Raw genomic sequence first — 72,089 nt, forward strand, 5'->3', positions numbered from 1 at the left:
ACTGTCCAGCAGTACTGTAGTACAGCACGAACAAGGGTAGTGAAGGCAGCCTCTTTAGTAGACCTGTTGCATCTTCTAAGAGTTATGCCCATAAAACGCAGTCTTCAGTTTGCCTTGCCCGCAACGTTAGCTATGTGATTGTTCCAATGTAAGTTGTTCGTAATTGTAGTTCCTATCTATTTAGCTGAATTACGGTGGTCAAAATTTGTGTAATTTGTCGTGTAGTCGAAATTTAACTGCCATACGAAAGTGGATGACTTCACACTTTTCTTTATTCAGAGACAGTTGCCACTTTTCGAACCTATACAAATATCGTGTCTCAGTCATTTTGCAACTGTTTATCATCCCGTGATGACTTTACTAGACAGTAAATTACAGTATCATTTCTATGTAATAGTGGTGCTCAGATGGTCTCCAGGATCGTTTAGATGGGTTAAGAAGAGCAGATGGCCTATAACAGTTCCTTGATTAATGCCTGATATCACTTGGGTTTTACTTGAAAATTTTGCGTCGATTACTGCATACTGTAACCTTTCTGGCAGGCAATTGCAAATTGAGTCCCACAACAGAAGAGATACTCCATAGGCATGCAATTTGTTTAGAAGACTTTTGCGAGGAATGGTGTCAAAAGGTTTTTGTGAATCTATAAATATTGAATCAACTGGCGAGTCTAGGATCTATTCAACAGTGTAGTCGTTACTCGACAGCCCAGGAGCTACTACTCACAAGGGAACCTCCCCATCGCACCCCCCTTAGATTTAGTTATAAGTTGGCACAGTGGATAGGCCTTGAAAAACTGGACACAGATCAAAAGATAAAACAGGAAGAAGTTGTGTGGAACTACGAAAAAAATAAGCAAAATATTCGAACTGAGTAGTTCATGCGAAACATAGGCAACATTAAGGATATTCTGAGGTCAGGAGCGCCGTGGTCCCCTGGGTACCGTGAGCAGCTCTGGAGGGAGAGGTCCTTGGTTCAAGTCTTCCATCGCGTGAATATTTTACTTTCTTTATTCTCGCAAAGTTATGATCCGTCCGTTCGTTCATTGACGTCTCTGTTCACTGTAATAAGTTTAGTGTCTGTGTTTTGGCACCGCACAGCAAAATCGTGCGATTAGTAGACGAAAGGACGTGCCTCTCCAGTGGGCACCGAAAACATTTGCTTGCAAGGTCATAGGTCAACCGATTCCTCCAGAGGACAACACGTCTGATATATTCTATACGACACTGGTGACGGCATGTGCGTCACATGACAGGAATATGTTGTCGACCTATCTAACTTGTACACTTGGCGAATGGGTAAAAAGATTCTTCTACCTTGCCGATTTAGGTTTTCTTGTGGATGTGATAATCACTCCCAAAAAAGTGATGAAAACATAAGAGTTTGTCACATGATCTGCAACAAATGAATGCAACAGTTTCACAGTCGCACGTTTTCAAATTTTTCCGTGTGTAGACCGTCAAATCCTGCATGTGTCCAAGCAAATTTGAACATGTCCCGGAATTTTGGAGAGCGAAGTTGATTATGTTTGAGTGCCTTAACTTTTATAATAGTTTGAAAATAAAAAATTTTTCACACGAGGGAGGCTTGAACCAAAGACCTTTCGTTTCGCAGCTGCTCACGCTAACCAAGGGACCACGGCGCTTCAGGGCATACAGTGCCCTTGATGCTGCCTATCTTGCGCATGGACTACTCAGTTTGTATATTTTGCTTATTTTTTTCATAGTTCCACATAACTTCTTCCTGTTTTATCGATTGATCTGTGTTCAGTTTTTCAAGGCCTATCCACTGTGCCAACTTGTAATTAAATCTGAGGGGGGTGCGATGGGGAGGTTCCCTTGTCAGCTTAGGAGCTGCTCGGTACTCTAAAAGCTACTCAGCAGTGTAGAAGCTAGTAGGCAGTTCAGGAGCTACTTAGCAGACTACGAACTACTCTGCAGCACAGTACTTAACCTGCGGTCTATAAGTTACATGTTAGGTGATTATCCGTGAGCTCTTTAACTGTCTGAGACTTACATGGTAGTCTTGGACTTACTATATGAATCAGGAATTACCTGACAGTCGTGGAACTACGCAGTGCTAAACAGTACTACACCCCAACTGCAGTTAAACACCACTAGCTGATAAGTGTGCTAGAAACTACATCGTGTCCTTATAGTTGCAGAGTAACGTTGTGAGATTACATATTCTTCGACACCCTGCACACGACACATATTGTGGGTAACTTCCCAATTCCTCACACTTTTTACGTTCTGAATATCTTACATTTGTAAATAACAAATTAACAACATACCAGTACGTACTGTAGCCTTCAGTTGCAACTTTCAGAGTGCAAATATGTTTACAGATAACGCATATCTACTGTTGACGAATTACTATGTACCGTATTCAAATGCGTAATTGTGCAGACGTGTTAATTTAATTTGGAAATTAGGGTCCTAGTATTTCACTATCCAACTTAAGATTTATTTTTAAACAGATCGTCTGATGATGACTTACTATGAAGTCGACGTTGGTTACGATGCCATTTGTGCTACAAAAAACAGAGAAATATAATAATAGACATTTTGAATACAAGGTGTAGTGAAATGCAGAAATTGATGGAATATCGTCTGCGACCCGACCCTGGTAAGAGTGTCTAAACAGACACTAACGAGCACCTTATAAACACACCTGGCTCCACTAGTTTTCATTTAGGAACAATAAATTGCGAATCACTTGTATCCAAGCATGCGTAGTTTTAAGTCGAGTTAAGGAATATCAAATGGAATACAGCAGGGATGTCAGAAATTCAGCAAAAAATTAAACACACAATTACAGTATTGTAAAAACATTAACAGAACTGCAGTTGTTTAAAAAATAAAAATTAGATTCATTGCAAACCCCTGAAGTACGTGCCCACATTCTGAGGTGGTTGTTGTAACACGTAAGTAAAGTGCAGTCAAATCATGTGTGATGGATATCGCCAAACTGGTGTAAGGCTGCATGCCCTCGATGTACACTTATTCTGAACCTAGATCCTCCTGCGATTGATATTTAGTAGTTCAAATGTCGAAACTCTGAGAATTTTCATTATTTCTTCTGGTTCTCCACCTTATCTTCTGAGCTACCAAGCGACATCTCTATTCAGCCAATAAATGGTGGAATCCCAAATGTTACAAAACGTATTTAAATATTTGAAGGGTGAACCCATGTTTAAATTGACAACTTTTTAAATAACACTTGAATTGACCCAAGTTTTGAATGTTAATGTTTTAAGTCAACTTTGATCCAATTCATTAAGGGGAACTAAAAAAATGCTGACATTGGTAATTTCCGGTTACTGCATTCATTTCAGAGGGACTGTTATCTTTCTAATGTCTGTATTAATAAAGGTTAAGATAGTTAACCAGCACTTCAACCTGAGCATGAAATCAACCTACAAAATTGTAGATTTCCTTCAGAGGTATTCTATGAGTAAAATGGTTCAAATGGCTCTAATCACTATGGTACCTAACATGTAAGTTCATCAGTCCCCTAGATTTAGAACTACTTAAACGTAATTAACCTAAGGACGCCACACACATTCATGCCCAAGGCAGGATTCGAACCTGCGACTGCAGCAGCAGCGCGGTCCCGGACTGAAGCGCCTAGAACCGCTTGGTCACATCGGCCGGCTTTTCTGTGTATTTTGATGCAAGGGACTTATGAGTTTGGTGGCTTGTTACAGAACAATTATGTGATTATAATTGACACTGTTCTCAGTTAACATTGTTTTTATGAAAATATGCAGTCATCAAAATGCACAATGGAAACATAGTTTTACAACAAACAAGTCCTTTTCCCCCCTCTCTGTGTCCATCTCTTCCTCTACCTCTGTTGTCCCAGTATCATTGTCCATCTCCTTCACCCCTCCTCCCTCTGGCCATGTCTTCCTTGGTCTCCCTCTGACCATGTCTTCCTTGGTCTCCCTCTGACCATGTCTTCCTTGGTCTGCCTCTTTCTTTTCCACCAGCCCACTCCTCCTCTACACATGCCACCTGCTCTATGCATCTTCTCCTCCCCCTACTCCGTGGGTCCACCCCTGTATGCATCTCAGCCTCTCCTCATCCATGCTCATCGGCACATATATTATTATAGTGCAAGTAACTTAAAAGTTGAAAACTGAAAAAGAATTTCTCCATAGGAGGCAGACTAAGCGACCCTCCGATTACCGATCTGTACCCTTTCCAGCGCGCCAGCAGCTGCCAGGAACGTACAATAACAGAAACGGCTCATGCCTCACCTGACCCACACCGGAGATGCTATGTTTTCGAAACCCTTGGCCATCTGGAGCTCCCATTTACGTCACTGTCTTTTCTGGCGAAGCCCTATATATCAGCCTACACAAATTTGAAGCAGGTCGGTGATGGATAGGCACGGTCCCCTTATCATACGAGCTATACACGCTGTTCGGAAATCACCGAAAAGACTTCTAGGACTTGGAGAGGGGACAGAGTACCTAATGCTTTAGTAGGACCCCAATTCCGGAAACATATCGTTTCCGTGCTACGATGGTTTCAGTTCAGGTATGTAACGCACCCATGCGTGCTGAGAGGAAGAGAAAGTTGCTTGTCTGGTATGTAGTAGGGAAGACAGGATGATGTGTACTGATGTCACTTGACGTTTGCCCTGCAGTGAGGCGTATTCAATGCCTGTGCGTTTCCAATACGATAAACATGGTTTGATACACGTTTTCGGGAAACACGGACATGATCATGGTGTATGGCGAAGCTCGATATGAGGGATGAGCTGCTAGTCAGCTGTATCAGGAAAGTTTTCTCCAATGTAGCACGGTGCGCCATAGCACCAACTTTTTGCCCAAGCTAGGCAGCGGCTCCGACGTTGAAGTATCTTCACCATGAGGTGGCAAAACGGTACTGCTCCACGGCAACGCCGCACGCCCGAATTTGAAGATGACGTAATGCACGGCGTTGAAGAGAACCTGTCAACGTTTACTCGAAAAATTAATCGTGCGACTGTCAGTCACAGTATCGTCTGGGACGTTCTGACTGAGCAGCAATTACGTCTGTAGAGTCTTGTACCGCAAGGAAGCAAGGGAGAGAACGTTGTTATTTGTAGGCAGTATCCTGTTTCTACAGCACACGTGGATTAATGAGGTTCTTGATTTCCACGAACAAACTTTACCTAACTCGAATAGAGTCCATGTGTTGTGGGCCAAGGTCATCAGTAATATTCCCATTGCAGTCACTAATCTAGTTGCTATGTACTGTCGCACCATGTGATGAACTAAAACTGTTTTGGGAGTAAACTGACAGACACTGAACTGGACCAGTGAGTCATCGAGTGAGTGAGTGAGAGAGTGAGTGAGTGAGTGAGGCGCTCCAGTCAGCGGCGACGGCCTAATTACCTGCTGTCGAGAGAGTGTTGGCGGCGTGTTTCTTGTCGGTGTGTCTCTGGCCTATCTCGTGACAGGGGCGCTTGATCCGGCGCCCGCTAATCGATTTCCGCGCTTCACCTTTGCCGACTGGTGTGCTGGCGACAGCTTTTGTCAGCGAAGCATCCGCACCAGCTACAAAGTGTACACTCTGTGGGTCCAGCCGATTTTCCACAGCTCGTTGCCTACTGCATGTGGTTCCTGCACCGCTGCACCGACACACCCCTGTTCCCATGTAGAGTTCTGTTCACAGATGAATTTCAGTCCACTCAGGACTGTCTTCTGAATTTGCGAACCGCAGTATGTGGACAGACGTAAATCCTCATGCAATGTATGTTCAGGGATTTCAACACCAGTTTGGCATTGAGGTGCAGGCAGGTATTCTTGAATGCTCATGTGATTGGGCCATACCGCCTTGCACGCAAGCTAACTGGTCCTGCATACCTGGCTTTCCCACAAAACGTATTCGACTCGTGCTTGGAAGCTGTGCCACTAAATGACAGTTAGGAAATGTGGTGCAGCATAATGGTGCAACACTTCACTTCTCTCATGCAGTTTGGAGACATCTCAGTGGCCAATATGGTGAAAGATAGATAGGCAGGAATGGTCCAACTGCGTGACCGTCACTATCGCCGTATTCAACACCTGGCGACTACTTGTCGTTGGGCCGTATGCAAAGTTTAATTTACGAGAGTCCTATAAAGGCAGAGGAAGATCTCTTGATACTTGTTCTGCCCACTGCACTAGAAACTGAAGGCACCAGGTGGGGTGGAGAGAATGTACCAGAATAGGATTCATAGGTACAAGGTCTGTAACAACGATGGTGATCGCCACATCGAACCGCTACTGTAATGTATCAGTACTGTTCTGCACGTACAGTATGCTGGTTCGTTTTTTGTTCTGGAATAATGTAAATAGGTAATGCTTAAATGTTAACACAAACATATGTTCTTACGCAATAAATGGAGATTTCGTTGCGTTTCCTTTCGAAATTTTACATAATAAATCTACTGTATCACGCCCACTTTGTTCAAATGGCCCTAAGTACTATGGGACTTGACATCTGAGGTCATCAGTCCCCTAGACTTAGAATTAATTAAACCTAACCTAAGGACATCACACACATCCGTGCCCGAGGCAAGATTCGAACCTGCGACCGCAGCAGCAGCGCGGTACCGGACTGAAGTGCCTAGAACCGCTCGGCCACAGCGGCCGGCTGCCCTACTTTATTTCCTCAAACAGAAGTGGATGAGCTAAACATCTGAGCTGAAATCTTCGTAGCCTGGAAACGGCACATTTCCAGACACGTCTTCCTATTCAAAATGTTCCGTACTCACTCCCCTTTATCAGTTCATAACGGGAATTTCCGAAAGCTCTGTATATCGTTCAGTCGATGTATCGATACTTTAACATGTTTTGGCATCTCCAGCCTAGCTTAGCACAGGACGTTAGAGGTGGTCTGCTGTTCTACTGGCTGTCGACAATACCATTACACCGTCGCAGTTGCTGCCGCTTGCACAGTGACTTCTGCTGATTAAGCGGACCGCTTTGCGACACCCGACACCGGCTGTGAGCAGTATTAAAAAGGCGCTGTTTTGAGAAGCAGCGAGTGCGGCTGCTACGTTTGATCAGCGCTCGTAAACGCGGGCCTGAGAGACGGCCGTTGCCCGGCAACCGGTGGCGGCGCCTTCAAAGGCGGCCGAGCCTACACCTGTTGCGCCGGTCGCTCCGCGGGCCGACTTTTACTGCCGCCTCTCGTCCGGCACGGCCTCTTAAACTCTTTCGCCGATACTGGAAATAGAGGCGCCAGACAGCCGCACTTTGAGCCAGCGCACAACGGGACGATTTAACTGGGGCGATTCTTAGTTATTTACAGCCATTTGTTCCCTGGAAGACGGGGCGCAGCTGGCACGGCTGCTGTTTACGTTAGCGCTGCGTGCCTCTCCATTAGCACCACGTTGCCGACGTCGGGAAGTTGCGGCAACCGCTCGCGTATGGTAACAATGAATTATCGTAACTGATCATCAGCTTACGCCATACTGCTACACGGTCCAATCAGATTGTGGTCATCGCCTACGTTCCAAGCCAACGTGCAGCAATCACTCACAGATGGCAGGTGACAAAACTAACAGTAAAAGGTCAAAGAGTGTAAAGTGTGTCGGGTGGACGAGGAAAATAGTGCAGTTTGTATCGTAATGCGGAAACGGGGCGATTTGTCTGACGTCCAAAAGAGCATGAACAATGGATTTCGGGAGAAGGACGGGCGCATTTCCGAAAGGGCCAGCTTTGTAAACTGGTCGCCTGCCGCCGTAGTTAAAGCATACCGTGCCCGGTTTAGTGGCACTACCCAAAATAGGCGCCAAGGCTATTGTGGTGCATTTAACACCTAGAGCGCCTCTCGGTGTTGAAAAAACAAAAATAGCTTCCAAATTAGCACCCATGTCCTTAAAATATCAATTTACCCAATGACCCAAGTCCCTCCACAAGTAGTAATTACGAAAAATAAATAAAAAACAAACAGAGGAAAATATCTAGTATGGAAAGCAAAAGAAAAGAAAAGTAAAATTTAATTATAAATTTTAGAAACATGGGAAGGGGAAAAAGAGTAGAAAATATTAAAATATTAGTTATTCCAATACTTAAGAAAATCAATATTATAGTCATAGAACGTAGGTCTGGGATAGAAAAGATAGTTTTTATTAAAGTATAAATAGCCATACGTTGTAATTACGATACTCCAGTCTCTAGTCTGCTCTAGTTCGGAAGTTATTTAGGACGTACAGCTTTAGAGAACAACAATTGTGACTTTATTAAACGGGGATCAAGAATAGATCGTGACGAGATTGTTTTTGAGGATCGTCAATTCAAGACTTTAATTTGGACATTTATCAGATTAGATAAACGGGAAGGAGAATAGTAATCTCTTTGGCTTTAATGTCAATTCGTGTGAATATTTAAACGCTTTACTGAATTAAGAATTTTAACCGGATTCGGACTTTGAATTGTGATAGTGGGAAACTTTAATTTCAGCGACTAGTGATAGTTGATAATGACAGTTTGCGGATATTAAATACAAATAACTTATTTACCGAAAGTGACAGGATATTATCTAACATCTCTGATGCTAGCGGGAATCCTACTTAGCCATCTAATTAAAGAACTTCTTTGAATGAGATCGTAAGAGTGAACCTATTTATTAATAATTCTTGTCAATAAACTGACGTTGTTAATTTGAAATATAATACGACTCTTGAACATTAATTTAACTTAGATTAATAAACGTTAAGGTTACGTGATCTATGCCAAGAACGAACTAGCGATTCGTATTTGAAACAATTGAACGAAAGGTTGAAGTATCGTCGTCTGTAAACATTGGTAGTAAAGCTACTAAAGATTTTTTCTCTCAGAGTTGGGAAGACTACAAGTGTAGTGTCCCATGTTTAACATTGGGTTTTAAAAGTAATCAAACTGATACTTAGCCGGGACAATATTAAATAAAAGTAAAACCCTTCAATGACAGTCAGTGTGTAAAAAAAATAAAACCAAACTTTCACCCATTAGACGAAAAAGCGAAAACAGGAAAAGGGCTGCTACATGCACCACGGGCCATAGGTGACAGCTGTGAACGACGGCTGCAAAGATATGCATGGGCGAATAGACGTGCAACTGCTGAGCGACTGACCACCCAGACGAACCAAATGACTACCATCGGTCTCTCCTCAATGGCCCTTCAGCGAATTTTGTTGCGTATGGGCCTTCGCAGAAGGCGCGTGGGTCACACACCCGTGCTGACTACTGTTCATCGGCGGCTAAGGCTGGAATCTGTACGCCAATACCTCAGCTGGACTCCACTGAGTGGCGACAGGTGGTCTTTTCAGATGAATCACATTTTATACTCCATCAGACAACAGGCTGTTAGCGTGCACAGCGTGACACGTCTGAAAGCAAAGGGTCCCGGAGGAGGGAGTTTTACGTTCTGCGGTATGAGAGTGACATCTTGATTGTGGAAGGCCCAGTGGATCAACCCTACTATGCAGCTATCTTAGCGGACCATGTCATTGGTAAGTTGATGCAACATTGGTTTTATATACACAGATTCCTCAGTCGCACTTCTAGTTGGAGTTTTTCCTCGGCACAAAGGCATCTACCAACACGACAATGCAGCGTATCACATAGCTGACAGTGGACGAGCGTGGTTTTAAGAGCACCAGGATTAGTTTACCGTACTCCCCTGGCCATCAAACTCTCCGGATTTAAACACATTCGAGATTCTGTGGGACTACCATCACCACGCTGCTCGCGGCATGTTTCCCAACCGAGAAACCTACTGCAGCTTGAAACGTCCCCTTTCAACAATTATACAAGACTGTGCTTAAACTGACACACAATATTTTTTTTAGCGCAACGTAATCTGACTTTCAATAATCCCTACAAACGAATGGCCCTGAATAACATTAAACTATACCTTTCACAAATCACTTACCTCACAAAAATCTTCATTGCTCGAACTACTGCAATACAGCGAGCGCCACAACTGCCAGCTAAATGAAAGATTCAAACTACTGAAGGCACTAACTACTGATAGGCATAGTTAGCAAATGAAAGATTTTGATAGAGAACAAACAATGTTTTTACATCAATAGTGTTCAAAAATGATAATACATACACTCCTGGAAATTGAAATAAGAACTCCGTGAATTCATCGTCCCAGGAAGGGGAAACTTTATTGACACATTCCTGGGGTCAGATACATCACATGATCACACTGACAGAACCACAGGCACATAGACACAGGCAACAGAGCATGCACAATGTCGGCACTAGTACAGTGTATATCCACCTTTCGCAGCAATGCAGGCTGCTATTCTCCCATGTAGACGGTCGTAGAGATGCTGGATGTAGTCCTGTGGAACGGCTTGCCATGCCATTTCCACCTGGCGCCTCAGTTGGACCAGCGTTCGTGCTGGACGTGCAGAGCGCGTGAGACGACGCTTCATCCAGTCCCAAACATGCTCAATGGGGGACAGATCCGGAGATCTTGTTGGCCAGGGTAGTTGACTTACACCTTCTAGAGCTCGTTGGGTGGCACGGGATACATGCGGACGTGCATTGTCCTGTTGGAACAGCAAGTTCCCTTGCCGGTCTAGGAATGGTAGAACGATGGGTTCGATGACGGTTTGGATGTACCGTGCACTATTCAGTGTCCCCTCGACGATCACCAGTGGTGTACGGCCAGTGTAGGAGATCGCTCCCAACACCATGATGCCGGGTGTTGGCCCTGTGTGCCTCGGTCGTATGCAGTCCTGATTGTGGCGCTCACCTGCACGGCGCCAAACACGCATACGACCATCATTGGCACCAAGGCAGAAGCGACTCTCATCGCTGAAGACGACACGTCTCCATTCGTCCCTCCATTCACGCCTGTCGCGACACCACTGGAGGCGGGCTGCACGATGTTGGGGCGTGAGCGGAAGACGGCCTAACGGTGTGCGGGACCGTAGCCCAGCTTCATGGAGACGGTTGCGAATGGTCCTCGCCGATACCCCAGGAGCAACAGTGTCCCTAATTTGCTGGGAAGTGGCGGTGCGGTCCCCTACGGCACTGCGTAGGATCCTACGGTCTTGGCGTGCATCCGTGCGTCGCTGCGGTCCGGTCCCAGTCGACGGGCACGTGCACCTTCCACCGACCACTGGCGACAACATCGATGTACTGTGGAGACCTCACGCCCCACGTGTTGAGCAATTCGGCGGTACGTCCACCCGGCCTCCCGCATGCCCACTATACGCCCTCGCTCAAAGTCCGTCAACTGCACATACGGTTCACGTCCACGCTGTCGCGGCATGCTACCAGTGTTAAAGACTGCGATGGAGCTCCGTATGCCACGGCAAACTGGCTGACACTGACGGCGGCGGTGCACAAATGCTGCGCAGCTAGCGCCATTCGACGGCCAACACCGCGGTTCCTGGTGTGTCCGCTGTGCCGTGCGTGTGATCATTGCTTGTACAGCCCTCTCGCAGTGTCCGGAGCAAGTATGGTGGGTCTGACACACCGGTGTCAATGTGTTCTTTTTTCCATTTCCAGGAGTGTATACAGCAGTTCATGACATCCATTCCTACAAATGTACTGTTTCTGATGGACACACGTCCAGATCATCCGCTCTCAAAAATGCGCCATCTCACTTCCCCACATCCACCACTGCTGGCGGCTCACCTCCAACTACGCAACGCTACGCGCTGTTCCCATCCAACTGCCCAGCACTACAATGGCAGACAACAATGCAAACTAGCCACAGACTGCACACAGCACAGCCAGTGGTTTACATACAGAGCGCTACGTAGTGTTACCAGTAAGAAAACCTAAACAGCCTACTTACATTGCCCCCATGTTCCCCACAAAAATTTTTACAAACTGTTTTGGGCACTGGCCAATACATATTTGTTAAAAAATTTTCACAATTACAATAACAAAGAAATCAAATGCACACAATTATTGATACAATGTTGGTCAAAAGCTAAAATTTTCTCACAGTCCATAAAGACAGTCCTGATCATTCATCACAGTAAAATTGCAGCGTTTTTTTTTCTCAAAGTCTGAGCAGTAAAAGAGAATGCACACGGAGGTAGTGGATTTCCATGCAGTCTTGAAGAAGTAGTGTTGTCCTTCCAACGGAAAGACAGTCTTGACTCTTGACACGCAGACAGCTAATGACCCACAACAGAGCAAACCCACAGCAGAGTCAGTCGAAGTTTAAGAATGTTGGTAGGTAGGTCATCACAGAGCAGATCCACTGTAGTCCTGGTATAGTGTATGGTATTGGTGGGCCACCAGAGGTGCAGACCCACTGCAGTCCTTGTAGAGACGGCCAGCAGCCATCTGTTGCGACTGTGCTGGTGCACAATCACCGTGGAAGAGTCTTGCGGAGAATATAGAAAGTCCATAAACAACTCACAAACCACTCACAAAGTTTTTGGAATTATCCTTAGAACCAGCAATGCTGTTAACCAGTCCCTTGCTGAAATATCAACACACGTGCAAACACTGTCCCTACTTCTCACATATTGTCCATATACTGTGACCAGCAGAAACGTGTGCAGTGAAATGTAACTTACAAGTTACTTAATTTGATGAACTGGTGTCGATTACAATATTATAACATAAAAATACAATAACAAAGGTACAAAATACATCATTAAAGAACATAACAATACAGATAACATATGTAGTAAAACAGGCTTGACAAAAGAATAGAAATAAACATGTACATCAGTGTTACAAGAATTATGACATAAGTACATACATAAAAGATGAGAATAACTTTTGAAACATTACCTTCACACATGAGCATTAAAACAAAACAGAGTAAATAATGTCTAAACATCTTTACAAAGTAAATAACATATTATCAGAAAAATTCTACAACATAACTCTTATTAGTTTAACACATAAGGACAGGAGAAACACAAATACACAAGAGTACACAAACACATAGCAGAATAACACAGGAGGAAAGGACAGGGTTTGTTTTCAGTGTAACATTTGGTACTGCAGTCCAACCCAAAACTTCATTCCATAGATCTTTCGTCTTATTTCAACATTTGTTTCCACCAAAAAATCCAATCCAAGCATGCTTTCTGTATTCTGTTCACATCCTCTTTCAAAAATAGCTTTCTCCACTGTACACTACTTTTTGTGGCCAAACCATTTCCTTATAGCTTGTCAATGCACTTCTTCCAGTTCAGCACAACTCGTTTTCTTATATAGCCTACCCTATCTTAAGCTAACTTAAATCTACTGAGCTCAGATGCTAAACTAAGGAACGAGGCAATGCAGCAGCACAAAACAATTAACGCAAACCGCAATGACAAAAAATGCAGATTTTCAAAGTAAGCAGCATTATAGAAATTAGCAAAGCAATTGCAATATTACAACTAATATGAGGCAATGTGCAGCAAACAAGAAAAATAAATCAGTAGTAAACTGGCTTAGCAGAGTAACACAAATTAAAATTCAGAAGCACTATGCCTGGCAAACAGCTGCAGCAAATGCAATAACTTATATCTAAACATGACAAAGCTCAAGCAGCAAAAATATTACAGTAAAGACAATGATGCAGTTAAGGGAAATGTATATTCACATCTTTATATCTATGTAATTAAAGTGGTGCAGCACAAGAACTAATTCTACAAAATAAGTTACCAAGTACTTGAAAAGAAAATTATGTATGCAGTTCCTGTGAAGGGAAATGGCTTTTTGTGCTGCCTCACTTTTTTTGGAAGTATGTTATAAAATTATTCTTTACTGGGTCTGTAGACAGAAAATAGTGATATTAGTACATCTATTAATTTTTATTTTAACCAATGCTGCAGTGCAGCTAGAAGCTAGATATTAAACAAAATGAGCAAATCTCTCAACGAGAAAGACAATAGATGTAAAAATGTTTCTCATCGTTTCATTAGGCATTTTAGTAAATATCATAAATTAAGAGCTCCACAGTGTAATCATATGTTTTCAAGTTTGAGCGTGTCGTATTTGCGATGCTTTCTACAAACGAGTGTCAATAGCGAGGATAATGGCCTCTTTTTTTTCCACTTGTGCCTCTGAAAGGCACACACTAATGCTTTTTTCCAGGTGACTGTCGTGCAGCTGGGTGCCCGCCACGCAGTATGTGAAGGTCACTTAACTTTCTTAGCGAAATATTTATGACACCAGTTCGCACTACAGTGACAGTCTCAGATAAAGATTTCACAGGTCGAGAATTTGCGTTGAAAATCTGTAGAAACAAAATCCTGTAAATATTTTGTTGTTGTTGTTGTGGTCTTCAGTCCTGAGACTGGTTTGATGCAGCTCTCCATGCTACTCTATCCTGTGCAAGCTTCTTCATCTCGCAGTGTCTAAAAAATTTTTGCCAGCATAGTGATACATTCACGCATATACATACATTTCATAACTCTTAAAGTACGATTTCCAACATCCTTTTTCACAAACCAGAGTCCCTAACCACTACTCATTATTCCTTGCTTTATTACACATATACATATTTGTAGACACTTCTTCAATATTTCATCATAATAAATACGTAGCATAATCAAATTCCTCATATAGCATCAGCTTATTGATCATAAACATACCGCAACAGCATAATACACATCTTCATCATAACATCATCAAACCTCAGCCAAATCTCAAAATCATCGTAGCTTCCTTCAATAATTTCAAAACCTAAAAACAATTCTCTGCTCATTTCAATAGTGTCATCTACCTCAAACGTACTTTAAAATCATGATCCCATCCCAAATACACAATTCAAAGCTTTCATAGTATCACAATGGTTCCGAAAAAATAAGAACAGTTCACGAAGTACAGACAAAAAAAAATTTCATAAGTGTGAAGTTATCCAACTGTGTAATTGCGTAAACATGTGTCACTGATGTAGTAAAATAAACATATGTCTCTCTCAGTTAAATGATCAGATAGCTGTGTAAATATGGTACCGATGTATAAGCAAATACCATATTAGCTAGGGCTCCTTCTGCTTGCCGCACACATGGTACACAAAGTAAGCGTGTACCCCCCTGAGGATTAATGTTATTATACCCTCAGGTGTTACAGATTGCAGCAATGGAATGAAATGTATCACGGAAAACTTTCTTTGTAATTAAAAAATCTTTAAAAATAAATGTTTTAAGTACAAAATTAATCACTCAAATACGTGTACTGTAGCGCTAAACTGTGCATCTTGTTGTAAGATAATCTCTGTGGAAGTGTCGTAGTTATCATCCTCAGTAAGCAAAGTTCTGCTGAAATCAACATACTTACCCCATCATAAACGAAAGAGAAATGCTTTGCATATAGATATCGTAGTTAATACGTACCTTACCGTGATCAAGAAAGTACTATAATGTAACGTATTGTTGTGCTACGAAAAAGGCTGTCTCATTGTAGCTATACCACAAAAGTTACTACTAAAACATGTTTTACTTTCCAGAATAATTCAGAAAAACTGTGAAGATATAAAACAGAAACACCGCAAAAGCAACATTGTAAATGGTCACTCATTAGTAGCGTCGTGATAAAATCGTGTAGCTGTCACATAAACCAACCACTGTATCATCTGGTATCTCACAGAAAGTACTTTAAATCCAGAATGTATTATCAAGTAAACCAAAATGTTACATTAAAATCTCATTAGTAGTGCCAGAATATGTTCTAAGTATGTAAGCCTGATAGTCCTTACTTAATCCTGCAACTAACAAGCAAGAATGTACAAATAACAACACTGTGTCGTCTGTTCACTATAACAATCCATTCGTAATTTCTGTTTAAAAATGTTCCCTACGTTCTAGGCTGGATAGTTAGCTTCAAAACATAGTTACATGATAACAGTTTCTAAAGAATACTAGTAACGTGAAGTGAAACGTTTTATGGCAAAGACAAAGTTAAAAAACAGATTATCTCTCAATAAATGGTTTTACAGGTGAAATGTGGTGCAATCTTTTACCCTTTCTAGTGTGCAGAGTTTCAACTTCAAAGCATTTATCATGTTGTTAAGTGGTGGAGAATTTCTTCCTGAATCGTAACTGCGCGCTGGACCGTTGCGTCTGAAGTTATTCTGTCTCCCTTGATAATAATTATTTTGGTTCCCATATTGTCTGTTTCTCTGATTGTCTCTGTGATAGTCATTCCTGCGGAGAGGTGATCTTTCCCTGTAATTATTACTACTCTGCCAACGGTTGTCATACAGGTGGTGTTTGTTTTGGTCATGATTTACGTTGTAAGAATAGCCTTGTCGTGTCCATTTATTATTTCTGTCATCGCGGAATTGTGACGGATGTGACCTGTAATTGTCGTGTTCCTGTTTTCGCGTTCCGCGAATGTCAGTGTCAATTTCTAATTCTTGTAAGAGTCCCTGAAAACCTTCAATGTCGTCTTTGCAACGTCCTGCCAAAATAATATGTCGTAAATGTTCAGGTAATCTGATTAAGCAAATGCAGATGAGTTCTGAGGGGCTGTATGGGTTTGACAGATACTGATTCTTGTGCAACATGTCTTCAAAATATTTCACAAGACTGGAAAATTCAGATTGTTCAAAGTGTTTCATCATCATGATGTTATGTTTTACTCGGTCTTGTGTAGCATGAGACCAATATGCTGAGAGGAAGGCATGATAAAATTCTCCTTCACTGTGACAATCGTGAATGACCGATCGCATTCTTACAGCTGGTTCATCCTCTAAGTAGCCACACATAAATTCTAATCTGTGCTCTAACGACCAGTTGGGAGGAAAACAATGAGAGAATTGTGTCTAACTTTTGAAGATTTTGTCCCATTTGTTTCTGATTTTGTTAAAGTGTTGTGTCTAACTTTTGTAGCCTTTGTCCCATTTGTTGCATTAATTGTAATAACAATGCACTGAAACATGTTCCTCAGTGCTATTCGGCAGTGCATTTGAACCGGCAATATTCGCATTTTGAAAAGCGGAAAATGTGTCTTGACTTATTTGAGAAAACGGTGAGGACGCAAAACCTGAGTCTACAGTATTTGCAAGATTGTGTCCTGTCATTTCGGATTCCTGAGGCGAGCTGTTGCCGACCGATCGATCGATAATGCTTCCCTGTTCACTATTTGTTTCACTGTCTACGCCATTATTTGCCGCCCGATCCATTTCCCTATGCACAGTTACCAAATTACTACTTTGAACATTAGTTAATTCATTACTCGGCGCCGGCCGGTGTGGCCGTGCGGTTCTAGGCGCTTCAGTCTGGAACTGCGTGATCGCTACGGTCGCAGGTTCGAATCCTGCCTCGGGGATGGATGTGTGTAATGTCCTTAGGTTAGTTAGGTTTAATTAGTTCTAAGTTCTAGGCGACTGATGACCTCAGAAGCTAAGTCACGTAGTGCTCTGAGCCATTTGAACCACACGGCGCTAACACACTGCTTTCATCTTCACTGTCATTTCTCAGTTTACTTTGGAGTCTAGTATTACGTTTTTCACACGCCATTATTGTCACAATATTTCACACGACAACACAGAAAAGCACAATTTGAAGAGCAAAATAAGAAAACACATTAACATAGCACTGAAAATAGTATGTAGTTAATCGCAAGCGCAGCTGCGAAATACTTGGTGCGAATCTACATGCATGCCACAGCTGTTTTACTGTACAAGAATGAAAAACTACAACTACAAAGGAAATTCTCTCTACAATTACGCGCTAGCAATAAACAAAGGCTGCACTAATTGCACAAACTACAAGAAAAAATCAGAAGATTCCAGTGAGGTATCCTCGGCTAAGGGTCGCCGTATGAAATGTCCCCTTAGAAAAATTGTACATGACTGTGCTTAAACGGACACACAATATTTTTTTCAGCGCAACGCAATCTGGCTTTCAATAATCCCTACAAAAGAATGGCCCTGAATAACATTAACGTATACCTTTCACAAATCACTTACCTCACAAAAATGTTCATTGCTCGAACTACTGCAATACAGCTAGCACCACTACTGCCAGCTAAATAAAAGATTCAAACTACGGAAGGCACTAACTACTGATAGGCATAGTTAGCAAATGAAAGATTTTGATGGAGAACAAACAATGTATTTACCTCAATAGTGTTCAAAAATGATAATATATATACAGCAGTTCATGACATCCAGTCTTACAAATGTACTGTTTCTGATGGACACACGCCCAGATCATCCGCTCTCAAAACTCCGCCATCTCACTTCCCCACATCCACCACTGCTGGCGGCTCACCTCCAACTGCGCAACGCTGCGCGCTGTTCACATCCAACTGCCCAACACTACAATGGCAGACAACAATGCAAACCAGCCACAGACTGCACACAGCACAGCCAGTGATTTTCATATAGAGCGCTACGTGGCGTTACCAACATAAAAACCCAAACAGCCTACTTACAAGCTGGCCACGGCCCTGGAGTAGGGGTGGCTCTACATCGCTATCGGTACCTTCCAGTACCTCACTGATTGTTGCTGCACGGCTCGCATAGGTCCTCGCTGCACACAGTGGTTATTCAGGCTTTTGGGCAGGTGGTCATGTTAATGTGACGGGGCAGTGTATGTTGATTGATTTTTGAGGTTCTTCAGTCTGAAGGCTCTCAACGGTAGTCTGTCCTGTGCAACCGTTTATGTCTATATAACTACTGAATCATACATCTATCAGGACCTCGTTACTACAGTCAACATTGGATATGAATCAACGATGTCTATTCTCTCTGACCCCCCCCCCCCCCTTCGAATTTCTCACTTTTACCAAATTGACGATTATGTCCTAACAAAGTACCCTTCGCTTAGCCCATTGGTCTCATAAATTTGTTTCCTGCATAATTCCATACAGCATCTCCTCATTAATTGTATGATCTCCCCATCTAATCTTACACATTCTTCCGGAGTACAGCATTTCAAAAGCTTCAGTTCTTTACCTCTCTGAGGTGTTAATCGTCCGCGCTTCACCCCCGAAAACGTTTACGCTGCAAAAAAATATTTTATTAAAGTCTTCCAAACTTCTAAATCTATATCAGAAACGCATTTCTTGCTACTGCTTCTTTGCATTTCATATCCTCCGGACTTCGATCAGCGTCACTCATTTTGCAATCCAAATAGCAAAACCCATTTGTTAGTTTTAGTGTCTCCTTTCCCTGTCTAGTTTCCTCAGCATTGTCTTTGTTTTACAATGTGATGAAATTACGATGTCACCGACAAATCTCTCGAAGCTTTAATTTCTTCTGTCTGAACCTTGATGCCCTTTCCAAATGTTTCCTTAGTTTTCTTTAGTACTTGCATTATGTGCAGACTCAATAACAACAGGGATAGGCTGCGACACCGTCTCCATTCTCAACCACGGTCCCCATTTCATGCACTTCGACTCTCACAACAGAGTAAGTATTTTATTCATCTCACATCGAGAATTTCAGATACTATAGTTCAGTCAAAATTGTCCAAATCAGTTCTAGAAATTGTATAAACTTGGGTTTCATTCTTTTAACCTGTCTGCTGACGTAACTCAGAGTAATATGGTCTCGCTTGTTCCCATATATCTAGGAAACTCACACTAATAAACCACGAAGTCCGCTTTCACCAGTCTGTCCGTCTGCCTGTAAATAATTCGTGTTTGTATTTTACAACTATGGCTCATTAACGTACATAAAATGTGGGAATAGTAGTATCTCATTCTTATTACAATTTTAGACACAGACACACACACACACACATACAGAGGGAGAGGGGGGGGGGGGAGAGAGAGAGAGAGAGAGAGGGGAGAGAGAGAGAGAGAGAGAGAGAGGATCAAAAACAGTTTAATTATTTTGAAATTCAACTGTACAAGTACTCTCTTGTTTAGATTTTTTTTTTTTTTTTTTTTTTTTTTGGTCATCAGTCTACTGACTGGTTTGATGCGGCCCGCCACGAATTCCTTTCCTGTGCTAACCTCTTCATCTCAGAGTAGCACTTGCAACCTACGTCCTCAATTATTTGCTTGACGTATTCCAATCTCTGTCCTCCTCTACAGCTCCCTCTAGTGCCATGGAAGTCATTCCCTCATGTCTTAGCAGATGTCCTATCATCCTGTCCCTTCTCCTTATCAGTGTTTTCCACATATTCCTTTCCTCTCCGATTCTGCGTAGAACCTCATCATTCCTTACCTTATCAGTCCACCTAATTTTCAACATTCGTCTATAGCACCACATCTCAAATGCTTCGATTCTCTTCTCTTCCGGTTTTCCCACAGTCCATGTTTCACTACCATACAATGCTGTACTCCAGACGTACATCCTCAGAAATTTCTTCCTCAAATTAAGGCCGGTATTTGATATTAGTAGACTTCTCTTGGCCAGAAATGCCTTCTTTGCCATAGCGAGTGTACTTTTGATGTCCTCCTTGCTCCGTCATTGGTTACAGGCTGACAATTATTGAACTATATGAAAAAAAACGTAAATTAGTTACAAACTGCGGCGTACACACTTTATTCAACATGTAAACGTCACTACAGATATTCGGATTTAGGTTACGACATGTTCGATCTGCTTGCCATCATTGGTGATGCTGTGGAGCAGAGGAATAGCGAAATTCTTCATGATCCGGTGAAGAGTCGAAACAGCGATGCTGTCTATGACCTCCGAATGGCTATTTCCAGCTGAGCAATCGTTTTGGGGTTATTACTATGCACCGTGTCTTTAATATAGGCCCACAAAATGTGAGATACGTTCAGATACGGAGAATATGACGACCAACCGAGGCTCAACCCAGTGGCTTCTGGGTACCCCAGAGCCAGAATACAGTCCCCCATGCTTTACATCAAACACTCTCCTGCTTCGATGGGGTCGAGCTCCGGCTTGCATGAACCACACCTTGTCGAAATCAGGGTCACTTTGGATAATGGGGATGAAATAATCTTCCGAAACCTTCCCGTACCGTTCGGTAGTCACCGTGCCATCTGGCAATATTGCACCAATTTTTCCGTGACTGGACACTGCACACCACACAGTCAACCCTTGAGGACTAAGAGACTTCTAGATCGCAAAATGCGGATTCTCAGTCCCCCAAATGCGCCAAATTTGCTTATCGAATTGTAAAGTGTAAATTTCTGGTAAGATCTGATGGGACCAAACTGCTTAGGTCATCGGTCCCTATGCTTGCACACTACTTAATCTTAAACCCATGCCCGAGGGGGGACTCGAACCTCCTAGGGGGGGGGGGGGGGGGGCGCGGACCGTGGCAGGACCCCCTTATTGACGAACCCATGCAACTGAAAGTGGGCTTCATCACTAAACCAAACCGAAGTAAACCGTACCAATTCCCATCAAGTCCCACTGCCATCCATGCAGTTTGAACGTCCTAAGGAAAACCTCTCAGAAGCTGTGGCGATTTTATTTCATATAGTTCAATAATTGTCATCTGGTAGGTATTACATGAGTCCACTTGCGGCAACAGCAAATCTGTAGAACGTGTTGAATAATCTGTGCTCTCCGTATACTCAAAACAGAGCCATCACGCAGGGTGCTGACAGATTAAAAAGCTTCATCACAAGTTCGCATGAAACGACTGCAGGACTTCGCTGTAGTCTGCTGGTGCTCGTCACGATGTGTAAACCGGAGGAGCAGTTTGCAAAAACGTCCGGGGTTATAACTGAGTGTGGGCGTATGGGAAGAGATGTACTTAGATGCTGAAAGGGCAGGTTTTTGAGACAGTGCAGCATACTTATTGGTAAGCTGATCCAACACTGGTTTTATATACACCGATTTCTCAATGACACTTCTAGGTGACCTTGTAAATGCTCCAATATCAATTCTGAAAATGGGGGTTATGCTTTAGGATTTCAGCTTACACAATCCATCTGCTGCATTTGAGTCGTTTCATCAGGTTATTACTTTTGTGTGGAATGAAGGGACGGAATCAATGCACCAATCAGGATGTCACTAATTTCCTTTACTTAAAGAGAAGTGTATTCTATCTTTTTTAAAGGGAAGTATACACATCGATGACAATGCCGGATCTAGCACTTATAAGTGGAGATATTTCTATTGGTGACTGAAGATGGTGTAATGAACAACATTATATCAGTATTTACTTCATTTGGAGCCGGCCGTTGTGACCGAGTGGTTCTAGGCGCTTCATTCTGGAACCTCGGGGCTGCTACGGTCGCAGGTTCGAATCCGGTCTCGGGCATGGATGTGTGTGATGTCCTTAGGTTAGTAAGGTTCTAAGTCTAGGGGACTGATGGCCTCAGATGTCAAGTCCCATAGTGGTCAGAGCTATCTGAACCATTTTGAACAAGATGGAAAAACCAACGTGAGTTTTGCAAGGATTCGGTGTCGGTTTGTTCAGCTTGAGCGGCTCTGCCCTGATTGTGCTTTTCCGTACGTGAAGAGCACTCGCAGAGTTCGAGCGCTGTGTCCTTAGGCCGTGACCGGACACCTTCAAAGGCTTCTGCCGCGGGCTGAGAGACGCCCCGCTCTTAAATGTCTGCCCGTGTTGACGACGGCCGCAGTCCCACCAGACGAGGCCAGACTAGGCCGCAGCTGAGCGCTGCACACCTGCCGCAGTCCTCGGCTGCCCAGACGTTTACTGCCGGCGCGGTGTATTCTGGGACCGCACTCCGCTCCACCAAGCCTGCTGTCTCTCTACCTGCTCTGAGCAAAGTGCGTTCCCTGCCCGTCCTCGCAGAGGGCGTCCGCAACCGGCAGCTATCCACGTTTGTAGTTCCTGCTTCTTGTTAAAAGCTGAGTACATCTAAGAATGTCTACGTAAAACTGCCCTAATTAAAATTCCCACTAATAAACTGCGTGACTACCACACTCTATGTCTACTCCACCGACTCCTCGTCGCGCAAGCGCCCCAGTACCTTGCTTCAGAGATTAAAAACCTGTCATGTCATCATAATCGAAACACGAGGTCACTCTTATTTGGTATCCTAGCTGTGCCCACTCACGAAACAAAAACTTTTGCAAACTCCTTCTCAGTTGCCGCTGTCCGCCTCTGGAACAAACTGCCCCTTACCTTGCGCAAAATTCGATCTCCTGCTGCTTTTAAGAAGAAGTTGAAGCATTTCCTACTATCATCCTCATAAAGTTCTCCGCAAAATTAATGTACAAGGACAATCCCCTCATCTGCCAAATAGCAAAGCTAGCGTCTCCTATCTTGCTCCTGAGGTGCCTTCCTCTTCATCTATCTCTATTAGCCACGCAATCTTCTTTTCCTTTATATTTCCTTAATTATGTTTCATCATGTCTCTATTCTTCTCCTCCCTTCACCATGAGTCTCCCTCATACTCCCTGCTGCCAGCACTCCTATCTAAAATCTGTCTCTTCAATAATGTCTAATTATAACAGTACTTGTGACCTAAGAATATAAATTCTATATGTATGTATTTTTCCAGGTGTACCTTTCAAATTGTTTATTTCACTTTTTGTACTAGATGTAGTTTAACATGCCTACTAAAACAAATGAATGTAAAATAAGTAGAATGCCTGGTTAAATGTAAGAGGGGGCCTGATGGCCCTAATCTTGCCAGGTTAAATAAATAAATAAATAAACTGTGCACGCTGGCCCACGAAACTTTTACTTTAACGCTGTCTGACTTTACCATAAGAACACGTTGACACAGGGATCTGATTTTGTCCATCCCAAATGTGGAAATGTTTATTTATTTTATTTCACTTTGAAAGCCTACAACTGTGAAAACAATGTGTTTATAATCAACTTTAATCCGTGTTGCGGCTCGCGTTAGTGCCGTTTCTAGGTTGGTATCGTTTCTTCTTGTGTTCATTGGCGCCACTCCGTTTGCAAGCGTTGTCTGTCCGCTAGTGGCAGCAGCGGTGCTTATCGATATCTAGTAACGGTGGTACTATCTTTGGGGCGACGTTGTGGTGTTTCCGTGTGGTGTGAGTCGCCATTTCGGTTGGGGACTGACGAGCAGCCAGGTCCGCGCAGCGTCTCCTGGTTCTGCGGGCCTCTTCTGGTTCTGCGGGCGTCTTCTGGTTCTGCGGGCGTCTTGTGGTTCTGAGGGTGTCTTGTGGTTCTGAGGGTGTCTTCTGGTTCTGCGGGCGTCTTCTGGTTCTGCGGGCGTCTTCTGGTTCTGCGGGCGTCTTGTGGTTCTGAGGGTGTCTTGTGGTTCTGCGGGCGTCTTCTGGTTCTGCGGGCGTCTTCTGGTTCTGCGGGTGTCTTCTGGTTCTGCGGGCGTCTTGTGGTTCTGAGGGTGTCTTGTGGTTCTGCGGGCGTCTTCTGGTTCTGCGGGCGTCTTGTGGTTCTGCGGGCGTCTTGTGGTTCTGAGGGTGTCTTGTGGTTCTGCGGGCGTCTTCTGGTTCTGCGGGCGTCTTCTGGTTCTGCGGGCGTCTTCTGGTTCTGCGGGCGTCTTGTGGTTCTGAGGGTGTCTTGTGGTTCTGCGGGCGTCTTCTGGTTCTGCGGGCGTCTTCTGGTTCTGCGGGCGTCTTGTGGTTCTGCGGGCGTCTTGTGGTTCTGAGGGTGTCTTGTGGTTCTGCGGGCGTCTTCTGGTTCTGCGGGCGTCTTCTGGTTCTGCGGGCGTCTTCTGGTTCTGCGGGCGTCTTGTGGTTCTGAGGGTGTCTTGTGGTTCTGCGGGCGTCTTCTGGTTCTGCAGGCGTCTTCTGGTTCTGCGGGCGTCTTGTGGTTCTGAGGGTGTCTTGTGGTTCTGCGGGCGTCTTCTGGTTCTGCGGGCGTCTTCTGGTTCTGCGGGCGTCTTCTGGTTCTGCGGGCGTCTTGTGGTTCTGAGGGTGTCTTGTGGTTCTGCGGGCGTCTTCTGGTTCTGCGGGCGTCTTCTGGTTCTGCGGGCGTCTTGTGGTTCTGAGGGTGTCTTGTGGTTCTGCGGGCGTCTTCTGGTTCTGCGGGCGTCTTCTGGTTCTGCAGGCGTCTTGTGGTTCTGAGGGTGTCTTGTGGTTCTGCGGGCGTCTTCTGGTTCTGCGGGCGTCTTCTGGTTCTGCGGGCGTCTTCTGGTTCTGCGGGCGTCTTGTGGTTCTGAGGGTGTCTTGTGGTTCTGCGGGCGTCTTCTGGTTCTGCGGGCGTCTTCTGGTTCTGCGGGCGTCTTGTGGTTCTGAGGGTGTCTTGTGGTTCTGCGGGCGTCTTCTGGTTCTGCGGGCGTCTTCTGGTTCTGCGGGCGTCTTCTGGTTCTGCGGGCGTCTTGTGGTTCTGAGGGTGTCTTGTGGTTCTGCGGGCGTCTTCTGGTTCTGCGGGCGTCTTCTGGTTCTGCGGGCGTCTTGTGGTTCTGCGGGCGTCTTGTGGTTCTGAGGGTGTCTTGTGGTTCTGCGGGCGTCTTCTGGTTCTGCGGGCGTCTTCTGGTTCTGCGGGCGTCTTCTGGTTCTGCGGGCGTCTTGTGGTTCTGAGGGTGTCTTGTGGTTCTGCGGGCGTCTTCTGGTTCTGCAGGCGTCTTCTGGTTCTGCGGGCGTCTTGTGGTTCTGAGGGTGTCTTGTGGTTCTGCGGGCGTCTTCTGGTTCTGCGGGCGTCTTCTGGTTCTGCGGGCGTCTTCTGGTTCTGCGGGCGTCTTGTGGTTCTGAGGGTGTCTTGTGGTTCTGCGGGCGTCTTCTGGTTCTGCGGGCGTCTTCTGGTTCTGCGGGCGTCTTGTGGTTCTGAGGGTGTCTTGTGGTTCTGCGGGCGTCTTCTGGTTCTGCGGGCGTCTTCTGGTTCTGCAGGCGTCTTGTGGTTCTGAGGGTGTCTTGTGGTTCTGCGGGCGTCTTCTGGTTCTGCGGGCGTCTTCTGGTTCTGCGGGCGTCTTCTGGTTCTGCGGGCGTCTTGTGGTTCTGAGGGTGTCTTGTGGTTCTGCGGGCGTCTTCTGGTTCTGCGGGCGTCTTCTGGTTCTGCGGGCGTCTTGTGGTTCTGAGGGTGTCTTGTGGTTCTGAGGGTGTCTTCTGGTTCTGCGGGCGTCTTCTGGTTCTGCGGGCGTCTTCTGGTTCTGCGGGCGTCTTGTGGTTCTGAGGGTGTCTTGTGGTTCTGCGGGCGTCTTCTGGTTCTGCGGGCGTCTTCTGGTTCTGCGGGCGTCTTGTGGTTCTGAGGGTGTCTTGTGGTTCTGAGGGTGTCTTCTGGTTCTGCGGGCGTCTTCTGGTTCTGCGGGCGTCTTCTGGTTCTGCGGGCGTCTTGTGGTTCTGAGGGTGTCTTGTGGTTCTGCGGGCGTCTTCTGGTTCTGCGGGCGTCTTCTGGTTCTGCGGGCGTCTTGTGGTTCTGAGGGTGTCTTGTGGTTCTGAGGGTGTCTTCTGGTTCTGCGGGCGTCTTCTGGTTCTGCGGGCGTCTTCTGGTTCTGCGGGCGTCTTCTGGTTCTGCGGGCGTCTTCTGGTTCTGCGGGCGTCTTCTGGTTCTGCGGGCGTCTTGTGGTTCTGAGGGTGTCTTGTGGTTCTGAGGGTGTCTTCTGGTTCTGCGGGCATCTTCTGGTTCTGCGGGCGTCTTCTGGTTCTGCGGGCGTCTTGTGGTTCTGAGGGTGTCTTGTGGTTCTGCGGGCGTCTTCTGGTTCTGCGGGCGTCTTCTGGTTCTGCGGGCGTCTTGTGGTTCTGAGGGTGTCTTGTGGTTCTGAGGGTGTCTTCTGGTTCTGCGGGCGTCTTCTGGTTCTGCGGGCGTCTTCTGGTTCTGCGGGCGTCTTCTGGTTCTGCGGGCGTCTTCTGGTTCTGCGGGTGTCTTCTGGTTCTGCGGGCGTCTTCTGGTTCTGCGGGCGTCTTCTGGTTCTGCTCACCCGACACTTTTTCGTCCGCTTTTGTGCTCTGGTTGTAACAGCCTGGTCAGATCTCAAGTTGGAGCATGTCCATAATGCCTGTCAGTCCTTGAAGCTACGTGCTGTCATATTAGCGGCGGTGCTGAGTCTGTTTTTCCCGCTGTGATGGTTTTCGGAGACACCTTTTCACAAATGACCTTGCAGCTCTGTTACGTATGAAAAACAGAAAGCTCACATATGTTCTTAGAAGAAATGTGCAAGAGAACATTAGTGTTATGTTAAATCGAAGTTGTATTGCCCGCATCTCGTGGTCGTGCGATAGCGTTCTCGCTTCCCACGCCCGGGTTCCCGGGTTCGATTCCCGGCGGGGTCAGGGATTTTCTCTGCCTCGTGATGGCTGGGTGTTGTGTGCTGTCCTTAGGTTAGTTAGGTTTAAGTAGTTCTAAGTTCTAGGGGACTGATGACCATAGATGTTAAGTCCCATAGTGCTCAGAGCCATTTGAACCATTTTGAAGTTGTATTGTACATTAAATGTTTCTTTCCTTGGACCTTGTCCCACTTCAATGCGGGGTCAGCTGTCAGCCTTGTTATTACGGATTTGAGACAGCGTTATTGACAGGGGGGGCCCGGATGCCCGCCCTGCCGCCACCCTGAACGCCCCCGCCCCCCACCTCCTGGGACGGAAGTAGTGTACCGCAGCTGTCTGCATTTAGTGTAAGCCATGAATTAGTGCTAACGTCTGCAAATGCATGTGAGTCGTGTAACTGAGGTGGAATGTGGGGACTGAGTTGTTTGTATTTCCCCACCTCCGCGTTGCAAATGTTTTGAGTGAAATGCCCAGTCGATGCTCTGTTGTTTTCACGTCAATTATACCAACATTCAGAGTTGTTTAGTTCTCGGGGTTTTGTAAAATTCCTGGATTCATGTCTCCTTGCTGTGCAGCCTATGAAAAGGATTGCGGAAAACTCCCAAATAAATTCCAAAGTACGGTGCAGTTTTAATACCAATATATTTCCAGGACTCTGGTGTCCGAGCCTTGTGAACTGTACTGGCTACATCACATGTACCCGAAGTTGACATCAAACGACACAGTGTGCACAACAATCAACAAACGAGTAAGCCTACAATACATTTGCTCGCAACCCCAGCCAAAAACCGAGTGCCTCAAGGCGCCCGCGTGACCTCTATTTATAATTTTGTTAACAATTACCTACAATGAAAATTACAATTTTATGTAAAATTAGAATTATAAGTTAAACCGAATATGAGCTACACACTGCTAAAGATTTACAATCTCAGTGCTGAACAAGGTGAACCTATTTTCAGCTTAGTTACGAGTTAATATAACATTTTATGACCAATTATGTTAAAGGTAACAATTACATTTCTAAATTTGTTTATAACAAATCAACTAGTGCCTGAATTTTAGTACTGACATATATCGGAGATTCAACTAACATGCTTTATTTATATGTTCTATTTAAATTGCTGTAGTAATTTTATAATGTTAAGTTTACTGGTACATCCTGACCATGTGCTACATTTCTTCCGATTAGTTACAGTATTAATTTCACATGTATATAGTGTTTTTCACATAAGAACAATGTTAATCAGCAAAGCATCGTTTTCGAATTATGTGTATACTGAAATATTGGTTATTTTTGTATGTAATTTGGAAACAGGTCACTTTACAATTGAACAATTAGGACTGGTGTTTATCTTTAATGCTCTCCGATGGGTTCTGATAGGTAGCAATAAGATATAGTAACATTTCAGGACCCCACGTAGCGGGATGTGGAAAACCGCTTAAAAACCACATCCAGGCGGGCCGGCATACCGGTCCTCGTCGTCAATCCACCGGGCGAATTCGACCCGGGACCGACACACGTACCCGAGTCTACGAAGCAGTGCATTAGTGTTCTCGACTACCCTGGCGGGTTTTGTATCTTACATTAAATATAGGACGTTAAATACAGAAACATAAATGACAGTTTCTGAATTACAGCAGTACTGACTCATTCTACCAGACGGTAGAGAAATGAATCGAGAAGTTTGTAAGAATCTCACGTGACCAACGACAATGTAAAAGAATGAAAACCAATACGCGCGAGGTGTGTGTGTGTGTGTGTGTGTGTGTGTGTATGTGTGTGTGTGTGAGAGAGAGAGAGAGAGAGAGAGAGAGAGAGAGAGAGAGAGAGAGAGGGGGGGGGGGGGGGGAGGGGGAGAGAGGGAGACGGAGAATACGAAGCACATCAGTATGTTTCGCTGGAGAATAGTGGTAAAAATAAATGTAGGTAGGCATTTCACGTTAGTTACATTCTAATGCAATTCCGTGTCACACCCCTTATTGTTACACCTCCCTAACTGCGCATTATTGTTTATCCTAGGACAGCTCACAAGGAAACCTCCCCATCGAACCCCCCTCAGATTTAGTTATAAGTTGGCACACTGGATAGGCCTTGAAAAACTGAACACAGATCAATCGAGAAAACAGGATGAAGTTGTGTGGAACTATGAAAAAAATAACCAAAATATACAAACTGAGTAGTCCATGGTGAGCATATGTAACATTAAGGATGGTACTTCATCAGTATCGCCGTGGTCCTGTGGTTAGCGTGAGGAGCTGTGGAATCTGAGGTCTTTGGTTCGAATGTTCCCCCGAGTGAAAATTTTAATTTTTTATTTTCAGACAATTATCAAAGTTCAGGTACACACACACACACACAATCAACTTCGTTCTCCAGAATTCCAGGACATGTTCAGATTTGCTTGGACATCTGCAGGATTTGACGGTCTACACACGAAAAAATTTGAAAACGTTAAAAACATATGTTTTGACAGAGCACAGGGAAAATTGTGCGGCTGTTGCATTCATTTGTTGCAGTTTATGTGACAAACTCTTATGTTTTGATCACTTTTTTGGGAGTGATTATCACATCCACGAGAAAACCTAAATCGGGCAAGGTAGAAGAATCTTTTTACCTATTCGCCAAGTGTACAAGTTAGGTGGGTCGACAACATATTCCTCTCATGTGACGCACATGCCGTCACCAGTGTCGTATAGAATATATCAGACGCGTTTTCCCGTGGAGGAATCGTTTGACCTATGACCTTGCGATCAAATGTTTTCGGTTCCCATTGGAGAGGCACATCCTTTCGTCTACTAATCGCACGGTTTTGCGGTGCGGTCGCTAAACACGGACACTAAACTTATTACAGTGAACAGAGACGTCAATGAACGAATGGACAGATCATAAAGGCGAAAATAAAGAAATTAAATTTTTCACTCGAGCGAGGACTTGAACCAAGGACCTCTCGTTCCACTGCTGCTCACGCTAACCACGGGACCACGGCGCTCCTGGTCTCACACTCTCCTTGATGTTGCATATGTTGCACATAGACTACTCAGTTTGTATGTTTTGCTTATTTTTTTCATAGTTCCACACAACGTCTTCCTGTTTTCTCGATTGATCTGTGTTCAGTTTTTCAAGGCCTATCCACTGTGCCAACTTATAACTAAATCTGAGGGGGGTGCGATGGGGAGGTTCCCTTGTCAGATATAAACCAACATAAGTGTTTTCACGAAACGTTGCAAGTCATCTGATGACGAAATGTGCTGATTTTAAATCAGTAACGGCATTTTTTTTAGTACTTGTATGTATGTATGTATGTATGTATGTATTGAACTGGGGACCTAGAAACGGCGGCGAGGCTTCGTCCCTGCCGTAGCCCTCAGTGGTTCACAACCCCACAACAGACCATAGCAGTCGACCCACCCCACCGACGACCCACACTGAACCCAGGGTTATTGTGCGGTTCGGTCGCCAGTGAACCTCCCCGGAAACGTCTCTTACCAGACGAGTGTAGCCCCTATGTTTGAATGGTAGAGTAATTATGGTGTACGCGCACGTGGAGAGTGAGTTTGCGCAGCACTCGCCGACATAGTGTAACTGAGGAGGAACAAGGGCAAACAGCCCGCATTCGCCGAGGCAGATGGGAAACCGCCTTGAACACCATCCATAGGCTGGCCGGCACAAGGGACCTCGACACTAATCCGCTGGGCGGATTCGTGCCGGGGACCGGCACACCTTCCCGCCCGGGAAGCAGCGCGTTAGACTGAGCGGCTAGCCGGGCGGGCCACTACTTACATACATTTCATGTCTGGAAAATTTCTCTTAACGTTTTCCAGCTCAGTATTGCAGCGCTTCCAGTGGATCATCCCTGTCAAGCGATGGACTGGGCTGTTGTAGTAGGTGTTCCATGTCCTGGACTTGACCACAGTCGCATTTCCTGTCCCCTTCGTCTTTGAGGCGCCATTTAACTAGATTTGTTTTGACTACAAATATTCCAGCTCCTCGTACTGCCGCCGGGAATCTCTTGTGAGGCAGGGCGGTTCTATGGCGGCTTACGTAGTTACGTACTAAGGATGAGAGGTGGCATGAGCCCCCTCTCATATTTCTATCTTACGATTCTCCTCTCTAATTGCATGCGGTGGAAAGTTGCTATTCCTTCACACGCGGACTTCCCACGCAGCGTCTCTCGTCACCCAGGTGGTCCGGTGACAGGCGGGCTCTGCAGATCTCGGGAGGGTTAAGCCGACGTGTGTGAGGCAGTCGAGTGAATGCTTTCCAGACGCCGACATTGTCAAGAGACACGCCCGCCGGGGCCTGAAGTAGCGGCTGGGCTAGAGGTTCCGTTACTTTGCAGAATCTTGGCGAAAACACTTTCTGGCAGGCTACCAGCGAGGCGTGGGAATGACTTGTGTACCCAGGCAGTTGTGGCGGGGAAAATTCCCGTGCTTTCTGCAAAATAGTAACTGCGATTGGCTTGCTCAGGGCATAGCTCCGTGACGTAGCAAAATCAGCGCAGAAATTGGCGCCAAGATTCTCCATTGGTGGAATGGTAGTGCTCCGGCAATGGGGTGGAATTTTCCGCCGGTTTTCGGGTTGCTGATTGGAACGTTTAACCACGGCCACTGTCGTGGGGGCGGGAATGTTCTGTGTTCGGCCTGTACGGGTGCTCTTGTGGGTAGTCGGCTCTCGCCTTTCGGTCGAGATCGTCGAAGCAACCAGCCATCGCCTCCGGTACGCCAGATCGTGTTCTGGCAGTTAAGAAGACAGTTTGGTAATGTATGTCCGCAGCACCGGCAGATAGGGATTTTCCTAGGTGATAATCAGAGCTCAGCAGAGCGCGCCTGTTCGTCTTTTTCTAACTTTGTTCTGTCTTGAGTAGCAGCAATTAATGTTGGGTTAGCTGTGTGTCTCTCTTAAGATTTGAGTGGCAAGGAATTGGCTCCACATACCACTTCATCATAAACCTCACAATCTAGTTTAGGGACAACTTCACCTTCACAGCATTTGTTTGAGTATCCAATTTGAGCCAGTTTGATGTATTATAAATGTTTCATGTGTTTTTGTTTATTATTTTGTGTTTAGTCTTAATAAATCATATTGTTATTTTGGACAGAACTTTCATTCTGTTAATCGGTAGAGCAACCCATCATTTCTCACTACGTTAATGAAACCTTCCTTTATTTAACTTATTTATCAAATTAAATTATTGCAGGTGCCAAACTCTTTTCTACTCCACTTGCAGGGTTGATTACAGTCAGTTCGCATATATTTTTTTAATCCTTGTGCAACAGCAAAAGTCGGAGTTAGAATAGGGGGAGGGGGGGGGGGTTTAGAGCATTATTTACATATGTAGATTCTAGAATTTAAATACACTGCTAGCCCCGGCACCTCGCAAGCAATCACTTCCCATATGTACGTCTGCCATGTCCACATGAAGCACCGTATAGGGGCGACACTCATCGAAGCTTTCTTCAATTTTTTTATGTCCGCTCGTGTAAAATTTTGCGGGATTCAGGATGTAATAATCCAGCCGCTTTATGTAGTTTCTCAAGTGGTGTGGGTACAACCGCTCACTTGACGAAAGGTCTGTTCCTAAAGACTGGAAAGTATCACAGGTGACACCAATATTCAAGAAAGCAAATAGGAGTAACTCACTGAATTACAGACCTCAATTTGCAGTAGGATTTTGGAGCATATACTGTACTCGAGCATTATGAATCACCTGCTAGAAAATGACTTATTGATAGACAGCCAACACGGATTCAGAAAATATCTTTCTTTTGCAAAGCAGCTGGCTCTTTATTCCCATGAAGTAATGAGTGCTGTTCACAGGGGATCTCAGATCGATTCCATATTCCTAGATTTCCAGAAGGCTGTCGATACCGTTTCTCACAAGCGACTATTAATCAAATTGCATCCATGTGGAGTATCGTCTCAGTTGTGTGACTGGATTCATGATTTCCTCTCAGAGAGGTCACAGATGATAGAAGGTAAATTATCGAGTAGAACAGAAGTGATACCTGGCGTTCCGCAAGGTAGTGTCATAGGTCCTCTGCTGTTTCTGAGTTACATAAATGATCTAGATGATAATGTGAGCAGCCCGCGTAGATAGTTTACAGATGACGCTGTAATTTACCGTCTAGTAAAATCATCAGACGATCAATTCCAGTTACAAAAAGATCTAGAGAGAATTTCTGTATGGTGCGAAAAGTGGCAATTGGCACTAAACAAAGAAAAGTGCGAGGTCATCCACATGGGTCCAAAAAGAAATCCGATAAATTTTGTGCATACGATAAATCACACAAATGTAAGGGCTGTTAATTCGGCTATATACCTATAAATTACAATTACGAGCAACTTAAATTGAAAAGACCACATAGATAATATTGTGGGGAAGGCGAAACAAAGACTGCGCTTTGTTATCAGAAGACTTAGAAGACGCGTCAAACCTACTAAAGAGACAGCCTACATTACACTTGTCCGTCCTCTGCTGGGATACTGTTGCGCGGTATCGGATCCTTACCACGTAGGACTGACGGAGGACATCGAAAAAGTGCAAATAAGGGCAACCCGCTTCGTGTTATCGCGAGTTGGGGTGACAGTCACTGAAACAAAGTCGGTTTTCTTTGCGGCGATATCTATTTACGAAGTTTCAATCACCAACTTTCTCTTGTGAATACGAAAATATTTTGTTGACACGTGCCTACGTAGGGAGAAACGGTGGTCATAATAAAAAAAGAGAAATTAGAGCTGGAACGCAAAGATTTAGGTGTTCATTTTTTCCACGCGCCATTCGAGAGTGGAATGGTGGAGAAGTAGTATTAAAATGGTTCGATGAACCCTCTGCAGAGTAACCATGTAGATGTTGATGTAGATGTTTCATGCCGCCTGTTAATCAATGGCCGTAGCTCGTCGTGTTTGGTCAGAAGACCGTCAACACTCTCTAGATAGATAAATAAATAAATAAAAACCTGACTGAAGTCTTCACCAATGAAATTTGAAGGATATCATGCGGCATTCGCCGCACAGTGTACAGTAACAAAAAATAGAGGAGTAACAGATACGCAGGACGGAAAAAAAGAAAAGATGAATTCGACGATTACTGTCAGACTTTCGAAATTAAACAGCGTTGGGTGTGGTGAGTACTTGGATGAGTGACCGTCCGGGTCGCGTCAGGCGATCTGGGTGGCTAATTCATTCCCTCAAATTTTCCAGAATGTTCTTCAAAACATTCGAGAAGAATTGTGACATGACATGTTGTAATCCAAAAAATTCCATCCTAGTTTGGTTGCAAATGGCCTCCAAGTACCCGAACATCACAATTTCGAGTCACTGGTCGGTTCAGTAGGACAAGAGTACCCAGTCCGATCCGTGCAAACACAGCCCACACCATTACGGAGCCACGCCAGCTTGCGCAGTACCTCTCGACCATTTGGGTCTATGACATTGAGAGGTCTCCAACCCTACCATAAGCTTTTACCAACTGAAAACTGGACCCATCTGACCAGGCCACGGTTTTCCAGTCGTCTAGCGTCCAACCGATACGGTTAGGAGCGCAGGAGAGGCGCTGCTGGCGATGTAGTGCGGCTAGCAAATGCACTCGCGTCGAGGTGTGCTGTCGTAGCCCATCAACGCCCACGGATACGCTCATCGTACCTCCCACACTGATTTCTGCGGTTATTTCACACAGTGTTGCTTGTCTGTTAGCACTGACAGTGCTACGCAAACTCCGCTGCTCTCGGTCGTTAAGTGAAGGGCACCTGCAACTGCGTTGTCTGTGGTCATGCCTGAAGTTTGGTACTCTCGGCACACCCTTGACACTGTGGATCTCAGTTCCCGTCGTGCAGCTGTAATCATGTCTGAAAACTTTCCACATGACTCATCTAATGACTGCTCCACCAATGCACTGCCCTTTTATACCTTTTGTACGCGACACTACCGCCATATCGCTATCCCATGACTTTCCTCATCCCAGCATAAATTTGTACATTACGATCTCCTTTCTGAAAGTACGACTGTAGTGTAGCCTCGTACAGAATGAATCAACGAGTCAGACGAGAAGATGAAATGGTTCAAATGGCTCTAAGCAGTATGGGACTTAACATATGAGGTCATCAGTCCCCTAGAACTTCGACCTACTTAAACCTAACTAACCTAAGGACATCACACACATCCATGCCCGAGGCAGGATGCGAATCTGTGACTGTAGCGGTCGCACGGTTCCAGACTGAAGCACCTAGAACCGCTCGGCCACAACGGCCGGCAAGTAGAAGATTTCCAAACGTGTTGCTATATGAGAGTAGCGAAGATTAGGTCGGTTGACCGATTAACTAGATACCAAGTACTAAACTGAATTGGAGAGAAAAGATACACTGGCATAGACTGACTTCCAAGGAATAATAAGTTCATCAGGCACATCTTACGGTATCAATGAACCGACAATCGGGAATATGACGGGGTAAAAACTGTAGAGGGGAACAGAGATTCGAATACAATAAGCAGGTGTTATTCGTAGATGAAGAAGAGTTGCGTGGAGAACTGCATGAAACTAATCTTCACGCTGAGAACCACATCAACAACGCCAACTAGCCTCTTGCATTGCAGTACTTCAAGGCAGTAGGCAGAAAGAGCCGGAGTAGACCAGATAAAACGGCCAGCTAACTACAAGAATATGTCGTGCAACTGTATTGCAGCTGCTTCCAAGGACAGAAAACTGCTTTAGTTGCTGGTGAATCTTCCGGAATGTATGGTCTCGCAACCTTTTCGTCCAGAGTTGCGCTGGACATCTTCGGAGGTGCTTTGAGTTTCGCTGAGTCTTGCAGTCTGACGGGTCGGACGTCGGAGAGGGACACAAATACTGTGAAAAAGGGACGCGGTGCAATGTCACAGATGATGGGTAGAGATAATACTTCTCAAAGACAGAAATTAACTGTGATTGATGAAACCTCTGACGGATTAGCTGACAAGACTCATCAACGAAACGAGGAGGACCTACCACATCTACATATATACGCCGCAAGGAACGTTGAGATGTGTGACGGAGGGTACTTTACGTAGATGTTTCACTTCCCCTCCTTCCTGTCGCGAGCGTGTGGGTGCTATTCTGTCATTCTGCGCAATGGATTAATCTGAGGCTCCTGCGAGATGCAATTTCCACCCCCACACTACTTCAGAAGTCAGACGCTCCTAACGTTCTAAAGAGAAATGCCTGAAAAACTTTCAGCAATAAATACCTGCTGGAGTCGTCCACTGTAAGGAAATGACACAAAAATTCAAAAACATTTTCTATGTAACTAGTGGGATACCTGGGTACTGGAGTAGTGCTATTTAGTGTAACAAAAACATGAAGCTAACGAAAATTATTATTTATTTTGCAAAAATTCTGAGAAATCACAATGACACTTTCAGTTATGAACTGAACAATTTATTTCCGGGTTCTTTTCGGAATGTGAAGTTACCTCTTAAGGAGAGGATTCGCTAATGAAATTTCTATACAAAGTTTAAGAATGGCTGAGAGGCATGGCTACTCGAATAATTATCCGTTAGAATGTTGCTAGGTACGGTCGAGGCTGTTGCGTGTGAAATGCAGTGAAGTGTATTGTTGTGGAGAAAATATGGGGCTCGCAATAGCTGTAGTGCACAATACTGTAAGCTGCGATGACTGCTGTCTGTGCCGCTCGCTGCTGACAAATAAGATAACTCTCGTTCTATCTGGATTGACCTTCGCCAATCAAACTCTGCCTACGCCTTGACGAAGTCAAGGACTCCTATTCGCCCCTAGTCTAACTATTGGCGTCGTACACCTGTCAGATAACAAGTCCACCGTGATGCCACTCACAAATTCGCTCGCAGGCGTTTAACTACAACTCTGTCCGTTCACACCGCACAATGAGTGTGTTGGCCAACACAGTGAACAACGCTTAATCGCAAGGACTCAATATAGAGTCACACTTCGATTCGCTCTTGACAGAGGTGCTCTCCCAGTGAAGTACTGAGGAGAGACTTGTTCCTCGCTCCAAGAGCGACAACAGAACGGTGCCTCTCCACGCCATACCTGAAGGGGTATATCTTTCGGTCTCTTCCATTACTCCTTCAGCTCAAGGCGTCAGGAATATCGTCTGCCAATCAGCATTGCTCTTCTAAAACGGGAGAATGACGTTTTGTTTAAGGCGACCAATCCAGAAATCTGTAGCTTTGGCGTTTGCTGTCTCCCTGTGAAAAGCTCTGAAACTCCATGCTATATTTGTAAAGAACGCGTAGGCTGGGCGCTCCCACAAAATCTAGCGGAATTTGCTTTTAAGCCGAACACGGGGTTGTCCTTTTACTCGGGCAAACGCTGTCTACTCTACGGGCGGTCGCTGGCCGACGTAGATAGGTTGGACCAGCCTCCTGGCGTGCGGTTTGCCTCTCTCGAACTAAAAGCTCCTGTGACCGTCGTGTCTGGAATGTGTGTGTGTATGCCAGCCTCGAGTATTTCAACCATGGTGCGCTTACTTGTTATTTGCATACCGTTCACATGAATTCATACAACATTGACTTTATCTTATCGAGTTTGGATTCGAATGAAGCGTCTTGATGTGCGGAATATGATTGTGAGGGCGGAATATGTAAGCAATGAAGGTCAGGAGACAACGACGTCTGACACTCTTCCAGTTGCCATTAGGAGTAGTTTCCAGGAAGAACGACTGCGGGTAAGCCTCCGTGTGGGATCGAATCTCTCTAATTATATCTTCATGGTATTTTAGCGAGATGCATGTAGGAGGCAGCGACATATTTGTTGACCCTTCTAAGGACGAACGCTTCTCAAACTGCAATGGTAAATCACACCATGAGACAAAATGCCTCTCTTGCAGCGTCAGCCACTGGAGTTGGCTGAGCATCTCCGCGACGCTTTCGAGCTCACTAAATGGACCTGTAACGAAACGCGCTGCTCTTCTTTGTATCTTCTCTATTTCCTCTGTCAGTCCTGCCTGCTATGGATAGTAGGATGACGAGCGCTGTGCAAGTGTTGGTCGATCGACTGTTTTGTAAGCGACTTGCTCTGTTGATGGACTGCATTTCCTGAATATTCTTCTAGTGAATCTGTCTGGCGTCAGCCTTACCCGAAATTAACTACATGTGATGACTGTAATTCCAATCCCGTCGTACACATACTGTTCGATAATTTATGTAAGTAACTGCATTCCGCTGATTATCTGCTTTCATCTAGTCACACGACAACGGTTTTTTGTGGGTGTATCCGCCATACGTTACATTTGAATATGTTTCGTGTCAGTTCCCAGTCCCTGTAAGAAGCGTCAGTCCTCTGCGGGTCTTTTTGCAATTCGCCAAAATTTTCCAGCTTTTCCACTACTTTGTATACAATTTTCTGCGTTATCTACTCGGTTGTTTACACTTACTGTGAAAAGTGATAGTCCTATAACTCTCTCTTGGACCAGACCCGAAATAACTTTTGTACCCGATGCTGTACTCTATTAAGATAGTAACTGTTTTCGAAATGACTGATACCAATGATGACCATGCAGGTTCTCTAGAAAGAAATGAAATTAATCGAAACCCTCTTCTGCCAACAGGTGTTGTTGATATACCTCAATGTGGACAGCTGAAAACGTGTGCCCCGACCGGGACTCGAACCCGGGATCTCCTGCTTACATCCCACCGAGCGCACAGAGGACAGCGCGACTGCAGGGACTATCTCGCGCACGCCTCCCGCGAGACCCACAGTCTCACCTTACGTGTCCACACACTACATCCATAGTGTCTCTAGAGAAGCTGCATGGTCTTCATTGGTATTTGTTCTTTCAGAACAGTTACTATCTTCATATACTTAAAGGCTACCCGGCCATTGACCTCCTTCCAAGTGACTCACCATCGATGCCAAATTTTTGCCCCTCCAGTGGAGCGTTATGAAAGACGTATACATTACCAGCGATGGGCGAGGCATGACAGAATCTCTGACCAGAGAGTAGTTTATCGTTAGCTGTTGCTAGTCTGCGCTTGACCGCGCGAGCCGACAGTAGTGTGTAGCGAGTCGGCAGTAGTAGTAGTCGGTCGACAGTAGCGAGTGGACGGTTGTACTGAGCGGGAGTCGGGATGCGTCGGCGGTGTGCTCTTCTCTTGACTCTGGTCAGGATTCTGGACGGTGAGTGTTGTTGTAGAAGGTAAAGAAGCAGCATTGCGCATATCTAATAATGTGTGTTAATTGTAATTAATTTGTTCAAAAAATGCCCCAATAATAATTTTTTTTTATAAAGTAACTATCTTAAAGAAAAACATTCATTTCAATTTAAAGAACATTTCCTATGCATTTCCTACAAGAATCAAAAAAATATATATATACGCTAGCACTGCACGAAGCTGTGTCGAAGAATGTATAATTAAGAGCAGATATAGATGCAGTTTTTATTGAAGTAAGAATTTTTGTATTTTTATTCAGAATATAGGGCCGAAGGTCAGCGCTGCTGTCCTTATAAAATTTATCAGGTCACTGAAACATTTTTATTATTTTTGGTATTTAGAAATTTTCTATTTCGAACTTGACATTAAATGAAAAATGAATTTTGTGGGAATATTAAGTGTGAATGCATTCTTTGCATAGAGACTATAAGTCGGAGCCAATTTTGTTCAGAGGTTACAATATATATAAAAATTCATTTAATTTAATAATTGTATTGGGAGGTTACACTTGGCACATATTTTCATTTTTAACGATATTTGTGGGGAGTTTACATTTGGCACAATATCATTGACTTCATTTCTGTGGGGCGGTTACACTGGGCAAATATCCTTTAGGACCATTACGAATGTAGGTTGTGGACAGTTGGGCATGTGGGTCTCACGGGAAGCGTGCACGGGATAAGTCCCTGCAGTCGCGCTATCCTCTGTGTCCTCGGTGGCTCAGATGGATACAGCGTCTGTCACGTAAGCAGGAATTCCGGGTTCGAGTCCCGGACAGGGCACACATTTTCAGCTGTCCCCACTGAGGTGAATCAACACCACCTGTTGGCAGCTGAGGTTTTCGATTAATTATCATTTCTATGTTGTACTCTGTTTGCGAGCAACTCTCCGCTCAAGTCCCACAGTTGTTCAGATACTCTGTACGGTCGTGTTTTCTTCACTAGGTGACGGTGCAGAACTGTATCGAAAGCCTTCCGGAAGTCAAGGAACATGGCATCTACCTGGGCACCGGTATCTACCGCTTTCTCGTGGACGAACAGGGCGAGCTGGGTTTCACACGTGATTGTTGACTTCGAAACCCATGTTCATTCCTATAGAGAAGATTTTCAGTCTTCAGAAATACACTCCTGGAAATGGAAAAAAGAACACATTGACACCGGTGTGTCAGACCCACCATACTTGCTCCGGACACTGCGAGAGGGCTGTACAAGCAATGATCACACGCACGGCACAGCGGACACACCAGGAACCGCGGTGTTGGCCGTCGAATGGCGCTAGCTGCGCAGCATTTGTGCACCGCCGCCGTCAGTGTCAGCCAGTTTGCCGTGGCATACGGAGCTCCATCGCAGTCTTTAACACTGGTAGCATGCCGCGACAGCGTGGACGTGTACCGTATGTGCAGTTGACGGACTTTGAGCGAGGGCGTATAGTGGGCATGCGGGAAGCCGGGTGGACGTACCGCCGAATTGCTCAACACGTGGGGCGTGAGGTCTCCACAGTACATCGATGTTGTCGCCAGTGGTCGGCGGAAGGTGCACGTGCCCGTCGACCTGGGACCGGACCGCAGCGACGCACGGATGCACGCCAAGACCGTAGGATCCTACGCAGTGCCGTAGGGGACCGCACCGCCACTTCCCAGCAAATTAGGGACACTGTTGCTCTTGGGGTATCGGCGAGGACCATTCGCAACCGTCTCCATGAAGCTGGGCTACGGTCCCGCACACCGTTAGGCCGTCTTCCGCTCACGCCCCAACATCGTGCAGCCCGCCTCCAGTGGTGTCGCGACAGGCGTGAATGGAGGGACGAATGGAGACGTGTCGTCTTCAGCGATGAGAGTCGCTTCTGCCTTGGTGCCAATGATGGTCGTATGCGTGTTTGGCGCCGTGCAGGTGAGCGCCACAATCAGGACTGCATACGACCGAGGCACACAGGGCCAACACCCGGCATCATGGTGTGGGGAGCGATCTCCTACACTGGCCGTACACCACTGGTGATCGTCGAGCGGACACTGAATAGTGCACGGTACATCGAACCCATCGTTCTACCATTCCTAGACCGGCAAGGGAACTTGCTGTTCCAACAGGACAATGCACGTCCGCATGTATCCCGTGCCACCCAACGTGCTCTAGAAGGTGTAAGTCAACTACCCTGGCCAGCAAGATCTCCAGATCTGTCCCCCATTGAGCATGTTTGGGACTGGATGAAGCGTCGTCTCACGCGGTCTGCACGTCCAGCACGAACGCTGGTCCAACTGAGGCGCCAGGTGGAAATGGCATGGCAAGCCGTTCCACAGGACTACATCCAGCATCTCTACGATCGTCTCCATGGGAGAATAGCAGCCTGCATTGCTGCGAAAGGTGGATGTACACTGTACTAGTGCCGACATTGTGCATGCTCTGTTGCCTGTGTCTATGTGCCTGTGGTTCTGTCAGTGTGATCATGTGATGTATCTGACCCCAGGAATGTGTCAATAAAGTTTCCCCTTCCTGGGACAATGAATTCACGGTGTTCTTATTTCAATTTCCAGGAGTGTGTCATTGTAAGCGAAAACGAAACATGTTCCAAACTTCAACTGACCGACGTCTGGGATACAGACCTATAGTTTTGTGCTTGTGTTCGACGACCCTTTTTGAAAACGAGATTGACCTCCGCTTTTTAGCAGTTGTCGGGAACACTTTGCTCCACCAGCGACGTATCGCACACTGCAGCTAGAAGACGCGAAAGGTCTTTCACATACTCTATGTAAACTCGTATTGGTATCCTGTCAGATTCAGTGGTCTTCCCTCTGTTGAGCGGCCTGTGCTGCTTTTCTATCACATTCTCACCTCTGAAGATCTCCAGCGCAACTCTGCACGATACGTGAGGAATGAAAAAGTTTCGCGGACCACGATCATACATATACATCTACATGGTTACTCTGCAATTCACACTGAAGTGCCAGGCAGAGGGTTCATCGAATCATTTTCATACTACTACTGTACGATTCCACTCTCGAATGGGCGCGGGAAAAAGGAACACACAAATCTTTCCGTTCGAGCTATGGTTTCTCTCATTTTATTATTATGATCATCATTTCTCCCTATGTAGGTGGGACTCAACAAAATATTTTCGCATTCGGAAGAGAAAGTTGGCCATACAAATTTAGTAAATAGATCTCGCCGCAAAGAAAACTGCCTTCTTTCAGTGACTGCGACCCCAAATCGCGTATCATATCAGTGACACTCTCACCCTACTGCGCGATAACACAAAATGAGCTGCCCTTCTTTGCACTCTTTCGATATCCTCCGTCAGTCCTACCTGGTAAGGATCCCACACCGCGCAACAATATTCCACAACAGGACGGGCAAGTGTAATGTAGGCTGTCTCTTTAGTGGGTTTGTCGCATATTCTGCCAACAAAGCGCATTCTTTGTTTCGCCTTCCCCACAATATTATGTATGTGGTCTTTCAATTGAAGTTGCTCGTAATTGTAATTCCTAGGTATTTGGGCGAATTGACAGCCGTTAGATTTGAGATTTATCGTATACCCTAAATTTATTGGATTTCTTTTAGTACCCATGTGGATGACCTCGCACTTTTGTTTGGTGCCAACTATCTCTTTTCGCACCATCCAGAACTTCTCTCTAGATCATTTTGTAATTGGAACTGATCGTCTGATGATTTTTACTAGACGGTAAATTACGGCGTCATCTGTAAACTATCTACGCGGGCTGCTCATATTATCACCTAGATCATATATGTAACTCAGCAACAGCAGAGGACCTATGACACTACCTTGCGGAACGCAGATATCACTTCTGTTCTACTCGATGATTTACGTTCTATCACTACGAACTGTGACCTCTCTGAGAGGAAATCACGAATCCAGTCACACAACTGCGACGATATTCCATATACACGCAATTTCGTTAATAGTCGCTTGTGAGGAACGGTATCAAAAGCCTTTCGGAAATCTAGGAATTTGGAATCGATCTGAGATCCCTTGTCGACAGCACTCATTACGTCATGGGAATAAAGAGGTAGCTGTGTTGCACAAGAACGACATTTTCTGAATCCGTGTTGGTTATGTATCAATAAGTCATTTTCTTCGAGGTAATTCAAATGTTCGAGTACAGTATATGCTCCAAAATCCTACTGCAAATTGAGGTCAGTGATATTGGTCTGTAATTCAATGGGTTACTCCTATTTCCTTTCTTGAATAATGGTGTGACCTGTGCTACTTTCCAGTCTTTAGGAACAGACCTTTCGTCAAATGAGCGGTTGTGTATGATTACTAAGAAAGGCGCTATTGTGTCTGCATACTCTGAAAGGAGACTGATTGGTATACCATCTCGGCCGGAGTACTTGACTTTCTTAAGAGATTTGTTTCGCAACATGTAAGATATCTTTATTTGTCATTCATGCTAACAGCTGTTCTGGTTTCGAATTCTGGAATAATTACTCCGTCTTCTTTCGTGAAGGAATTACGGAAAACTGTATTTAGTAACTCCGCTTTAGTGGCACCAGCATCGGTAACATTTCCATCGCTATCGCGCAGTGAAGGTATTGACTATTTTTTGCCACTGGTGTGCTTTACATACGACCAGAATCTCTTAGGGTTTTCTACCATATTTTGAGACAATGTGAAACGTTCCCTTTGAAAAATTGTTAATGACGTGCTGATACATCCTCTTACGTTATTTAATTTTCAAACAGCTGGGCAAAACTGAACGTATTCAGACATTTCTCTCTTTACTAACTCTGATCAACACTAAACTGACACACAATATTTTTAGTGCAACGCAATCTGACTTTCAATAATCCCTACAGAAGAATGGCCCTGACTAAAAATAATCTATACCTTTCGTGCATCACTTACGTCACAAAAATCTTCGTTACTCGAACTACTGCGATACAGCGAGCGCCAATACTGCCAGCTAAATAAAAGATTCTAACTACTGAAGGCACTAACTACTGATAGGCATAGTTAGCAAATGGAAGATGTTGATAGAGAACAAACAATATATATATAATATATATATAATCAGTTAGTGATATCGAGTATTACAAATTTCCTTTTTCTGGCGGACACACGTCCAGATCGTCCGCTCTCAAAACTCCGCCATCTCTCTCTCCCACCGCTGGCGCTTCACCTCCAACTGCGCAACGCTACGCGCTGTTCACATCCAACTACCCAACACAATAGAAAATATTGCAACAATGCCAACCAGCCACAGACTGCACACAGCACAGCCAGTGATTTTCATACAGAGCGCTACATGGCGTTTGTTGTTGTTGTGGTCTTCAGTCCAGAGACTGGTTTGATGCATCTCTCCATGCTACTGTGATTTCCCTAAATCGTTTCAGGCAAATGCCGGGATGGTTCCTTTGAAAGGGCACGGCCGATTTCCTTCCCAATCCTTCCCTAACCCGCTCCGTCTCTAATGACCTCGTTGTCGACGGGACGTTAAACACTAACCACCACCACCTCCATGCTACTCTATCCTGTGCAAGCCTCCTCATCTCCTAGTACCTATTGCAACGTACATCCTTCTGAATCTGCTTAGTGTACGCATCTCTTGGTCTCCCTCTACGATTTTTACCCTCCACCCTGCCCTCCGGTACTAAATTGGTGGCAGGCCGCGGTGGTCTAGCGGTTCTAGGCGCGCAGTCCGGAACCGCACGACTGCTACGGTCGCAGGTTCGAATCCTGCCTCGGGCATGGATGTGTGTGATGTCCTTAGGTTAGTTAGGTTTAAGTAGTTCTAAGTTCTAGGGGACTGATGACCACAGATGTTAAGTCCCATAGTGCTCAGAGCCATTTGAACCATTTGAACTAAATTGGTGATCCCGTGATGCCTCAGAACATGTCCTACCAAACGATCCCTTCTAGTCAAGTTGTGCCACAAACTCCCGTTCTCCCCAGTTCTCTTCAATACCTCCTCATTAGTTATGTGATCTACCCATCTAATCTTCAGCCTTCTTCTGTAGCGCCACATTTCGAAAGCTTCTATTCTCTTCTTGTCCAGACTAGTTATCGTCCATGTTTCACTTTCATACATGGCTACACTCCATACATATACTTTCAGAAACGGCTTCCTGACACCTACATCTATACTCGATGTTAACAAATTTCTCTTCTCCAGAAACGCTTTCCTTGCCATTGCCACTCTAGATTTTATATCCTCTCTACTTCGAACATCATCAGTTATTTTGCCTCCCAAATAGCAAAACTCCTTTACTACTTTAAGTGTCTCATTTTCAAATCTAATTCCCTCACCATCACGAGACGTAATTCGACTACATTCCATTATCCTCGTTTTCCTTTTGTTGATGTTCATCTTATACCCCCCTTTCAAGGAGGGCGTTACCAACATAAAAACATAAACAGCCTACTTACAAATGTTTCATTGTGGGAACTATCAAACGCATCTCGCATTGAAGCCCGCACTAAACATCGAGCTTACGTGAAACTTTGCCGGTCTTCGGGATTTTGCGTTCTTCCGAATCTGGCATGCTTTTTTCGTTGCTTCTGCGACAGTGTTCTGACGTGTTTTGTGTACCAGCAGCTGAGGCATCAGGTCATGAAGGCCTTCAGTGTACGGAAATACTTGTTTGTTGGCCGCTTGGACAGTGGCCGAGTAGATGTGCGCGCACAGTAGTGCCTTGCTGGCCACGGGGTGTCTCCATGGTGCCCTCCCCCGCGCTCCTCCCCCCTGGGCGCCCGTCTATATCCGGCGCCTCTCAGCCGCCAGGTGTGGAACGGAGCGCTTCTTCTGGAGCTGGCTGGCTCTGCCCGTCTGGCGGCTGAGGAATCGCACGAGGCCACTAAACTCGCCATCTTTACGGCCGCGCGTCGCGTGTTTCGTCTGCGGAGCTCACTGCCTAAGTCCCCCTTCTCTCTCTCTCTCTCTCGAAACGGCTCCCGGAAATAGCGACCGGAACGTGGTGTAGCGTAGCCTAGCTTGTAGCCTAGTGGCGGGCCCAGCCACTCCGCACCCTCTCCCAGCTGCTCTGCGCTACTCGCCGCCTCGACCCAGCACGTGAGTACCTCGAAAGAAAGTCTGCTGCCGAAACGTGCAAATCGCGACATTCGTTGGCATTACAGCAAGGTCCGATTCCACCCGTCTCCTTTGAACCATGACGTCATATTTCGAATAAAGTGGATAGTTTACACGAGTTTCTAAGACAACCATAGACAACATTTAATTACAGGCCGGATACATTCTGTTAAGAAGACGACCCGAACATACACCAACTGCGCTCGAAGACAAAGAGAGAAAACACACGAAGTGTTTCAGTCAGCTGCTAAGATAAAATTAATAGGAGAATCGTGATAATTGGGATTTTTTTGGGTGGATACAACAAAAAAAGTTAATGAAGCTGAGATCATTCCAAGCAACCAAAATATGAAAACATCACGCACGCGAGTTCCTCTAGAGTAAATATAGAGAAAAGAAAAAATTGGTATCGAATAATTCGTTTGACCTATAGATCAAGCGAAGACTCCGACGCCAGCCACTTACCACCTCCTCCCCCCCCCCCCTCCTCCACCTCCTCCACATACACACAAAAGATTCACGTACTGCTAATCGAAAAAAAAGTACACAAATACGACCAGAATAGATCGAACAAAAAGATGGAAGAAACAAACAATTGAAATCGAATAATTCGCTTGACATTGTGCATCAAACGAAGGCACTGATACCAGCCACCTGCGCCGCCCCCCTCCCACCCCTCCCCCTCCACACACACACACACACACACACACACACACACACACACACACACACACACTGAAAAGAATCTCATTCCGGTAACGAAAAAAAAAAACCATACACAAATACTCCCAGAGTAAATCGAACAAAAAATACAAGGCAGTTGGGATCGAATATTTCTCTTGAGCTAAAACGAAGACAGGGGTGAAAGTCACACGTCTACAAAACAACGGAAAATAACACACAATAATTCCTCCAGGATAAACAAAAATGAAATATAAAAAATAACACACAAATGGAATCGCAGCATATAATGGATGATGTAGCTGAAACGAAGACTGCAATACAAGACACCCCGACAAAAAAAAACACATAATGAAGAAAAGGCACACACGAATCCCTCTAACATAACAAAAAAAAAACCGATTGGAATTGTATCATACGCTTGACCTGTATAGCTGAGACGCAGATAACGACTCCAGACACATCGCCACAAAACGACGAATTGATCGAAAAATTGGAATCACACTACAAACGAAAATTTAGTGGATAAAAAGCGAAAGCAAATAAATAATTAGTATATACCAAAGACTCGACCCCATGCTACTAAACGATCACTACAAAGCCATATCACAAAAACATACATCACCACGAGAGTGAGCGGTAGGCAACAATAACATACGCGACGCCTCAAATACACATTAGAAAGAAACATCAAATATTTTTGTAATCCAGAACTAAAAATAACATCAATAGTGATTGCACTCACGATTATTTGAGCTATGCGCTTAGGTCCCTGGATAACTTGCCACATTACAAAAACAGTTGAACAGTTATAGGAAACAACATAATACTAATAGTCACAAATCGTTTCACTCACAATAATTTAACTTGGGCTCTTAATTTCCTGCCTAACACTTTCGTTGGGCAAATACAGAAACAAAGAATGAAATATTTCTTAGAAAAATACCACTTTCCTATCGAGAATTAAGATTGTGCTCTGTGGTTTCATTCAAACAACACTCTCGTACATCACAATATATTTGGAATAAACAGGAAAGTTTACAAACACCATGGATTACACTATTAACTGTACGTTTTGTTTCTTGATTTCGGTTAGACACCATTCATTAATTGCTGGGTAATGAGACTAATAACTAAGAGAAGCACATATAGCATTTAATAACAGACTGCATACATCCTTCACAACGTGAACTCACGACCTCACACATGGCTCAAAGCAGATAGGTTGAATCGGACCATGCATTTGATCCTATTTATTTGTATGTGGTAAATGCCTTCAAATTTTTTATGTGCCATGAGATACACTCTTTGCGTTTCTGTGGGTAGCGGGGATAAAATACAGGAAGCAAATGGCTGTGTAGAACTGGTGCGGAAACGAGACTTCACTAAGGACATTAGAAGGACGTGAAAGGAATACAATAGCTGAGATACTACTGAAAATATAAATGAAATAGGTGTTCGTTTCAGTGGCGTAGTGAAACAGCTGAAACCGCTAGAACAGAGGTACGGGGCCCGATGGAATCTGTGAGATTCTATACCCGATTTGCGTCTGGCGTAGCCCTCTGTTAGCTACAATCTGTCGTAAATCCCTCGAACAAGAGACTGCGTCCGGTAGTTGAAAGAAAGCATAGGTCACACCCATATACCGGATGGGAAGCAGTAGAGACCACAAGACTACTGACCATGATCGTTCACATCGATTTGTTGTGAAATCTTAGAACGTATTCTGAGCTCAAATACAGAACAGAATGACGTCCTTCATGCAAACCAGCACGAATTTCGACAACATCCATCGTGTGAAACCCAACTCGCGTTTATTCTTCCATGACATGCTGAAAGCCAAGGATCAAGGTAGTGAGAAAGAAGCAGTGTATGTCGATATGAGAAAATCATTTGACTCAGCACCACAATTATGCTTTTTATAAATGGAACGATCTTATGAAGTGTGAAGCGAAATTTGTGACTGGATGGAGGATTTTTGCAAGTTATCTGGTCACACAGCACACGTCCAAACGTTAGCCAAGTCCTTACGTAGCAACATCCTGCCAGTGGTCATCGCAGCAGAACTGATGCGTTCTCTGGGCTCTTCCAGTGTTCTTGGCAGCGGGCGTACATCAACAAGGTCCTTAACGTACTCCCCACCCCCAAAGGAAAAAGTCACAAGGCGTTGGGTCAGGCGACCTGTAGGGACCAAGGGAACACTTCTCCCAGTCCAGCTATGCGGAAGTTCGTTATTTACGTAGCGACGGACATAGATGCTAAAAATTGCTCTGAGCAGTAGGGGACTTAGCATCAGAGCTCATCAGTCGCCTAGAACTTAGAACTACTTAAACCTAACAAACCTAAGGACATCACACACATCCATGCCCGAGGCAGGATTCGAAATTGCGACTGTAGCAGCCGCGATGTTCCGGAATGAAGCGCCTAGAACCGCTCGGCCACAGCGGCCGGCGACATCGACGCTCCAAAGAGTGGGTGCCGTGTCTTGTTGGAAGACGAAATTTTGGAAACAACCAGAACTGCAACCTATCAAGGAAAGAAGTACCTGCCACAGTCTTGTCAAAGAAGAAAAGCGGACCAAACAGCATCGTATGTGACAAAACATACAAAATATTAACCTTTCTCGAATCTCGTTCATGTGACATAGTTTCTTGAGGATTTTCCGTGCCACACACTCACAGTGTTCCGATTAACCCTCCCACATAATGAGAATTTCGTCTTTTGAATGTGCAGCTCTTGCCCTTTAATAGAGGTGCTGGAACATGTTTTGGATATCAAGGAAAAAACAGTGTGTTGGCAAAAAGGCGGAATCCATATCCTATAATGGGAATTTCCCTTGTCGCTGAATATCAGCTTGGGGGACGAAAAGTTCATCCTCAGCTGCTTCCCGAATTGTGGTGCAAAATTGAAGGCGCCGTCCGTAATTTTTCGGTTTCTATTGTTGCACGAGCTGCAGACGGTACGGTTTGAAATGTATCCGCCGTCGCAAAATCTTGCACACACTTTGTTGCGGTGATAAATTTTCGTGCCTTGCGTGGACCGTTAATTTTTTTTAGACTGCCTCAGAAACTTTCCCTCACCCTGTGCATCTACCGCTCTTGCTCGGTCGGTAGTTTTCTGTTCAGAGACAATTACTGTAGCTAAATAGTCGGTACCAACGCTCAATCGCATAATGCTCTGTTTACATGGTGACTCTTTTCCATAATTCCTTCTGAATGCACAAGCATTCCACATCCACACTCCGCAAGCCACCCATCGGCGTGTGGCGGAGAGCACCCTACGTGCCACTGGCATTACCTCCCTTTCCTGTTCCAGTCGCGCATGGTTCGCGGGAAGAACGACTGCCGGAAAGCCTCCGTGCGCGCTCGAATCTCTCTAATTTTACATTCGTGATCTCCTTGGAGGTATAAGTAGGGGGAATCAATATATTCGGTACCTCATCCAGAAACGCACCCTCTCGAAACGAATATTGGTGTGACAGGTGCAACTTTCCAGTCTTTGGCTACGGATCTTTTGTCTAGCGAACGGTTGTATATGATTGTCAAGTATGGAGCTAATGCATCGGCACACTCCGAAAGGAACCTAATTGGTATACAGTCCCCACAAGCAGACTCGCTTTTATGAAACGATTTAAGTTGCTTCACTACTCCGAGGATATTCACTTCTGCGTTACTCATGTTGGCAACTGTTCTCGATTCGAATTATGGAATACTTACTTTGCCTTCTTTTGTGAATGCATTTCGGAAGACTGTGTTTAGTAACTCTGCTTTGGCAGCACTGTCGTCGATAGTATTTCAATTTCTATCTCGCAGAGAAGGCATTGCTTGTTTTTGAAATGCACTTCACATACGACCAGAATCACTTTGGATTTTCTGAAGGGTTTCGAGACGAAATTTCGTTGTGGAAACTGTTATAAGCATCTGGCATCGAAGTCCGCGCTAAATTTCAAGCTTCTGTGAAAGATCGCCAATCTTGGGGATTTTGCGTCTGTTTAAATTTGGCATGTTTGTTTCGTTGCTTCTGCAACACTGTTCTGACTCGTTTTGTGTACCAAGGAGGGTCGGCTCTTTTGTTAATTTATTTGGTATAAATCTCTCAGTTGCTGCCGATACTATTCCTCTGAATTCAAGCCGCATCTGGTCAAGGGTTATATCATTAATTCGGATTGTCTCTCAGGAAGGCGACAAGTGAATTTTTATCTGCTTTGTTTAATAGGTATATTTTTCGTTTATTTTTGGTGGATTTGGGGGTTACAATATTCAACGTCGCTACGACAACCCTGCGTTCACTAATCCCTGTATTAAACTTCCCGGCAGATTAAATCTGTGTGCCGGACCGAGACTCGAACTAGGGACCTTTGCCTTTCTCGGGCAAGTGCTCTACTGGCAGAAGTAAAGCTGTGAGGACGAGGCGTAAGTTGTGCTTGGGTAGCTCAGGTGGTAGAGCACTTGCCCGCGAAAGGCAAAGGTCCCGAGTTCGAGTCTCGGTCGGGCCCACAGTTTTAATCTGCCAGGAAATTTCATATCAGCGCACACTCCGCTACAGAGTGAAACTTCATTCTGAATCCCTGTATCAGTTTGCATGCTCATAATTGACTCATGATTATTTTGGTGCTAAGAGGTCAAGTGTTTTTTCACAACTGTTTCCTTATTCGCGTGGGGTCATGAACTAACTGCTCGAAATAATTCTCAGAGAATGGTTTTAGCACAATTTTGGATGATGTTTTATGCGTACCTCCGGAATTAAACATGTCGAGGGTAAATTAAAGTCACCACCCACTATAATCGTATGAGTTGGGTACGAGATTGAAAACATTCTTTGAATCTTTCAGCAACTGTATCATCTAAATTGGGTGGTCAGTAAAAGCATCCAATTATTATTTTGTTCCGCTTGCCAACAATGACCTCTGCCCATAATAACTGTTAGGAACTGTCTCCTCCAAAGATAATTAGGCGATATGCGTAATGAAATGCCTCGGACACATCACAGAATATCGAGGCAGGTGCGTGTGGGAATGGTGGTGAGCAACCTGTGAGGCGCGGAAAGGCCGCTACAGTTCTTGAGTCATCGTGGCTCTGGCTGACCATTCCACCTGCCTGATATCTCCCGCCATTAACTGCGTCACCTTCGGACGGCACAGGCAATTTGTCACTGCCAGTCTGGTGTTGAGTGCGATGTTATCGTGGTGAGTAAGCAGTGGAAACTGCGATACCTGGGTACCAGACTAACACTCCGGTCTTCAGTGCTGACTCACCACACGCACTCACGTATCATGAGTAAGCAGCCGCTGCCGACACGAGACGGCTTGTCACCACATGATGACATAAGCCCACCTGAGGCCTCGCGCTATGCTGACCCGCACCAGGGGAACTCGCAAGTGACTCCTGGACTGGGGTGACGGCGCGTGTTGTAGGCGGCTCACAAGGATTCCTGCTAGTGGTGCGGTGAGGTGGGGAGCGGCTAAGCTGCCCTCTGCCCTGGGCCCTTCGTCCCAGTCGCTGCCCATTCTAAGGTCACGACTAAAAACTAAACTCCTCCGGAACAGGCCATGAAGGCCCAACGCTACCGACCGGCCGCCGTGTCATCCTCAGACCCACAGGCGGCACTGGATGCGGGTATGGAGGGGCATGTGGTGAGCACACCGCTCTCCCGGCCGTGTGTCAGTTTCCGAGAATAAGGTCACGACTACTGCTGTTGGGTACAGATCAATAATGAAGTGCGTAGATGAATTATCAGCATTGCGTATTATTTGTATACCACATACATTGCGACGACGAAAATATTGCGAAGTGCCGGGGCAAGCAGTGTACTTAACACTAAATTCTTCTAGAATCTACATATGTAAATGATGCTCTAAGCCCCCCCTATTCTAACCCTGACTTTTGCTGTTGCACATGGATTAAAAAATATACGCGAACTGACTGTAATCAACCCTGCAAGTGGAGTAGAAAAGAGTTTGGCACCTATAATAATTTAATTTGATAAATAAGTTAAATAAAGGAAGGTTTCATTAACGTAGTGAGAAATGATGGGTTGCTCTACCGATTAACAGAATGAAAGTTCTGTCCAAAATAACAATATGATTTATTAAGACGAAACACAAAATAATAAACAAAAACACATGAAACATTTATAATACATCAAATTGGCTCAAATTGGATACTCAAACAAACGCTGTGAAGGTGAAGTTCTCCCTAAACTATATTGTGAGGTTTATGACGAAGTGGTATGTGGAGCCAATTCCTTGCCACTCAAATCTTAAGAGAGACACACAGCTAACCCAACATTAATTGCTGCTACTGAAGACAGAACAAAGTTACAAAAAGTCGAACAGGCGCGCTCTGCTGAGCTCTGATAATCACCTAGGAAAATGCCTATCTGCCGGTGCTGCGGACATACATTACCAAACTGTCTTCTTATGTGCCAGAACACGATCTGGCGTACCGGAGACGATAGCTGGTTGCTTCGACGTCCTCGACCGAAAGGCGAGAGCCGACTACCTAGAGCACCCGTACAGGCCGAACACACGACATTCCCGCCCCCACGACAGTGGCCGTGGTTAAACGTTCCAATCAGCAACTCGAAAACCGGCGGCAAATTCCACTCCATTGCCGGAGCACTACCATTCCACCAATGGAGATTCTTGCCGCCAATGTCTGGGCTGATTTTGCTACGTCACGGAGCTATGCCCTGAGCAAGCCAATCACAGTTACTATTTTGCAGAAAGCGCGGGAATTTTCCCACCACAACTGCCTGGGTACACAAGTCATTCCCACGCCTCGCTAGTAGCCCGCCAGAAAGTGTTTTCGCCAAGATTCTGCGAAGTAACGGAACCTCTAGCCCAGCCGCTACTTCAGACCCCTCCGGGCGTGTGTTTTGACAATGTCGGCGTCTGGAAAGCATTCGCTCGACTTCCTCACACCCGTCGGCTTAACCCTTTCCAGATCAGGAGAGCCCGCCTGTCACCGGACCACCTGGGTGACGAGAGACGCTGCGTGGGAAGTCCGCGTGTGAAGGAACAGCGACCCTTCACTGTATGCAACTAGAGAGGAAAATCGTAAGATAGAAATATGAGAGGGGGCTCATGCCACCTCTCAATATTATGGTAGTAATGGTGGTAGAAAACAGAAAAAAAATCGATTCAACTTGTCTTTCTGCGAGGTCACTGTGCAGGGGCAGCGAAACTACATTTAGATACTCCAAAAATGAGGTCCAGCATTGTTGTGAAATGGCTGAAATACTTTTGACATAAGAGAAATTCAAATCTCAGTGGCAGTTGGGCACTGAAATAAATCCAATGGCGACGAGCGGAAATTTGTACCGGGCCGGAACTCGAACCCTGATTACTGGTTTACGGGGCAGTAGCTTTATCCGCTTCGGCTATCCGAGCGCGCTTTCCATCCAAACCAAATTCTCAGATTGCCGCACACCACACATGTAGTGACCATTGTCCACTATCCACGTTGCACGCAGTTTCACCTGATTCACGCAAGAGTTCGGACGTAGTGTGGATCTGCATATATATACATATATAGTGAAGAGCCTAAAAGTCTGGTATTCAAATACAGAGATACAGTATGTAAATAGGCAGAATACGGCGCTGCGGTCCAAATGGCTCTGAGCACTATGCGATTTAACATCTGAGGCATCAGTCCCCTGGACTTAGAACTACTTAAACCTAACTAACCTAAGGACATCACACACATCCATGCCCAAGGCAGGATGCGAACCTGCGACCGTAGCGGTCACGGGGTTCCGGACTGAAGCGCCTACAACCGCTCAGCCACACCGGTTGTTACATCGGTTAGCGCTGCTACAGTGGCAGGTTACCAAGATCTAAGAAAGTTTGAACGTGGTGTTATAGTCGGCGCTCGAGCTACGGGACACAGCATCTCAGAGGTTGCGATGAAGTGGAGATTTTCCCGTACGACCATTTCACGAGTGTACCGTGAATATCAGGAATCCGGTAAAACATCAAAACTCCGAGGTCACTGCGGCAGGAAAAACATCATGCAAGAACTGGATCAACGACGACTGAAGAGAATCGTTCAACGTGACAGAAGTGAAGCCCTTCTCCAAACTGCTGCAGATTTCAGTGCTGGGCCATCAACAAGTGTCAGCGTGCGAACCATTCAACGAAACATCATCGATATGGGCTTTCGGAGCCCAAGGCCCAGTCATGTATCCTTGTTGACTGCACGACACGAAGCTTTACGCTCATCTGAGCCCATCAGCACCGACATCGGATTAGTGATGACTGGAAACATGTTGACTGATCCGAGGAGTCTCGTTTCAAATTATATCGACCGCATGTGTACTAGTATGGAGACAACCTGATGAATCCATGGATCCTGCAAGTCAGCAGGCGACTGCTAAGGCTGGTAGAGGCTCTGTAATGGTGTGAGGCGAGTGCAGTTGGAGTGATATGGCACCTCTAATACGACTATATACGACTCTGACAGGTGACACGTACCTAAGAATCCTGTCTGATCACCTACATCCATTCATGTTGACTGTGCATTCTAACGGACTTACGCAATTACAATCGGAAAAGCGACACCCCATTCGTCCAGAATTGCCACATAGTGGCTCCAGGAACAGTCTTCTGAGTTCAACTTCCCGGACACGAACATTTTTGAGCATATCTGGTATGCCTTGCAACGTGCTGTTCATAAGAGTTCTACACGCCCCCCGCCCCCCACCCCCCCTTGTACTCTTACGCAATTATGGACAGCCGTGCAATATACGTGGTGTCAGTTCCCTCCAGCCGTACTTCAAATATTAGTCGAGTCCATTCCAGGTCTTGTTGCGGCACTTCTGCGTGCTCGCGGGGGCCGCACGCGATATTAGACAAATGTACCAGTTTCTTTGGCTCTTCGTCTAGTTACATTAATAGAAAACACGGCTTCTAACAAATTCAGCACATTTCCAATGCAATCTGTAGCTTTCTGTCCTTCTTGGTGCCAACATGCTACAAAAGACAGTAATGAACAGCTTTCAAAGGTTTTGCATTCCCATTAAAATGTAAACCAATTTTTTGGTGCAATAAAAAGTATATATTCATGCTTTATTGCAGAACATGATTTGCGTTAATATTTTTTATTGTTTTAACCTATGCTGTTTTAGTTACACATAAGAATCCTTCCAAGGAAGACTTCCTAAAGTTTTAATTTGGATTCGAAGTCAGCAAATTTCTCTTATTCAGAATGGACAGCAACGCTAATTTCAAAGACAAACTGAGAGATAGAAGAAATCCAAAAGAGAAAACGAGAAGTGATGAGACAGTTTTAGGTCCAGATGGAGACAAAGAGCAAATAAAATTCTATGGGCACTTTAGAAGGATGGAACAAACGAGATTAACTAGACGGGTTATGGAATTTTACGAAATTATCAGTAAAGCTAAAACAGAAGCAGTAAAACAGATTAGTGAAGCAAATGAGGAAAACCGGTATAGCACAACTTGATGTACTAGACCTAAAACTTTAGGCGGAAAATTGACGACTGGACAGTTGGCCTGTCAGGAAAACCCAACAAGGCCGAAACGTCTTAGTGTGACTATAGACAATGAGCCCATTCCGAAAGTAATGTGAACACGAAGAAACGCTAAAACAGTATTCTGAAAACACTCTCCGTGTATACTCCAGGGTCCAGCAGGGTCCAAACGTGAATAATGTTAATAATAATATTTATTCATCATTTGATCATTTTGTACAATGACGTAGATAAGCCGACTTCTGAAGTGGAAGTGGCTTACAATCTGGTAAGTACAATGGAGATCGTAAAAGTATCTCACACACACACACACACACACACACACACACACACACACACACACACACAAATGCGCGCCCGCAGTTTTCCAACGTTGTCATACTGCTCGCTGTAAAGTGTATACAAACACTCATTTTTAACTGAAATTGGGGGTTGTTTGGCGTTGTTTTTGGGGGAGGAGGCTAGACAGCAAGATCATCGGTCTCATCGGATTAGAGAAGGACGGGGAAGGAAGTCGGCCGTGCCCTTTCAAACGAACCATCCCGGCATTTGCCTGAAGTGATTTAGGGAACTTAGGGAAAACCTAAATCAGGATGGCCGGACACGGGATTGAACCGTCGTCCTCCAGAATGCGAGTCCAGTGTCTAACCACTGAGCCACCTCGCTGCGCAATTGGAATTTTTGCTACGTTTATTTCTACGTTTGTGTACTCTGTTACTTCTTTTCGTTTCTGACATGTATTGAGCATTAACACTGAGTACGTAACAAATTTATGTCTAACAATCAAATATTAAGCCTTCAGGTGGCAGTAAAGTGCTACTGGGTACTGTATGTGCAACGTATTTTGAAATGTAAGTACTTACAATTGAACTAACTGCGTTTTTCTTCTTTGCAGGTATGTGGAATAACGACCACCGAGCAGTTTTCTAGGTATGTTTACTTGTTTAATACTTTCACTTGAATATTGACACAGAGATAATGGCCCTAAGATCAGTATCTGCTGATTTCTAAGCCTTCTTGGCCATTATTCATATAGAAAAGTAATTTTGACGACACACCAGCTCCTCCGATGTTTTTTGCAAGTGATTCGTTTCACAGCCAAGATGAGAACTGGTACTGCAAGAACCGGAGGTTGGTTTAAGCAGTAATGCTGTGACAGTTGGAGATAGGCATGTATATCTCGATGTAAGTATATCTGTCCCCCCCATGAACCATGAAAGATGCCGCTGGTGGGGAGGCTTGCGTGCCTCAGCGATACAGATAGTCGTACTGTAGGTGCAACCACAACGGAGGGGTATCTGCTGAGAGGCCAGACAAACGTGTGGTACCTGAAGAGGGGCAGCAGCCTTTTCAGTAGTTGCAGGGGCAACAGTCTGGATGATTGACTGATCTGGTCTTGTAACAATAACCAAAACGGCCTCGTTGTGCTGGTACTGCGAACGGCTGAAAGCAAGGGGAAACTACAGCCGTAATTTTTCCCGAGAGCATGAAGCTTTACCGCATGGTTAAATGATGATGGCAGCCTCTTGGGTAAAATATTTCGGACGAAAAATAGTCCCACATTCGGATCTTCGGGTGGGGACTATTCAGGAGGTCGTCGTTATCGCAAAAAACAAAACTCGCGTTTTGCGGATCTGATAGGTAGGGTAGAAAATGTAAAAAAAAAAAAAAAAAAGTAAATGGGTAGGTTAAAGTTAGATATACTGGGAATTAGTGAAGATCGGTGGCAAAGGGATCAGGACTTGGTCGGGTGAATACAGGGTAATAAATACAAAATCAAATAGGGGTAATGCAGGCGTAGGTTGAATAATGAATAAAAAAATAGGAACGCAGATAAGCTACTACGAAGAGCATAGTGAACGCTTTATTGTAGCCAAGACACACACAAAGCCCACGTCTACCACAGTACTACAAGTTCATATGCCAACTAGTTCTGCACGAGATGATGAGGTTGAAGAAATGTATGATGCGATAAAAGGAATTATTCAGTTACTTAAGGGAGACAAAAAGTTAATAGTCATGGAGTACTGGAATTCGATAGAAGGAAAACGAAGAGGACTACAAGTACACTCCTGGAAATTGAAATAAGAACACCGTGAATTCATTGTCCCAGGAAGGGGAAACTTTATTGACACATTCCTGGGGTCAGATACATCACATGATCACACTGACAGAACCACAGGCACATAGACACAGGCAACAGAGCATGCACAATGTCGGCACTAGTACAGTGTATATCCACCTTTCGCAGCAATGCAGGCTGCTATTCTCCCATGGAGACGATCGTAGAGATGCTGGATGTAGTCCTGTGGAACGGCTTACCATGCCATTTCCACCTGGCGCCTCAGTTGGACCAGCGTTCGTGCTGGACGTGCAGACCGCGTGAGACGACGATTCATCCAGTCCCAAACATGCTCAATGGGGGACAGATCCGGAGATCTTGCTGGCCAGGGTAGTTGACTTACACCTTCTAGAGCACGTTGGGTGGCACGGGATACATGCGGACGTGCATTGTCCTGTTGGAACAGCAAGTTCCCTTGCCGGTCTAGGAATGGTAGAACGATGGGTTCGATGACGGTTTGGATGTACCGTGCACTATTCAGTGTCCCCTCGACGATCACCAGTGGTGTACGGCCAGTGTAGGAGATCGCTCCCCACACCATGATGCCGGGTGTTGGCCCTGTGTGCCTCGGTCGTATGCAGTCCTGATTGTGGCCCTCACCTGCACGGCGCCAAACACGCATACGACCATCATTGGCACCAAGGCAGAAGCGACTCTCATCGCTGAAGACGACACGTCTCCATTCGTCCCTCCATTCACGCCTGTCGCGACACCACTGGAGGCGGGCTGCACGATGTTGGGGCGTGAGCGGAAGACGGCCTAACGGTGTGCGGGACCGTAGCCCAGCTTCATGGAGACGGTTGCGAATGGTCCTCGCCGATACCCCAGGAGCAACAGTGTCCCTAATTCGCTGGGAAGTGGCGGTGCGGTCCCCTACGGCACTGCGTAGGATCCTACGGTCTTGGCGTGCATCCGTGCGTCGCTGCGGTCCGGCCCCAGGTCGACGGGCACGTGCACCTTCCGCCGACCACATCGATGTACTGTGGAGACCTCACGCCCCACGTGTTGAGCAATTCGGCGGTACGTCCACCCGGCCTCCCGCATGCCCACTATACGCCCTCGCTCAACGTCCGTCAACTGCACATACGGTTCACGTCCACGCTGTCGCGGCATGCTACCAGTGTTAAAGACTGCGATGGAGCTCCGTATGCCACGGCAAACTGGCTGACACTGACGGCGGCGGTGCACAAATGCTGCGCAGCTAGCGCCATTCGACGGCCAACACCGCGGTTCCTGGTGTGTCCGCTGTGCCGTGCGTGTGATCATTGCTTGTACAGCCCTCTCGCAGTGTCCGGAGCAAGTATGGTGGGTCTGACACACCGGTGTCAATGTGTTCTTTTTTCCATTTCCAGGAGTGTATTAGGTGAATATGGGCTGGTAGAATTTTGCACAGAGCACAACGAAATCATAGCTAACGCTTTGCTTAAGAATCATGATCGAAGGCTGTATATATGGAAGGTTTCAGATGGATTATATAATGGGAGATTTAGGAACCAGGTTTTAAATTGTAACACATTTCCAATGGAAGATGTGGACTATGACCACAATTCATTCGTTACGAACTGTAGACTAAAACTGAAGCAACTGCAAAAAGGCAGGAGTTTAAGAAGATTGGACCTGGATAAAGTGAAAGAACCAGAGGTTGTACAGAGTTTCAGGGAGAGCATAAGGGAACAAATGTCAGGAATGGGGGAAAGAAATACAGTAGAAGAACAATGGGTAGCTTTGAGGAATGAAATAGTGAAGGCAGTAGAGGAACAAGTAGATAAAAATACGAGGGCTAGTAGAAATCCTTCGGTAACAAAAGAGACACAGAATTTAAATGATGAAAAGAGAAAATATAAAACACTGTGAATGAAGCAGGCGTAAAGGAATACAAACGTCTCAAAAATGAGGTTGATAGGAAGTGCAAAATGGCTAAGCAGCGATGACTAGAGGACAAATATAAAGATGTAAAAGCATATAGCACTAGGGGTAAGACAGACCCAGCCTACAGGAAAATTAAAGAGACATTTGGAGAAAAGAGAACCACTTGTATGAATACCAGATGGAAAAGCAGTCCTAAGCAAAGAAGGGAAAGCAGAAAGGTGGAGGTTGAGTCACTAACTATTGCCACGAAGAACAACTCCGAAAGTATGATAGGAGCTCAAACGTTTGTGGGACAAAAGTTGCATGGGATTACAGGGGCCATAATATGCCGTTGGTTTCTTGTTGCTAGGTTGGGTCGCGTCAGAGATATGAAGGTTAACTTTTTTTAAATGGGATGCTGTATTTTGGCACTTATTTTCTGAAAGCGGCTATCGAGACGAATACAATGATGTGTAACAATAAGGTCTTTGAAGGTCAGTGAAGGTCAAAAAGGTGCGATGAACGTCCATTTACAGAACGTGTTCGAAGTGTTGACCATTGGTATCAATGCAGTGCGGCACTTATCGAAGCACATGCTCTGACAATTCTCTCTCGCATCTTTTCAGGTGTAGTTAGAACGTCTTTATAAACAATGCCTTTTACTAATCCCCACAAGGAAAAATACAGAGGCGTCAAGTCTGGCGAACCAGCCGGCCACGACACATCTCCTCCGCGTCCAATCCAACGATCTGAGAATTGTCTCTGCAACTCATTTCTAGCCATCAGTGGAAATGTGCCGGACACCCATCGTGTTGATACCACATTCTGTTCCTTATTTCTAAAGGTATTTCTTCCAATAACAGTCCTAATGTTTCTTGCAGGAATGTGGTGTACTTCCTACCATTGAGATTTCTTTCGATGAAAAGGGACCTATAATTTTGTCCTTCAGAATCAGACACGATACATTCACCGACCACAGTTTCTGGTGTGCAACATGCTGCAGCCAACAAGGGTTTTCAGTTGCCCGATAATGTATGTTATGCAAATTAAAATGTCCATAGTTCGTGAATGTAGCCTAGTCAGTTAGTAAAATCTAATCGATAAATGTGTCATCCCTATGATTCTGACGATGAGCCCATCGGCAGAATTCAATGCGACACATACAATCCGTACCAGTTAATTCTTGGTGGCGACTGGTATGGTAAGAATGACAGATATGGCGATGCAGAACACGAACATTACTACTCTGGCTCATGCCAGATTCCCTTGCAATCTGACGCGAACTAAGACTAGGATCTCGAACCACAGTGGCAACAGTACCAATTTCCGTATCCTTGTTAGTAACTTTCCTTTGCCGGATATGTTTGCGATACGTTAGACATCCAGTCGTATTCAATTTATCATACACATATTTAAATGTACGACGTGTAGGGTGAGTACGTTGAGGATCTTTCCGTTTCTTATGCCCAAGGGACACTACTGGCCATTAAAATTGCTACACCAAGAAGAATTGCAGATGATAAACGGGTATTCATTGGACAAATATATTATACTAGAAGTGACATGTGATTACATTTTCACGCAATTTGGATGCATAGATCCTGAGAAATCAGTGCCCAGAACAACCAACTCTGGCCGTAATAGCTGCCTTGATACGCCTGGGCATTGAGTCAAACAGAGCTTGGATGGCGTGTACAGGTACAGCTGCCCATGCAGCTTCAACACGATACCACAGTTCATCGAGAGTAGTGACTGGCGTATTGTGACGAGCCAGTTGCTCGTCCACCATTGACCAGACGTTTTCAATTGGTGCGAGATCTGGAGAATGTGCTGGCCAGGACAGCAGTCGAACATTTTCTGTAGCCAGAAAGGCCCGTACAGGACCTGCAACATGCGATGGTGCATTATCCTGCTGAAACGTAGGGTTTCGCAGGGATCGAATGAACGGTAGAGCCACGGGTCGTAACACATCTGAAATGTAACGTCCACTGTTCAAAGTGCCATCAATGCGAACAAGAGGTGACCGAGACGTGTAAACAATGGCACCCCATACCATCACGCCAGGCGATGACGAATACACGCTTCCAATGTGCGTTCACCGCGATGTCGCCAAACACGGATGCGACCATCATGATGCTGTAAACAGAACCTGGATTCATCCGAAAAAATGACGTTTTGCCATTCGTGCACCCAGATTCGTCATTTAGTACACCATCGCAGGCGCTCCTGTCTGTGGTGCAGCGCCAAGGGCAACCGCAGCCATGGTCTCCGATCTGATAGTCCATGCTACTGCAAACGTCGTAAAACTGTTCGTGCAGATGGTTGTTATCTTGCAAACGTCCCCATCCGTTTACTCAAGGATCCAGACGTGGTTGCACAATCCATTACAGCCGTGCAGATAAGATGCCTGTCATCTCGACTGCTAGTGATACGAGGCCGTTGGGATCCAGCACGGCGTGCCGTATTACCCTCCTAAACCCACCGATTCCATATTCTGCTAACAGTCATTGGATCTCGACCAACGCGAGCAGGAATGTCGCGATACGATAAACCGCAATCGCGATAGGCTACAATCCGACCTTTATCAAAGTGATGGTACGCATTTCTGCTCCTTACACGAGGCATGACAACATCGTTTCACCAGGCAACGCCGGTCAACTGCTGTTCGTGTATGAGAAATCGGTTGGAAACTTTCCTCGTGTCAGCACGTTGTAGGTGTCGCCACCGGCGGCAACCTTTTGTGAATGCTCTGAAAAGCTAATCATTTGCATACCACAGCATCTTCTTCCTATAGGTTAAATTTCGCGTCTGTAGCACGTCATCTCCGTGGTGTAACAATTTTAACGGCCAGTAGTGTATTTAAATATAAGGCATGTAGGACGAGTACGTGGAGTATATCTTTCAGCGTATAAACCTCTAGCTCTCACTGAATTTCGTTGACATTCTCTGTAAATGAGAAGCATATCGACTTTTTCTTCGAAGAAATTCCCTTGATTCGACTATACTAGTCTTACCGTTCTTCTTAGTAGTGTACTGCGAAACCGTGGAATGGTGTCTACATATAAATGGTACATTAGATGGATACGCCGTATTCGGCAAATGTTTACTATTTGGACAATATATGAGAGAGAATTTTGAGAGCATGTGCTTCGGTGAGTGCCGAAGTGATAAGGAATATCACTCATCCATGATACGATTGTAGCACTGCATTGATACCATTGGTCATTATTTCGAACACCTTCTGCAAATGGACGTTCATGCCACCTTTGTGACCTTCGTTGACCTTCAGAGACCGTACTGTTACACATAATTGGATTCGTCTCCGTAGCCGCAAAAATACAAAGTTGACCTTCATATCGCTGAAACGACCCCACCTAGCAACAATAAACCAGTGGCATATTATGGCCCCTGTTGTCCCATGCAACTTTTGTCCCACAAACTTTTAAGCTACTACCACACTATCGGAGGTATCCTAAGTGGAAATAATGAGTCACCTTGTATAGAGGCTCTGTATAAGAGCTATATGCTTGACGGAAATATTATGTAAATGGAAGAGGATGTAGATGAGGATGAAATAGGAGATATGATATTGCGTAAAGAATTTGACAGAGCACTGAAAGACTTAAGCGGAAACAAGGCCCCCGGAGTAGACAACATTGCCTTAGAAGTACTGATAGCTTTGGGTGAGCCATCCGTGACAAAACTCTTCATTTGGTGAGCTACATCGAGTACAGATTTAAATCTCAGGAAGTCTTTTCTGAAAGTATTTGTGTGGAATGTAGCCATGTACGGACGTGAAACATGGACGATAAATAGTTTGGACAAGAAGATAATAGAAGCTTTCAAAACGTGCTGTCAGAGAAGAATGCTGAAGATAAGGTGGGTGTATTACGTAACTAATGAGGAGGTACTGAACAGAATTGGGGAGAAGAGGAATTTGTGGCACTGCTTAAGTAGGAGGAGGGACAGGTTGGTAGGTCACGTTCTGAGACATCAAGGGATCACCAATTTAGTATTAGTGGGTAGTGTGTAGGGTAAAAATCGTAGAGGGAGACCAAGAGATGAATATACTAAGCAGATTCAGAAGGATGTAGGTTGCAGTAGGTACTAAAAGATGAAGAAGCTTGCACAGGATAGAGTAGCATGGAGAACTTTGGGCTGAAGACTACGACAGGAACGACGAGCGTAACTGTTTCTAGTGCGTTCTTGACTCACTTGCCTGTAAAACTAGCCTGCACAGTCCGTCTTACACATGCAGGCTTTCGAGTTGCTCGATGTCCTCCAGAGTCGACGTATTGGGATGATGTTATATAACTTCAACATCGATAACACAACATCTTATAAAGGTAAGCAGGAAAACATGGGTAGGTATACACACACACACACACACACACACACACACACACACACACACACACACACTTTTTTGTTTTGTTTTTGTCTGGGACAATGAACAGACAACATGGTGTCCGCAACAAGTTAAAAAATACGAGGGCTATCCACAAAGTACATTACATTTTGGAATTAAAAATAAATAAAGTATTGGAAATTTTTTAATTATCTACAGATGAAAGCCACACTTAAATACTACTTTTCTACATAGTTGCCATTTAAATTAAGGCACTTATCGTAGCGATGGACGAGCTTGGAAATTCCTTCGTCGTAAAATTCGGCCGCCTGCGCCTTCAACCACGTGGTTACCTCTTCTTTTGGGACAGAACGGGTGTGATTTTTGTGGATTTCCTGGAAAGAGGCACTACAATAAACTCTCAAAGGTATTGCCAAACTCCGCACAACCTCAGAAGAGAAATACAAAACAAGCGCAGGGGAAAGTTGGGCTCAAAGATCTTGCTGATTCACGACAACGCCCGGGCCCACACGGCAAATGCCACTCGTAAAGTTCTCGAATCTTTTAAGTGAGCGTTGTTTCCTCATCCGCAGTACAGTCCCGACCTGGCACTGAGCGACTTCCCCTTATTCCCAGCAATGAAGAAGTGGTTGGCTATGCAGCGTTTTGATGACGACGCACAGCTTCAAGAAGGTTGAAGGCGCAGGCGGCCGAATTTTACGACGAAGGAATTTCCAAGCACGTCCATCGCTACGGTAAGTGCCTTAATTTAAATGGCAACTATGTAGAAAAGAAGTATTTAAGTGTGGCTTTCATCTGTATATAATAATAAAAAATTCCAATACTTTATTTATTTTTAATTCCAAAACGTAATGTACTTTGTGGGTAACCCTCGTACTTCCAGTTCCTTCGGGAGAGTCCCATTGCTAGCAATGCAAATTCAGAACCTGCCAACCGCCTACCATTTATTCTCGATCTCCACTATCAGCTCGTCTACCAGTGAGCTACAAAGAGCCGTGTTTTTGTAACCGTCTAGAACTCCAACAGTCCGTTGTTGCTGTTGGAGGAGACAATTAAAAAGGTAGGAAAAGAACTCTTGCGGCAACCTACTTTATGTGTATAATTGACCTCTTATCTTTTCCCAAGTTTCTGCCGGTTGCAATACTGTTTTCTTGCACTCTGTTCTCACTGCGAGTATGCATCTATTCTTGAAATGTGGGAAATGTCAGGATGCAGAAGCTGTGTAAATAGCGCATTCCACTCTTTGATGCTGTCTCTTTCTAGGCCTCCTCCTACTTCGTTGTGCAAAACATGAGACGACCTCTTAAACCACATCATATGACCGATTTTTCTTTTCTTAGCCGCGCGGGATTAGCCGAGCGGTCTGAGGCGCTCCAGTCATGGACTGTACGGCTTGTCCCGGCGGAGGTTCGAGTCCTCCCTCGGGCATGGGTGTGTGTATGTTTGTCCTTATGATAATTTAGGTTAAGTAGTGTGCAAGCTTAGGGACTGATGCCCTTAGCAGTTAAGTCCCATAAGATTTCACACACATTTTTTTTAATTTTCTTTCATAGCTTTCATTATTGATCCCATCACTTCACAATAAGCGTTGCTGTTGGTGTGAGATATCCATTTCGGATGCTCTAATAGCGCCAAACCTCTTCTGGAATTTGTAAGAATTCATATTTTCCTTCATTTTTGGGTACAAAGTATAACCGCTCCTTTCAGTGCGGTTAGTTACGCAGTGAACTGAGGAATGTGGGGTAAAGCGACTGCTCTAGGGGAAAATGAATTTTCACCAAGCCATGGTTATTGATAGAATCTGCTGTTTACACATTTTATACATATTGTAAGGTATCACACCAAACATTTTTAGGTGACAAAGGAAGTAACATATAGCAACTGCATGCATTTTTCTGAAGGCTTACATAATGTCCACATTTCCCTACCTAATGAAGTAATGTCACCATTTATTGGTTCCTTTTCCGGTAGGATATCAGAAGAAAAATCTCTTTCCCGTTTGAGAAATGAAAATAGTTTTTTTTCATGTTCTTTACTGATCGCCCTCTTCAAGCTTCCAATTGTTTTTACTACCTATATCATCTTCAATTGTTTCTAAAACTCTTAATTGCGTTACGTGAAACATGAGAATGGTTTTCTGCTGTAGAAAAAAGCATTTTATCAGTCTTCAACGCGTCAGTCGCATTTTGACCCCAGCAGGTTGCCGAGAGGATTGCTCTGTTTCTAGCCATCTTGATGCCCTGGTATCAACAATACCAAGTGGCTGGAGCAGACTATTTACAACTGGATTTCTGTAATGGGCCAAATAGAATGGAAATGGTTTGAATTATAAGTAATTAATTCAAAGTATTCACAAAGCGATAGACGGGTGACAGTTTTGTATAGCTGGTGTAAAAAAAGGCATGGTCAGACTCTCACTAAACATGCCTCACAAGCAGAGGACTAAAACGTGCTGTATGGGCATGGTTCTGGAAGGCATTATTTCCATGTTAGGGCTCATTTCTTGCTTCTCTTCACAATCACACAAAAAGTGTGATACAGAACGTACAAGCATTAAATACGAGAGATAGCAGGGCACTCTCACTTCTGATTCAGTGGTATGCCACTTCATGTTCTTAGGGAATATGATATTTATTGCAATTTTCACTTCGTACGTCATGATGATGGTGGGCAGTATTCAATGCTCTTGCTTGCGTGCTCTAGGGAAGGAATAATCGTGAGCTTTACCTGGGTTCAAAGGAATAGGGTGCCAATTTAAATGACTGCAGTAAAAGCAAACGGTGACAGTGGGGAAGCGCGTGTTTTCTGTAGGGCCTGGGAGGTAACATTTCCGAACAGCCGAGTTCGCGGTCTCATTGTGCAGGCACGTTAGTTGGCACCAGTCGGGAAACAGCCGCGTCCAGGTAGACTGATGACCGCCGCGAGGTCGCCGCTGCAATGGTCGACACATAGTAGGCCAGCAATAAAGCAGATGATGGGCCCTTGTTAGGCGGGAAGCCGACGAGACAACTGTGAGCGATCTGCAAATTTCTGTGGGACAGGTGACTGGCGCCCAGACGTCCAGACTCTGTTACAAAACGTATTTGTGAAAGCACGAGGCTTCTAGCGAGTTTATGGCCGTCCTTTGGAAACTTTGAAATGGATGCAACAGGGGAGATAACAAGCTTTTATTGAGGGATGTAGTTCCATCCTGGTCAAGTTGTTAGCAAAAGACACAGCAAATGAGTGGTAAAGAGGCCGCGAAGCTGAAACTATTTACTTTTCTCCCAATTAACTATTAAGTCTCTGATTGGTCAGATCAGTGTATGCAGAGCAGAGGCCGCTCTCCCAGCTTCGAATGCCAGGCTCCAGCTCATGATGGGCTTGTGCTACAGTGGGGGAAGTCTAAGAGGTAAAATGTGCTGTGGTACTGAGCTGAGGAGGAAAGTGGGCAGGAAGAGAAGAGAACACTCTTGTACTGGCGCTTCGCTAGTAAAGAACTGCAGGCCTCTACCTAAACGGTGAGACTTGTGTCCTTTACCAGTGTGCCACTTAGAGCGTGTGCCAGTGACCTTTTGAACCATCAGAAGTACTGCTTCAAGCATCATTCATGCGAGTGATGCGTGGGTGTACTTACTTGAGTCGGCCGTCTAAACATTTGATATATTCCATCACCCATAGTCGTGGCACAGAGTCAAATTGGTTTGGCAGACCAGAAAACGGGTCCACCTGCACACTGGAAGACAACCAGGGTTTCAGACGCTCATAGGAAATTGCCTGCGTTCCGAATTAACCGAAAGAGAGACCGCGTACTTGGATTTTTCGGGCGCGTGCCATTAATTACAGGTTGTGGCCGTCCATGACTTCAGTCGCCGAACGCATCGTGGTGTGACGACCCGACCACCACGACGGTAAATTATTCACTGCTATGGCTTAGGGTTCCAATACATGTTTCTCAGCACCCTGTTCTTTTCTTTTTGCAGTGATAGAATATAGATTCTTGATGGTGGCGTAATTTTGTGCCATAACGTGGATTCACGTGTTTGAAGTCAGATAAAGCGATTAGTGTTCCGGTTAGCGTCTTGTGTAGATCTCCAGCTGATCACTTTGTCCACCATAGACCCCATGTTACTGAAATGTTTGTCAAATAAAATTTTTTGTTTGACGTTTCTTTAGTCATTTTTGTTGTCTGGTGATGTTAAGAATCAATAAATCTATTGTCATTTACATCACAACTTCTCCCTGAGTTCTGATTAACAGTACCTTCTCATTTTATTATTGAAGTCTAGATTTGAAACGTTAGTAGAAGGCTTTCAAATCATGTACATGAAGCGTTGAAAATGTGCTCTTGGTTACATTTGGTTGGTACAGTAAGTTTTCTTTCTTAAGTTCAGTTCCAATGTTTGTTGCTTCAACTCAACAAAGGTAATGGTGACGTGTGACACGCTTAATTGTGTTGACATGCGACTAACTTCATTGCTCTAACAGCATCAAGCGCGTAACGTCAACTCTTTAGTGTTCATCACTGTATTAGTCCCTTCTACAGTCCAACACGAATGTAAAATGTGGATTTGGCAGCTGCCCGTTTGCTGGACGCTTCAGTAGGTGGTAATGGCAGTGGTTCTCAGCGTTATCATAAGGAGAGACTTTGGTATCGACGGTGTCTCGAACGCAGAACGTTTGAAGCAGCCGATCATCGTCTTAAGGGAGCATGGAACGTTAAAGCCTACTGTTCGCGACTAGGGGAGGCCTAGAAGGATGGGGACACTTCAGGTGGAGGGGGGACACTACTTCTTGCAGTTGATGACAACCATAGTGTCAGCGTAAGACAGTTACCTGCAACATGTGATACTGACCACGCGAGTGTCTGGAGGGTGCTGGATAATAACCTGCTGCAGCCGTACCATCTGCAGCTTGTGCAGACACACTCCGCTGCAGAGTGAAAATCTCATTCTGGAAACATCCCCCACGCTGTGGCTAAGCCATGTCTCCGCAATATCCTTTCTTTCAGGAGTGCTAGTTCTGCAAAGTCCGCAGGAGAGCTTCTGTGAAGTTTGGAAGGTAGGAGACGAGATACTGGCAGACTTGAAGCTGAGAGAACGCGTCGTGAGTCGTGCTTCTGTAGCTCAGTACGTTGAGCACTTGCCCGCGAAAGGCAAAGGTCCCGAGTTCGAGTCTCGGTCCGGCACATGATCTGCCAGGAAGTTTCACAGTCAGCAACTGATTTTCCTGCACGGGTATACTCCTGCGAATGATTCATTCCGCAAAGTGTCAGCCGTCACTTTACTGAAAATGGATGGGACTTCGCTTCAGAGTATATGACTAATGAAGAGCCGTAGAGACTGACCTCTGACATGGAAATAAAGCTTATTGGGAGCCATGTACAAATAACATTTTCTTCCTATACGGATCAGGAACGTTTCCTGAAAACTTGGCCATACTGTTTTGTTACACCGTGTATGAAAGGATTTAGAATTCACTCTGTAATATTATGCGTAGCAGATGGAAGTAACTGCCATTGGAGTAAATACACTATAAAGAGGGTGCTGGGAACTTTAGCTACCTGCAACACTTTTGCCGATATGAGCCCACGTCGACGTATATGGTTCACAGACGAGACTTTCGGACCGAAGGGAACGATGAGGTTCATTTGCAAGCCAAAAAATGTTATTTGAACATTGGAAGTGTGAAAACGTATTAGTCTATGTACAAGTGAGGTTACAAGTATAATATGTGAATGAGTGGTGTCTGTTCTTTCCAACATTTTCGAAATAACAGACACCATACGCAATCCAGAGCTGTAAAATACAACGAAGTGCCAAAAACTTTTATAGGCACGCTTACACAAATACAGAGATATGTGAAGAGTCAGAATACGGCGATGAGGTGGGCAACGTCTATACACAACAACAAGTGTCTGGCGCAGTTTTTAGATCGGTTACCGCTGCTACAACCGCAGGTTGTCAAGATTGGAGTGAATTTGAACGTGGTGTTATAGTCGGCGCAAAAGCGATGGGACACAACATCTCCGACGTATCGATGAAGTGAGGATTTTCCCTTACGACCATTTCACGAAGGTACCGTGAATATCAGGAATACGGTAAAACATCAAGTCTCAGCTATTGCTGTGGCCGGAAAAAGATCCTGCAAGAACGAGGCCAATGACGACTGGAGAGAATCGTTAAACGTGACAGAAGTGAAACCCTTCCGCAAATTGCTGCATATTTCAACGCTGGGCCATCAACAACTGTCAGCGTGCGAACCGTTCAACGAAACATCATCGATATGGGCTTTCGGAGACGAAGTCCCACTCGTGTACCTTTGACAACTCTAAGACACAAAGCTTCACGCCTCGCCTGGGCCCGTCAACACCGGCGTTGGACTATTGATGACGGGAAACATGTTGGCTGGTGGGACGAGTCTCGTTTCAAATTGTATCGAGTGGATGGATGTGTACGGGTATGGAGACAACCTCATGAATCCATGGAGCCTGCATGTCAGCAGGCTTTCTGATGATGTGCGATGTGTGCAGTTGGAGTAATATGGGACCCCTGATACGTCTAGATACGACTCTGACAGGTGACACGTACGTAAGCATCCTGTCTCATCACCTGCAGTCATTCATGCCGATGGTGCATTCCGACGGAATTGGGCAATTCCAGCAGGACAATGCGACATCTCACACGTCCAGAATTGCTACAGAGTGGCTCCAGGTAGACTCTTCTGAGTTTAGATACTTCCAATGGGCACCAAACTCCACAGACACGAACATTATTGAGCATATTTGGGGTGTCTTGCGCCGTGCAGTTCAGAAGAGATCTGCACGCCCCTCGTACTCCTACGAATTTATGGACACCCTTGCGGGATTCATGGTGTCATTTCCCTCCAGCACTACTTCAGACATTAGTCAAGTCCACGTCACATGGTGTTGCGGAGGTTCTACACGATATTAGGCAGGTGCACCAGTTTCTGTGGCTCTTCGGTGTATACCTGTATGATTTAATTGGAGGAGGAGACTCCAACGGAAAGGGTAGGGACTATGGACACCAGTCGAACCCTGGGACACCTGCTTGCTAGACAGGTGCGGTAACCACTGCGCCACCGAGGGCATAATGTCATTGCAATTGCGAGGACTATCTCGCACGCCTCACGGCCAACCCACATCCCCACCGAGCGCCACAGATCCGGAGTTCCTATCCATTTCCTCCACGTTCGCTACCCGGAGATTCACTTAGGAGGTCGGACGTACTTCTTCATCAACACTACTGAAGCACGTGGATCCATTGCCTGTCTAGGTGAATCAATTACACGAATGCGTGGTGCCTGTTCTTTTGGACATGCAATTATGCGTTCTAAAGATATATGCAAATAGTGGTCGCTTTTCGAAGGGGGTCCATGTGGTAGCGCACACTCAGTTGACCCCTTGGAGAGACTCGTGCCAGGTACTGTAC

At 45.2% G+C, this 72,089-nt stretch overlaps 1 protein-coding gene across 1 annotated transcript; it reads right to left on the reverse strand.

Moving 5' to 3' along the window:
- Positions 1-7,121: 7,121 nt before the first annotated feature.
- LOC124552255 (proteoglycan 4-like) lies at positions 7,122-52,153 on the reverse strand. Its single transcript, XM_047126536.1, has 3 exons — positions 52,096-52,153; positions 23,843-26,572; positions 7,122-7,207 (listed from the first exon to the last, which is right to left on the reverse strand). Exons 1-3 carry the CDS (start codon positions 52,151-52,153, stop codon positions 7,122-7,124), a joined length of 2,874 nt encoding a protein of 957 aa, XP_046982492.1.
- Between the last annotated feature and the right edge of the window lie 19,936 nt (positions 52,154-72,089).

Source organism: Schistocerca americana, chromosome 10, assembly GCF_021461395.2.
Source record: "Schistocerca americana isolate TAMUIC-IGC-003095 chromosome 10, iqSchAmer2.1, whole genome shotgun sequence".
Classification (NCBI taxonomy): domain Eukaryota; kingdom Metazoa; phylum Arthropoda; class Insecta; order Orthoptera; family Acrididae; genus Schistocerca; species Schistocerca americana.

Excerpts from the sequence above, each read along its gene's own strand:
- LOC124552255 (XM_047126536.1), bottom strand. The coding sequence starts at position 52,153 with ATGTCATCATGTGGTGACAAGCCGTCTCGTGTCGGCAGCGGCTGCTTA. Across the intron at positions 26,573-52,095 it reads CGGCTGCTTACTCATGATAC|AACCAGAAGACGCCCGCAGA; the intron begins GTGAGTGCGTGT and ends AGACGCCCGCAG. Across the intron at positions 7,208-23,842 it reads CTGCGCGGACCTGGCTGCTC|TATCGGCGAAAGAGTTTAAG; the intron begins GTCAGTCCCCAA and ends CTCTATTTCCAG.